Source organism: Ictalurus furcatus, chromosome 13 (genome assembly GCF_023375685.1).
Source record: "Ictalurus furcatus strain D&B chromosome 13, Billie_1.0, whole genome shotgun sequence".
In the NCBI taxonomy this organism is placed as follows: Eukaryota; Metazoa; Chordata; class Actinopteri; order Siluriformes; family Ictaluridae; genus Ictalurus; species Ictalurus furcatus.
Window position 1 is genome coordinate 3401694 of NC_071267.1, and position 72089 is coordinate 3473782.

The 72089-nt window shown below is 39.6% G+C and overlaps 2 protein-coding genes across 3 annotated transcripts; both read left to right on the forward strand.

Annotated features, from left to right (window-relative positions):
• The first annotated feature begins 404 nt into the window (after positions 1–404).
• LOC128617306 (NACHT, LRR and PYD domains-containing protein 3-like) lies at positions 405–25126 on the forward strand. The gene is made up of 6 exons (XM_053640383.1): positions 405–755; positions 1046–2811; positions 3628–3905; positions 6694–6867; positions 15003–15176; positions 20777–25126. Exons 1-6 carry the CDS (start codon positions 719–721, stop codon positions 21072–21074), a joined length of 2727 nt encoding a protein of 908 aa, XP_053496358.1. The 5' UTR covers positions 405–718; the 3' UTR covers positions 21075–25126.
• A 17163-nt stretch (positions 25127–42289) lies between these two features.
• LOC128616760 (NLR family CARD domain-containing protein 3-like) lies at positions 42290–59164 on the forward strand. Of its 2 annotated transcripts, XM_053639554.1 has the most exons (8): positions 42290–43042; positions 43202–43323; positions 43782–43898; positions 44308–44805; positions 45094–46858; positions 50672–50845; positions 54689–54863; positions 56522–59164. In XM_053639554.1, exons 5-7 carry the CDS (start codon positions 45879–45881, stop codon positions 54789–54791), a joined length of 1257 nt encoding a protein of 418 aa, XP_053495529.1. In that variant the 5' UTR covers positions 42290–43042; positions 43202–43323; positions 43782–43898; positions 44308–44805; positions 45094–45878; the 3' UTR covers positions 54792–54863; positions 56522–59164. The 2 variants fall into 2 exon arrangements, with proteins under 2 accessions (XP_053495529.1, XP_053495530.1); XM_053639555.1 differs by lacking the exons at positions 50672–50845; positions 54689–54863; positions 56522–59164 and adding an exon at positions 48023–49834.
• Positions 59165–72089: the final 12925 nt, after the last annotated feature.

Consider the following 72089-nt stretch of genomic DNA (forward strand, 5'->3'; position numbering starts at 1 on the left):
CTGCTTTAAGAGTTCAGTTCAGCCTGCAGTCCCTGAGCTGGAGGGTCTGTGGTGCTACACAACAACATTTACACCTGGGACATTAATGACTAGATCACTATTTTATTTATAAACATGTTAGTGTCAGTGAGGAAACCCTGAAATCAGTGTATTGTGTTAAGAGGATAGTGTTCAATATCTGTCTCTGTATGTATTAGTGTGTTGTGCAGCTATGAATACATATAGTCTATATTACATCATGTGTTTTATTTGTTCACAGACCACAAAAGAAGAAATCAAACATCAGCAGAAATCAGCTGGACTCCATATTCAAGGTGTGTGTGTCTTTTTAATATGTGTAACTTGTGTGTGAGTAGGTTGCAGGTTTTTTATTTAAGATAATGACAGTTCACAGGTTTATTGATGTGCAGCAGCATTATGGGTAATCAGACCGAATTTCAGTTGTAATTGTGGTAATAGAAAGAGACCTTTCTTCTTTTCATAAAATAAAAGCATCTCTCAGTGTGTAACATTATAATATTTAGATGTGTTCCTGTGTGTTTCTAACCAGGAGCTGGAACACCAAGTCATCACTCTGATAAAGAATGAGCTGAAGAGGTTTAGGAAACTCCTGAGTCCAGATTACCCAGCATGCCCTGAGAGGGAGGTGGAGGATGAGGAGGATCTGCACAGTGTCAGAGAGGAAGCGCTGAAGATCACACTGCACGTCCTGAAGAACATGAACAACACAGATCTCGCTAACACTCTGCACAACAGTAAGAGTTCTGAGTCATGGCTTTATTCCATCAGGTTCACTTTAGAGAGAGGAAATAGTTTTAGATATGAACACCTTTAATTTGAAGTTTGAGTTTAGTATCATGTACATCTGGTGCTTTTCTGTTCTGTTCATGGTCCAGTTTGTGATTACTCTGTAAAGTGGTCCTGTTCCTTCAATAATATTTAGTCCATGAATCAGGAATGAACAGCAGCATTTGACAGAATTTTACATTTTATATTGTGCTCAGTGATTTTGCATTATAAACCATGTTATTACTTTGTTTATTAGAGTCTGTGGCCTCTGTGTATCAGACAGAGCTGAAATCCAACCTGAGAGAGAAGTTTAAAAGAATTAATGAAGGAATCTCACAGCATGGAAGCTCAGCACTTCTGAATGAGATCTATACAGAGCTCTACATCACAGAGGGTTGGAGTGGAGACGTCAATAATGAACATGAGGTGAGACAGGTTGAGACAGCGTCCAGGAGACCAGCAACACAGGAGACACCCATCAAATGTAACGAGCTCTTTAAAGACAAGTCCATCAGAAGAGTGCTGACTAAAGGAGTTGCTGGAATTGGAAAAACAGTCTCTGTGCAGAAGTTCATTCTGGACTGGGCTGAAGGAAAAGCAAATCAGGACGTCACCTTCATGTTTCCACTTCCCTTTCGAGAGCTGAATCTGATGAAGCAGAGAAATCTCAGTCTGATCGAGCTTCTTTATCACTTTTTCCCAGAAATGAGAAAACTAGAATTACTAGACTCCTGCACAGTGGTGTTGATCTTTGATGGTCTGGATGAGTGTCGACTTCCTCTAAATTTCCAGAAGAATGAGAGATTGTGTGATGTGACAGAGTCAGCCTCGGTGGATGTGCTGCTGACAAACCTCATCAAGGGGAATCTGCTTCCCTCTGCTCTCCTCTGGATAACCTCTCGACCAGGAGCAGCCAATCAGATCCCTCCTGGGTGTGTAGACCAAGTAACAGAGGTACGAGGCTTCAGTGATCCTCAGAAAGAGGAGTACTTCAGGAAGAGGATCAGTGATCAGAGCCTGGCCAATAAAATCATCACACGCATGAAGTCTTCAAGAAGCCTCTACATCATGTGCCACATCCCAGTCTTCTGCTGGATCTCAGCCACTGTTCTAGAGAGAATGTTGGGTGAAGCAGAGAGTGGAGAGGTCCCCAAGACTCTGACTCAAATGTTCACACACTTCCTGATCTTTCAGATCAAACACAAGGACCAAAAGTACCATCAGAAATGTGACCCTGATCCTCAGCAGACCAGAGAGAGTATCCTGGCACTGGGGAAACTGGCTTTCCAACAGCTGGAGAAAGGAAACCTGATCTTCTATGAGGAAGACCTGAGAGAGTGTGGCATTGATGTTGGAGAAGTTGCAGTGTACTCAGGAGTGTGTACCCAAATCTTCAGAGAGGAGTTTGGGCTTCACCTGGGGAAGGTGTTCAGCTTTGTACATCTGAGTGTTCAGGAGTTTCTGGCTGCTTTATACACATTTCTCCGCTTTATTTTTAGAAAGACAAATGTGTTAGTGGAGCAACGCACTGGACTTTTACATTTCTTCAGCAAGTCAACCATGTCTGATTTCCTCAGGAGTGCAGTGGACAAGGCCTTACAGAGTGAGAATGGACACCTGGACCTGTTCCTCCGCTTCCTTCTGGGTCTCTCACTGGAGTCCAATCAGGCTCTCTTACGAGGCTTAATGCCCCAGACGGGAAGCAGCTCTCACAGCAAACAGGAAACAGTCGAGTACATCAAGGAGAAGATCAGGGAGAATCCATCTCCAGAGAAATCCATCAATCTGTTCCACTGTCTGAATGAACTGAATGATCATTCTCTAGTGCAGGAAGTACAGACTTACCTGAAAAGAGGAGGTGACCGTCGTCTCAGGGGAACCAGACTCTCTCCTGCTCAGTGGTCAGCTCTGGTGTTTGTGTTACTGAACTCAGATCAGGAGCTGGATGTGTTTAATTTGAGTAAATATGACCAATCAGAGGAATGTCTTCTGAAGCTGCTTCCAGTGGTCAAAGCCTCCAGAAAAGCTGTGTGAGTATTTTTATTTATAAATGTATTACTGCATGGTTTGCTATTTTAATGTAACGCTGAACTGCACTGTTTGGATTAATGCTTGTTAATAGTTACTCTAATCATCTTTAAACAAACCTCTGGTACTGTTACAGAAGATTGTTTCACTTTTTACACTAACACGTTACGTCTGCACTGAGATCTGGGCCATATGGACAAAACCTTATATCACCATTTATTACCTTTTCTCTAAAACTGATGAAAATGATCTCTACAAAATAACTGCATGTATTCATGACTGCTTTTTGATCATTTTGTGAACTAAACACCAGTGAAAGTCACTTTTTCTTTTCTCCTTTTACTTGAAAGAGACATTGAACAGAACTTCACAAATGAGAACAAGAAAAACATAACACTGTCACCATGGGAACAATATGAATACAACATGTGACATTGTGTGTGTGTGTGTGTGTGTGTGTGTGTGTGTGTGTGTGTGCGCGCGTGTGTGTTTATTTTTTAGTTGGAGACCTTTTAACACGTACTTTCATTAAATATAGTTTCAAGTTTCAATTATAATAAAGCATTTGTTCAAACAAAAAACCCTTCTGTTTTCAGTCCTTTAAGGACTATTGTAACTGATAATAATTTATTATTATTATTATTATTATTATTATTATTATTATTATTATTATCAGTTACAACGATCCTTAAAGGAATGAAAACAGAAGGGTTTTTTGTTTGAACAAATGCTTTATAATAATAATAATAATAATAATAATAATAATAATAATAATAATAATGCCGATGTGGTGTCCTGTCCTCTGAATTCTATGTGAGAGAAACACACTCACATTTCGGTTACATGGTAAACTTTAGCTGGATTATTTGTGTGTTTGAGGTCAGAGTTCTGATATTTCATCATTTCTCTTCCAGTCTGTGGAGGTGTAATCTGACAGAGGAAAGCTGTAGAGTTCTGTCCTCAGTTCTCAGCTCAAACTCCTCCAGACTGAGAGAACTGAACCTGAGTAACAATAACCTGCAGGATTCAGGAGTGAAGCTGCTCTCTGCTGGACTGGAGAATCCACACTGTACACTGGAGACACTGAGGTACACACACACACAAACACACACACACACACACACACATACCCCACAACAACAACATCAATAATAATAATAATAATTATTATTATTATTATTATTATTATTACCAAATGTTAATATGTGAGTGTGATTTTCTCTTTGTGTTTTGTTGTTTGATGAACATTAATGACACAGACAGCAGCAGGTTTATTACACTGCTGTCACTTTAAGACCTAATGCACAGACCTAATATACTGTATTGACACACCTCAGATTTTTCTCCAACTGTTTACATTCACTTAAATCATAACCGACTGTGTTTGCATGAATACTCGGCCAGGCCTGCGTTTTGACATGATGTGTGTGTATTTATTTCATCATCCAAGCATAATAAGCCTCTAAAGAGAACTCAGTTCAGTACTCGCATGATGAGGCGGCTGTCTGTGCGCGCGTTTCAGGTGTGGCCGGGAGACATCGATTAATTTCTTATCTTAATTTTATGCTGACATCCCACCGTGCAAAAACAAATGCAGAAATATATAAATATATAAAAAACAAAATATATGCAGCTCACTATAATTTTTTTTCCGATTAATCGGATGGGGGACAAACATTCAGGTTAGTAAAAAACTAATGTGTTCCATTTGAGACGATTTTACCTTTCAAAAATTCATACACTAGACCAGTGGATCTCAAGCTTTTGTGAGCTTTGGACCCCTAGAATATTTCGTACAATCCACAAGGACCCCCTCACTCCACAACAATTATAGGCTATTATATTTAACAATCATTTCTATATATGTTACTTTATTTTACTCATATTTAACATTAATAATAAATTTAATTTAATTTAAATGAAGAATATATATTTTGGTGTGTGTCTGTGTGTATTGGGTTTTTTCAGTCTTATATATTTGGACAAACAGTTGTGTAAAGTTTTAGCTTTAAGATTATATTTGTAACACTCAGTTTGTGGATTTTATTTTAAATAAATGAAAAAATGGCACTGAAAGTTTGCCCCCATATGATTAATTGAAAAAAAATAATAAACAAATTAATTAATTAATTAATTAATTAATTAATTAATTAATTAATAATCGGCCAACAAACCGATTGTGAAAATAATCGTTAGTTGCAGCCCTAGTTTTAAACTTCGAATGGTTTCAGTTTAATATGTTGTAGGCTCATTTATTGAGTCTGTTTACATTGATCCTGTAACAGGATATAATAATATTGGGCTTGTTTTTGAAGCTGCAGTTGCTTATGTGTCTCGTGAGACTTGGCAACACTGAGGTATTCGTGTGTTGCATATTAGCTCCAATACTCGACAGTGGAGGTGGAGGTGGATAAGGTTTTCTTGAAGTAGAGGAGAGTTGCTCTCTCTCATAGCTAGCAGAAAATAAGTGCAGTTTACCACTGACCATAGCAAAACAAACAAACAGCTGAATCAAGTTAGCTAGCTACCTACTGAACTACTGAAATGTCTGACCTGTTTAACAGGAAAAAAGCATCTCTGTCTTCAATCCCTTCAGATCTCTGAGTTTTCGCCACCTCTCAAACGCCACGCCCATGCTTATTCTCGTTTTAGCACGGGCTCTGTCGCTTTCCCTTTTTGACTGCAGGCTCTCCACAGTTCCAGGTTTCTTGGCTTTGACAACAGTTGGTTCCCCAGATGTCAACGTAACCATGCCAAAACTTATTTCAAGGAGGTGACTTCACCAGCTACCTCCCACCTCCCCACCTCACGGAGAGAGAGAGGTCGACTGTAAAGCCTGCCTAACGAGAAAAGTGGTAGATTAGTTAGCACAAAGAGAGTCCAATCAGAATGTGCGCTGTGTCACTCTTACCACATCTGCCACTTGCTTTCTCGGTTTACTGTCATGGAAATATAGACAAACACCGGTAGACTCGTCCTCTCAGATGAAGTAGTTTTGAGAGATGAATACAGGAAGAAGAATGAGCGCACTCGTCCAGTGTTGATGCTATTTCCCCAAGCTCCAGCTCAGTCCAGAACTCCTCCATAAGTGCCTGATGAATGTGAAAGTAGAGGACAGTGAGGTGTTGGTGGAGAAACACTGGGTTGAGGGTCAGAATAAAGAGCAGATAAAGCAGCTATGCACATACATAAAGAGCTAGCTCTTGTGCTGAGTGGCCACGCCCATTTAACTCTTATCCAACACCTCATCAACCTTTTCTCTCAACATCCTGTAAATGTTCCATAACATTACATTTTAATTTGCACATTGAAGAGTTCTTGTGTAAATGCTCCTACACACTGTTTATGAAGAAATTAATTCGTATCCAGTGTGATAAATGAGGCCCAGTGTTTTATATGAGTAAAACATCAAAGTGTGTATTTTATATGGTGTGGATTAGCATTGTTTCTGCTGTTGAGCTTTGTTTTTCTGTGTGTGTGTGTGTGTGTGTGTGTGTGTGTGTGTGTGTGTATGTGTGTGTGTGATTTGTATGTGTGTGAAAGTTAGATTAAGCTCCAAAGAACAATGAACTCCAACAGTTTTAGCGTCTCTGTGAAACTCAGCTTTGTGTTAATGCTGAAATATCTACATCACTTCTCACATCAGAACAAAGTACATTTATTTCTACAGCGTGTAGATCAGTGTACATTACACACACATTTACTTTAATAACATGCCAATACTAGTTTATTGTTTATACACAGGCTGTTCATTTTATATTTTTATCCTGACATTAGAACCTTGTATTCAGGTAAACACTTAATTTCCCACCTGATGGAAACACCTCATTTCACAATCAGATAAATAAATCTAACACTTCATCATTTCTCTTCCAGGCTGCGGGAGTGTAATCTGACAGAGGAAAGCTGTAGAGTTCTGTCCTCAGTTCTCAGCTCAAAATCCTCCAGACTGAGAGAACTGGACCTGAGTCACAATAAAATGCAGGATTCAGGAGTGAAGCTGCTCTCTGCTGGACTGAAGAATCCACACTGTACACTGGAGACACTGAGGTACACACACACACACACACACACACACACACACACACCAACAACAGTTATAATAATAATAATAATAATAATAATAATAATAACTTTATTTATATAGCACATTTCATACATAAAATGCAGCTCAAAGTGCTTCACAATGGAAAATTAAATAAAATGACAAATATAATATTAAAGGAGAGCTATTTTAAGCCTTTTTACAAGATGTAATATAAGTCTCAGGTGTCCCCAGAATGTGTCTGTGAAGTTTCAGCCCAAATTACCCCACAGATCTTATACCCTGCTGTAAATGCCCCTTTTTGGGAGGAAGCAAAAACAGGCTGTTTTGGTGTATGTCTCTTTAAATGCAAATGAACTGCTGCGCCCCGCCCCCTTTCCGGAAGAGACCAGCTCCTGCTTCCGATACTACATTAGCTGTGAAATCTGCTAAAAACCTTATTCACAAAGCAGCCTGGTGTAAAATGATTCACAGAAAACCTACACAGTTTTCAAAAAGACAATCACCTTACTGTATTGTGCATAATAAAGGTGTGTTTTCCAGTTAAAAATAAAACTGACGACATAACTCTGCCAATTTAGCCGCATTAGCCATGGAATCTGCTAACAAGCTCATTCGGAAAATCGATTTGCAAACATTCCCAAAATATAAAGTGCGATATTTCCGTCTTCTGGATATGAAGCTGGATCACGAACAGTGGGAACTGATCCATGCTTGAGAATCAAGTTTTTATCAAATCCTGCTTTGTATTGACCCTCGTTCACAAAGCAGTCTGGTGTGAAATGATTTTAGGTATTTTTGGGGCACATTTCCTTCAAAAATAAAACTTCACTGCGTCTTCAGTGTCTCTGATGCCGGGAGTACACGAAGACTCTCATGTTCATTCTTACAGCCAACAACAGAACACTTACAAAGCTTACGAAGCTGAGACATTCTTCTCATCACTGTAGCTGCTCCAGCGCGGAGAACATGGCTGATTGTGTGCAGCTCACTCAGGGGAGGAGCTATGCTAATAGGGCAGAGTCCCTGGGCGGGGCTTGTTCCAACATGACGTCATGTTAGGGTGAAAACAAAAACGGCTCATTTTGAGACTCTGTTTATGATTTATTGGGAATATAAAAAAAAAGGAGTGTGTTTTTACCATCATAGGGTGGTTGTGTACACATTCTTCCGGCACACATTTATGTTCAAACAACATTTAAAAGTGAATTTTGCATAATAGGTACCCTTTAAAACAAAAACAGTGAAACACAACATTAAAGATAAAAATACAATATTAAAACATAAAAACTCCTTAAGAAATAAATAAGTAATCAAACAGAAAATAAAATATAAATTAGATCATTATGAGATTTTAAAAAAATCAGTTTTACTGTGTGTATGTATATATATATATATATATATATATATATATATATATATATATATATATATATATATATATATATATATATATAGTACATACATACATACATACATACACTCATTTTTAAATATAGGTTGGCAGTCTAAATGCTAAATGTGACATTAAACTAATATGTACTATTATGTTCTATTCAACTCATTTAGCCATATTTTTATTCTATTACAACTTTAAGCAAGTCTACAGGGGGTTTGTCCTCATCATGTAGGACATCAACAGATTAGCTCCTTAGCAGCTAGCCAGCTAGTTTAAATAACGTTAGCTATGCTAATGAACAAATCACACCTGTTAAACTCACCTCAACATGTCTTTTACAATCATTTAACCCACCATGGGCAATCAAAGAGTCGCTGTTGAAAACTGTTGTTATTTTTGACCCCTATGAAGCAGGGGTACATTTTAGTGTAGTCAAGGGTGAAGTGCGTGTTTTCTTTTTTATTTTTTTTGGACACTCTGCCATGACGCTACAGTGATACTGAACTGATTAATGAACTGAAGAGAGAGAGAGAGAGAGAGAGAGAGAGAGTGGTCGACTTTAAAGCCTGCCCACAGAGAAAACCGATAGGTCTAGCTAGCAGAAAGAGAGACCAGTCAGGAAATGTTCTGTCACTCTCTCGCTCTTGTTACTCACTCTCTACGCCTACTGATCTCTCAATCTCTCTAAAAAAATCGATTTCCAGGATATTGTATATAATTTGCGGTCGTCAGGGAGCTGCTATCAGTATACGGGAGACTCCCCGAACTTCCGGGAGAGGTGGATGTCTGTTTGTTGTTATTTATTTTTTATCTTTCTTTTCATGTTACACATGACGCGGACTCGACTGTACTCAGAAAAACTACAGAGTCCAAAATGTCCAAGTCCGTGTCAAGTTTGAGTACAAATTTACTTGAGTGTGTGACAAGTCCGAATTCGTTCATAATTCGACTTGAGTACCCCAACTCCAATATAATTCACCCTCCCACAATTACTGCAGGTTATAACACAAAAACAAGCATAACATACTGTTAGATTTACGGGAAATCTCAGATTAGGTCCGTCAGTCCCCCGCCATGCCTTCTTCAGCCTTTATCTTATACGTTTAACTCTTAATTCTAGGCTATGTGTGGTTTTCTGCCGAGCGTTCGGGTACCCGGAGAGTCCCAATGAACACACACTGACACATATGCTGTTCACAGAGAGTTCTCAGTTTTTTATTGCAAAACAGGAGTTATTTATACACGGAGACAAGAAGCAGTGCGTGGACGTTTTCTACTAGTGCAGGTACCAGACAGATTTAGACAAAACACACAACACATAGTGATAATACAAAATAAGTCATGTGTCATGCTGACACAAAAATACATGTGTCAGCTATAATACAGGATAGCAGTTTGATCAGCTTATTCAAAGAGGTAATTAAGTGAATACGTTCATCATAGGTATTTGAGAATTCCCTTCACATACTCATATATACTAATAGTAGTCACGGTTAATGAGTTAATGACCTCAAAAAAGCTAATTGGAGTCAGGTTTTAGCACACCTGGAGTCTCGTTAAGAAAATGAGTTTGGAGGTGTGGACTACAGCTACTTTGACTACTTTGACTGATAAAAACCCCTCAAACGTTTGGAGTTTGCGCTGCACAAGAAGCACACACTTATGTGAGCCAAACCTTGCCAAAAAGAGCTTTCAGAGGATCCACGATCAAGAATTGTTGATTTACATAAAGCTGGCAAGGGTTACAAAGTGATTTCAAAGACTTTAGAAATTCACCAGTCTACAGTTTGGCGAACATTCTACAAATGGAGACACTTTGGGATTGTTGCTACTCTACCAAGAAGTGGGCACCCAGTCAAAATGACACCAAGAGCACAACGAAGACTCATCAATGAGGTAAAGAAACAACCCCGAATGACAGCCAAAGATTTGAAGGCATCATTGGAACTGACTAACACCTCTGTTCATGAGTCTACAATACGTAAAACATTGAACAAGCAGGGTATCTACGGCAGGACACCACGAAGGAAGCCACTGCTTACTAAAAAGAACATTGCTGCATGCCTGAAGTTTGCAAAAGAGCACAGTGACACTCCACAGCGGTATTGGTAAAATGTTTTGTGGACTGATGAAACTAAGATTGAACTATTTGGAAAAACCACACAGCACTACATCTGACGTAGAAAGGGCACAGCATATCATCATGAAAACATCATCCCAACCGTAAAGTATGGTGGAGGAAAAATCATGATTTGGGCCTGCTTTGCTGCATCAGGGCCTGGCCAGCTTGCAATCATTGAGGGGAAGATGAATTCCCAAGTATACCAGACAATTCTTCAGAATAATGTGAGAATGTCTGTACGTCAGCTGAAACTGTGTAGAAGTTGGGTGATGCAACAGGACAACGACCCAAAACACCGGAGCAAGTCCACAACCGAATGGCTTCAGAAAAACAAAATCCGCCTTTTGGAGTGGCCAAGTCAGAGCCCAGACCTCAACCTTATAGAGATGCTATGGAATGACTTGAAGAGACCCATACACATGAGACGTCCAAAGAATATGACAGAGCTAAAGCAGTTCTGCCAGGAAGAAGTGCTCCTCCACAGCTATAGGAAGTGCCTGGTTGAGGTTATTGCTGCCGGGGGGGTCAACCAGTTATTAATTCTAAGGGTTCACTGACTTTTTCCACTGCCATTTTGAACGTTGAATGAGTGTGTTCAATAAAGACATGAGGGATCAGAATTTATTTTGTGTTATTATTTTAGATGCATTATATTTGTTAATACTCTTGATTTAGATGAAGATCGGATCACATTTTATGACAAATTTATTCAGAAAACCATGAAATTCCAAAAGGTTCACATACTTTTTCTTGCCACTATACAGTATCTCACAAAAGTGAGTACACCCCTCACATTTTTGTAAATATTTGATTATATCTTTTCATGTGACAACACTGAAGAAATGACATTTTCCTACACTGTAAAGTAGTGAGTGTACAGCTTGTGTAACAGTGTAAATTTGCTGTCCCCTCAAAATAACTCAACACATAGCCATTAATGTCTAAACCACTGGAAACAAAAGTGAGTACACCCCTAAGTGGAAATGTCCAAATTGGGCCCAAAGTGTCAATATTTTGTGTGGCCACCATTATTTTCCAGCACTGCCTTAACCCTCTTGGGCATGGAGTTCACCAGAGCTTCACAGGTTGCCAATGGAGTCCTCTTCCACTCCTCCATGATGACATCACGGAGCTGGTGGATGTTAGAGACCTTGTGTTCCTCCACCTTCCGTTTGAGGATGTCCCACAGATACTCAATAGGGTTTAGGTCTGGAGACATGCTTGGCCGGTCCATCACCTTCACCCTCAGCTTCTTTAGCAAGGCAGTGGTCGTCTTGGAGGTGTGTTTGGGGTCGTTATCATGCTGGAATACTGCATACTGATCATGCTCTGCTTCAGTATGTCACAGTACATGTTGGCATTCATCGTTCCCTCAATGAACTGTAGCTCCCCAGTGCCGGCAGCACTCATGCGGCCCCAGTCCATGACACTCCCACCAACATGCTTGACTGTAGGCAAGACACACTTGTCTTTGTACTCCTCACCTGGTTGCCACAGCACACGCTTGACACCATTTGAACCAAATAAGTTCATCTTGGTCTCATCAGACCACAGGACATAGTTCCAGTAATCCATGTCCTTAGTCTGCTTGTCTTCAGCAAACTGTTTGCGGGCTTTCTTGTGCAACATCTTTAGAAGAGGCTTCCTTCTGGGATGACAGACATGCAGACCAATTTGATGCAGTCTGCGGCGTATGGTCTGAGAACTGACAGGCTGACCCCCCCACCCCTTCAACCTCTGCAGCAATGCTGGCAGCACTCATACATCTATTTCCCAAACACAACCTCTGGATATGACGCTGAGCACGTGCACTCAACTTCGTTGGTGGACCATGTCGAGGCCTGTTCTGAGTGGAACCTGTCCTGTTAAACCGCTGTATGGTCTTGGCCACCGTGCTGCAGCTCAGTGTCAGGGTCTTGGCAATCTTCTTATAGCCTAGGCCATCTTTATGTAGAGCAACAATTCTTTTTTTCAGATCCTCAGAGAGTTCTTTGCCATGAGGTGCCATTTTGAACGTCCAGTGACCAGTATGAGGGAGTGTGAGAGCGATGACACCAAATTTAACACACCTGCTCCCCATTCACACCTGAGACCTTGTAACACTAACAAGTCACATGACACCAGGGAGGGAAAATGGCTAATTCAGCCCAATTTGGACATTTTCACTTAGGGGTGTATTCACTTTTGTTTCCAGCGGTTTAGACATTAATGGCTGTGTGTTGAGTTATTTTGAGGGGACAGCAAATTTACACTGTTACACAAGCTGTACACTCACTACTTTACATTGTAGCAAAGTGTCATTTCTTCAGTGTTCTCACATGAAAAGATATAATCAAATATTTACAAAAATGTGAGGGGTGTACTCGCTTTTGTGAGATACTGTATATATGTGTATGTATGTATATGTATAAAATATTAGGGCTGCCACTAACGATTATTTTCATAATCCGTTAGTTGGCCGAATATTTTTCCAATTAATCGGATGGGGGCAAACTTTCAGGTTAATAAAAAACTGTGTTCCATTTGAGACGATTTTACCTTTCTAAAATTCATACACTAGACCAGTGAACCTCAACCTTTTGTGAGCTTTGGACCCCTAGCATATTTCGAATAATCCACAAGGACCCCCTCACTCCACGACAATTATAGGCTATTATATTTAACAATCATTTCTATATATGTTAATTTATTTTATTCATATTTAACATTAATAATAAATAAAATGTCATTTAAATGAATAGTATATATTTTGGTGTGTGTCTGTGTGTATTGGGTTCTTTTCAGTCTTATATATTTGGACAAACAGTTGTGTAAAGTTTTAGTTTTTATTTTAACACTCAGTTTGTGGATTTTATTTTAAATAAATGAAAAAATGGCACTGAAAGTTTGCCCCCATACGATTAAACAATTATCAGTAATAAATAAACAAATAATCGGCCAACTAATCGATTGTGAAAATAATCGTTAGTTGCAGCCCTAGTTTTAAACTGCGAGTGGTTTCAGTTTAATATGTTGTAGGCTCATTTATTGAGTCTGTTTACATTGAGCCTGTAACAGGATATAATAATATTGGGCTTGTTTTTGAAGCTGCAGTTGTTTATTTGTCTCGTGGGATTTGGCAACACTGAGGTATTCGTGTGTTGTATATTAGCTCCAATACTCCACAGCGGAGGTGGAGGTGGATACGGTTTTCTTCAAGTAGAGGAAAGTTGCTCTCTCTCATAGCTAGCAGAAAATAAGTGCAGTTTACCACACTGACCATAGCAAAACAAACAAACAGCTGAATCAAGTTAGCTAGCTACCTATTGAGCTACTGAAATGTCTGACCTGTTTGACAGGAAAAAAGCATCTCTGTCTTCAGTCCCTTCAGATCTCTGAGTTTTCGCCACCTCTCAAAAGCCACGCCCAGATTTATTCTCGTTTTAGCACGGGCTCTGGCGCTTTCCCTTTTTGACTGCAGGCTCTCCACAGTTCCAGGTTTCTTGGCTTTGACAACAGTTGGTTCCCCAGATGTCAACGTAACCATGCCAAAACTTATTTCAAGGAGGTGACTTCACCAGCTACCTCCCACCTCCCCACCTCACGGAGAGAGAGAGGTCGACTGTAAAGCCTGCCTAACGAGAAAAGTGGTAGATTAGTTAGCACAAAGAGAGTCCAATCAGAATGTGCGCTGTGTCACTCTTACCACATCTGCCACTTGCTTTCTCGGTTTACTGTCATGGAAATATAGACAAACACCGGTAGACTCGTCCTCTCAGATGAAGTAGTTTTGAGAGATGAATACAGGAAGAAGAATGAGCGCACTCGTCCAGTGTTGATGCTATTTCCCCAAGCTCCAGCTCAGGCCAGAACTCCTCCATAAGTGCCTGATGAATGTGAAAGTGGAGGACAGTGAGGTGTTGGTGGAGAAACACTGAATTGAGGGTCAGAATAAAGAGCAGATAAAGCAGCTATGCACATACATAAAGAGCTAGCTCTTGTGCTGAGTGGCCACGCCCATTTAACTCTGATCCAACACCTCATCAACCTTTTCTCTCAACATCCTGTAAATGTTCCATAACATTACATTTTAATTTGCACATTAAAGAGTTCTTGTGTAAATGCTCCTACACACTGTTTATGAAGAAATTAATTCGTGTCCAGTGTGATAAATGAGGCCCAGTGTTTTATATGAGTAAAATATTAAAGTGTGTATTTTATATGGTGTGGATTAGCATTGTTTCTGCTGTTGAGCTTTGTTTTTCTCTCTGTGTGTGTGTGTGTGTGTGTGTGCGTGTGTGTGTGTGTGTGTGTTAGATTAAGCTCCAAAGAACAATGAACTCCAACAGTTTTAGCGTCTCTGTGAAACTCAGCTTTGTGTTAATGCTGAAATATCTACATCACTTCTCACATCAGAACAAAGTACATTTATTTCTACAGCGTGTAGATCAGTGTACATTACATTTACTTTAATAACATGCCAATACTAGTTTATTGTTTGTACACAGGCTGTACATTTTATATTTTTATCCTGACATTAGAACCTTGTATTCAGGTAAAAACTTTATTTCCCACCTGATGGAAACACCTCATTTCACAATCAGATAAATAAATCTAACACTTCATCATTTCTCTTCCAGGCTGTGTGTGTGTAATCTGACAGAGGAAAGCTGTAGAGTTCTGTCCTCAGTTCTCAGCCCAAAATCCTCCAGTCTGAGAGAACTGGACCTGAGTAATAATAACCTGCAGGATTCAGTAGTGAAGCTGTTCTCTTCTGGACTGGAGAATCCACACTGTACACTGGAGACACTGAGGTACACACACACACCCCAACAACCATAATAATAATAACAATAACTTTATTTATATAGCACATTTCACACATAAAATGCAGCTCAAAGTGCTTCACAATGGAAAATAAAATAAAATGACAAATATAATATTAAAGGAGACCTATTTTAATCCTTTTTACAAGATGTAATATAAGTCTCAGGTGTCCCCAGAATGTGTCTGTGAAGTTTCAACCCAAAATATCTCACAGATCTTATACCCTGCTGTAAATGCCCCTTTTTTGGGAGGAAGCAGAAACAGGCTGGTTTGGTGTGTGTCTCTTTAAATGCAAATGAACTGCTGCGCCCCGCCCCCTTTCCGAAGGAGACCAGCTCGATACTACATTAGCTGTGGAATCTGCTAACAACCTTATTCACAAAGCAGCCTGGTGTAAAATGATTCACAGAAAACCTACACAGTTTTCAAAAAGACAATCACCTTACTGTATTGTGCATAATAAAGGTGTGTTTCTGGGTTAAAAATAAAACTGACGACATAACTCTGGCACTTTAGCCACATTAGCCATGGAATCTGCTAACAAACTCATTCGGAAAATCGATTTGCAAACATTCCCAAAATATAAAGTGTGATATTTCCGTCTTCTGGATATAAAGCTGGATCAGGAACAGTGGGTACTGATCCATGCTTGAGAATCAAGTTTTTATCAAATCCTGCTTTGTATTGACCCTCATTCACAAAGCAGTCTGGTGTGAAATGATTTTAGGTATTTTTGGGGGCACATTTCCTTCAAAAATAAAACTTCACTGCGTCTTCAGTGTCTCTGATGCCGGGAGTACATGAAGACTCTCGTGTTCATTCTTACAGCCAACAACAGAACACTTACAAAGCTTACGAAGCTGAGACATTCTTCTCATCACTGTAGCTGCTCCAGCATGGAGAACATGACTGATTGTGTGCAGCTCACTCAGGGGAGGAGCTATGCTAATAGGGCAGAGTCCCTGGGCGGGGCTTGTTCCAACGTGACATCACGTTAGTGTGAAAATAAAAACGGCTCATTTTGAGACTCTGTTTATGATTTATTGGGAATATAAAAAAGGAGTGTGTGGATTTTTACCATCGTAGGGTGGTTGTGTACACATTCTGCCGACACACATTTATGTTCAAACACCATTTAAAAGTGAATTTTGCATAATAGGTCCCCTTTAAACAAAAATATTGCAACACAACATTAAAGATAAAAATACAATATTAAAACCTAAAAATTCCTTAAGAAATAATTAAGTAATGGTAAATGGCGCACTTATATAGCGCTTTTATCCAAAGCACTTTACACTGTGTCTCATTCACCCATTCACACACACACACCAATGGTAGCAGAGCTTGGGGTTCTCCCCAAGAGCAACTTGGGGTTCAGTGTCTTGCCCAAGGACACGTCGGTATGTGGAGTCACGTGGGCCGGGAATCAAACCGCCAACCCTACAATTAGTGGACAACCCGCTCTACCACCCGAGCCACAGCCGACCCAATATAAGTAATCAAACAGAAAATAAAATATAAATTAGATCATTATGAGATTTTTAAAAAATCAGTTTTAAGCCTAAAATGAAGAGGCCTAATTGAAAGCCAAGGTAAATAAATGTGTTGAAGCTGCTTTTTAAATATATTTAGTAGTGTTGGGTCCGAGTCCACCTTTGTCGAATCCGAATCGAGACCAAGTCCTTAACCAGTCAAGTCTGAGTCCAAGTCTGAGTCCAAAAGGGGCTGAGTCGGACTTAAGTCCTAGTCTTTAATGGCCAAGTCCGAGTCCAGAAAGTAATTACATTGAAAAAAGATTTGAAATTGCAATTGTAAACTCAACATTGAGCTGTTAAATTAATATTTTAACCTTCATAAACCAATGGCAACATAACTGTAACAAAAAATACCACTATTACATCTTGCCACTGCAATTTAATATTTTTATTTCATGTCATCAGGCTAGTTTCCTATCAAAACATGGTTTCAATAAAAAAATGGATATAGAGGTATTTGTAGAACTTTTATTAACTTACAAGTGTATGAAAATACAAATGAAGCTGTTTTGTTATTGTATCTCACTATATTGTGCCCTCCAGTGATTTGATGCATCTCCCCCACAGTTATATAGTCTGAGAGAGAGAGAGAGAAAGAGAGAGACAGACAGACAGACACACACACACACACAGAGAGAGTACAGAGTAGAGTTACATTTAGCAGCATGTCATAACAACAAGCTTCAAGCTTTATTATTTCTTTTAATCTGTCTATGAATCACAACAAACTAATTTCTGAACACAGCTCTGTTCTTGTAACTTTTTTCATTTTAATTTCTAAAATAATAAAACACATCACCAGGGTTTATAAGATTTACTACATTAAGAAGTGCATTTCACATTTTATGTGAATTTCAAGACTGGAATTACGAAATGTTAATATTTAGGGGCGGGCGATATGACTACACGATACGTTTCACGATAACGATATGTTTTCTTAGGTAGGTCTATCAGTAGTATTCAACTAAGAAATACTACGGAAATTGAATAAAGCAATTAAATGTAAAATAAAATAGACTTCACTGTGTGATATATACAGCGATTCTTATTAGATTTACTGAAGTTATTCAGTCAAATGAGTGAGTGAGTGATTTTCTCTTTGTGTTTTGTTGCTTGATGAACATTAATGACACAGACAGCAGTAGGTTTATTAGACTGCTGTCACTTTAAGACCTAATGCACAGACCTAATATACTGTATTGACACACCTCCAATTTTTCCCCAACTGTTTACATTCACTAAAATCATAACCGACTGTGTTTGCATGAATACTCGACCAGGCCTGCGTTTTGACATGATGTGTGTGTATTTACTTCACCATCCAAGCATAATTAGCCTCTAAAGAGAACTCAGATCAGTACTCGCATGATGAGGCGGCTGTCTGTGTGTGCGTTTCAGGTGTGGCCGGGAGACATCGATTAATTTCTTATCTTAATTTTATGCTGACATCCCACCGTGCAAAAACTCATTTCAGGGAGGTAGCTCCACCACCCCTGCAGCCCCATCTCACCCATATATATATATATATATATATATATATATATATATATATATATATATATACAGTCTAAATGTGACATTAAAATAATATGTACTATTATATTCTATTCAACTCATTTAGCCATATTTTTATTCTATTACAACTTTAAGCAAGTCTACAGGGGGTTTGTCCTCATCATGTAGGACATCAACAGATTAGCTGCTTAGCTATTCTAACGTTAGCTATTCTAATGAACAAATCACACCTGTTAAACTCACCTCAACATGTCTTTTACAATCATTTAACCCACCATGGGCAATCAAAGAGTCGCTGTTGAAAACTGTTGTTATTTTTGACCCCTATGAAGCAGGGGTACATTTTAGTGTAGTCAAGGGTGAAGTGCGTGTTTTCTTTTTTATTTTTTTTGGACACTCTGCCATGACGCTACAGTGATACTGAACTGATTAATGAACTGAAGAGAGAGAGAGAGAGAGAGAGAGAGAGAGTGGTCGACTTTAAAGCCTGCCCACAGAGAAAACTGATAGGTCTAGCTAGCAGAAAGAGAGACCAGCCAGGAAATGTTCTGTCACTCTCTCGCTCTTGTTACTCGCTCTCTACTCCTACTGGTCTCTCAATCGCTCTAAAAAAAAAAAAAATCGATGCCGTCAGGGAGCCGCTATCAGTATATGGGAGACTCCTGGAACTTCCGGGAGAGGGGATGTCTGTTTATGATGTTATTTATTTTTTATCTTTCTTTTCATGTTACACATGACGCGGACTCGACTGTACTCAGAAAAAGTACCGAGTCCAAAATGTCCGAGTCCGTGTCAAGTTTGAGTACAAATTTACGTGAGTGTATGACAAGTCTGAATTCTCTTCATAATTTGACTCGAGTACCCCAACTCCAATATAATTCAACCTCCCACAATTACTGTAGGTTATAACACAAAAACAAGCATCACATACTCATATATACTAATAGTAGTTGCGGTTCTAATGTAATCTCCTTTTCCATCTTTCCAGTCATTATTCTGCTGGCAGGTGATAAGAGATAAGTGGATATTGTCTGTCCTCCCGTTAAGGCTTGTTGCCATTTAATGATTTTTTATTAAATAAATTCTGTTTTTGTGTTTTAATTCAAGCTGCAACAACTAATCGATAATCATCGATTATGAAAATCGTTGTGAACGAATCTCATTATCGATTAGTTGGTCTGCGCGCGGTACATTTAATCATTATGTTACTTCTATTCCTAAAACACGCTTGGGAGAGTAAATACTAAAGTTGTGTCCCAAATGAGTACTAAACACTTACATTATGCATCATGTACTCTACCGGCTAGTGCAGTGTTTCTGTGGACCCCTAGTGGTCAGTGGTGTAATTGCAGGGGATCCATAGGAAAGGTTAAAAATGTTTAAAAAATATTATATAATTTTTTGTTCAATGTATCAAAATATATTCAAACGAGATGTTTTTAAAATGAATTAATTTGTTTATTCGTGTGCATTCACAAATATCACCTTAGCTGAGCTGACTGAGTTCATTGATGGATTTATTTTAAATTTATTTACAAATGAAATGATAATTTGCAAAAACCTGTGAGTGGTAGACAAGTTCAAGTGTCGCAGTGATGGATAAAATAAACAAAAGATAATTCAGAGAGTCAAATTAAATGTCACACCAACAATAAAACATAATTGAACCTGGTATTTGAACTAATCCCTGGGGAATGACAGATTCTACCAATCAACCAGGGATTGCTATTACTGTAGAATTCAGTGCTTTTTGTGCATCCATAAAAATTAATGCATAAATACTAATATATATATATATATATATATATATATATATATATATATATATATATATATATATATATATAGATAGATAGATAGATAGATAGATAGATAGATATATATATATAGATATATAGATATATATATACACACACACACAGTGGCAAGAAAAAGTATGTGAACCTTTTGGAATTTCATGGTTTTCTGCATAAATTTGTCAAAAATGTGATCTGAACTTCATCCAAGTTAAGGGTATTGACAAATATAATGTGTCTAAAATAGAAATTAATTCGTATCCAGTGTGATAAATGAGGCCCAGTGTTTTGTATGAGTAAAACATTAAAGTGTGTATTTTATATGGTGTGGATTAGCATTGTTTCTGCTGTTGAGCTTTGTTTTTCTGTGTGTGTGTGTGTGTGTGTGTGTGTGTATGTGTGTGAAAGTTAGATTAAGCTCCAAGGAACAATGAACTCCAACAGTTTTAGCGTCTCTGTGAAACTCAGCTTTGTGTTAATGCTGAAATATCTACATCACTTCTCACATCAGAACAAAGTACATTTATTTCTACAGCGTGTAGATCAGTGTACATTACACACACATTTACTTTAATAACATGCCAATACTAGTTTATTGTTTATACACAGGCTGTTCATTTTATATTTTTATCCTGACATTAGAACCTTGTATTCAGGTAAACACTTTATTTCCCACCGGATGGAAACACCTCATTTCACAATCAGATAAATAAATCTAACACTTCATAATTTCTCTTCCAGGCTGTGGGGGTGTAATCTGACAGAGAAAAGCTGTAGAGTTCTGTCCTCAGTTCTCATCTCAAACTCCTCCAGACTGAGAGAACTGGACCTGAGTCAAAATAAACTGCAGGATTCAGGAGTGAAGCTGCTCTCTGCTGGACTGGAGAATCCACACTGTACACTGGAGACACTGAGGTACACACACACACACACACACACACACACACACACACACACACACAGAAAGAGAGAGCAGAGTTTTAATAAACACAGCTGCATCCAGTTTCCATCTGTGGTGATTGTAATTGTAGTGATGTGATATATTGTCATTGTTGTGTGTGTGAGATGGAGAGTAAATGTTCTGTATATAAAGATTTTGTGTAGTTGATGTTTTCAGAGCTAAAACTGAGTGTGTTAAGTGTGAGAAGGGTTTTTGTGTTGCAGGATGATTAAATGCAGTATTACAGATGAAGCTTGTGCTGCTCTGGCTTCAGCTCTTAAGTCAAACTCCTCATCACACCTGAGAGAACTGAATCTGAACGGTAATAATCCAGGAAAATCAGGAGTGAAGCTGCTCTCTGATCTACTGAAGGATCCACACTGTAAACTGGAGACATTATAGTGAGTTACTGACTTACTGTCTCTTTACTCTACTCTACTGTATCATACTGAATAATGTGTGTGTGTGTGTGTGTGTGTGTGTGTGTGTGTGTTGGTGTTTATGCTGATGTTGTGTGTTTACACTGATGCTCTTCTGTCTTTCAGCATTAAGAACAATAAGCTCCCCAGGACTGGTGTATGACAGGAGTCTCACCTCAAACCTCTTCTCCAGGATAAAGCAGTTTTGGTGAAGAGTTAGAACCCGTCCCACATTTCCAGCAGTTTGGGAGCTGAATCATTAAACTTAAAGGGACAGAGCAGATACAAAGTCAAGAACAGGCAGAAGGTCATACACATGAGAAATCATCACACGTAACGAAATATCTGCTGTAACACCAAAAGTATTTGACCTCCGTTTATCCCGAAGGCACTTGGAGACTGTGGTCATTCACCGTAGAACCAATTGCCCTGACTCAGTAGCAATACTACCCCCTGGCACTTTAGTGTATTGTAAGAATCATTTTCATGGTTGCCGTAAGATTCAGGATGTCTGGCGCTCCACTGTGTTTGAGATTGTGATCTACATTGATGAAGTGGGAACGCTGTATAAGATCAGACCACATGGAGAAGATGGCCCTATTAAAACTGTCCATTAAATTAAATTGCATTTGTCAATTAAATTGTAATTAAATTGTAATTAATTTGCGCTTTTCGGTCATACAATATATTTTGACTTATTCTACTCCGTTTCCTTGTTTGCACTTTTAACTTTGTGGCACGTTAAAATGTCTGGAAAGAACACGAAAACCCGTGGTAGCATTCAGACACGACTGAGGCCAAGTGTGCGCGCCGCGAGCGAGCGTCCTTCTCCCCCCGAATCCACATTGCCGAGCGGTGAGACTGACTTTGCCGCACTCAGGCTTGAGTTCCTGGCTTTATTGAGGAAGGACATTGCCGATATTTTTAAAACAGGAGCTCCAGAAGATTCTCAGGGAAGTGCTGTTTACTATCCAGCTTGACCTGCAGGCCCTGAAAACACAGCTGGCTAGTGATAAAGTTGCTACCAAGGCTACCATATCAACACTGAAAGGTACTGTTGGGGAAATGGAGCACGCTCTCTCCGGTTGCACCGATGCCATAGTTCATATGAAGACTACTATCGAGTCTCTCACTGTGACCGTGTCTCAATTAGAGAATAAATGTGAGGATTTGGAGTCGTGGTCATGGCGCAATAACGTTAGGATAGTGGGAGTTCCAGAGGTCGCTGACACATGTACAACTGCTGCTGTAGCGGCCTTGTTAAAAGAGGCGTTTGATCTGGAGAAGGAGCCGGTTTTGGACCGGTCCCACCAGACCCTTCAGCCGAAGCCCAAGCCTGGTGAACGACCACGAGCTACTGTGTGCAAATTCCACTATCATAGTGACTGTGTTGACATTTTAGGTCGTGCGAGAGAGCTCCAGCGGATTAAAGTGAGGGATTTGACCATCTCCGTTTTCCCTGACTACACAGCCAAGACAGCCTGGGCCCGAGCTGTATTTAATGAGGTTCGACGTCAACTTCGTGGTATTGAGGGCGCTCGCTATGGAATACTTCATCCAGCTCGGCTTCGCATTACATATAACGGTGTTCAGAAGGACTTTATTTCAGCGGAGGAAGCAGGAGACTATGTTCAACTCTTGATATCGGGGTGAACTGCATCACCTATATAGCTTCATCTTTTTCGCTCTTCTTTTATTTTTATTTTTTGCACTCAGCCTTCCAGCTCTACAGAATTCGGATTATTATTGAAGATATTGTCATTGCATTACTTCACCTAGATTTTGTGGGCTTACTCATCTTAAATTTACTTCTGTATTAATGTGGTTCTCTGTTTTGATGCTCTGACCAGGTTAGAGTTTCTGTTTATTTAATTTTATTAATGTTATTTCCTCGGCTTTATGTGCTACATTTTTAGATTATTTGTTACAAGTCCTTAAAAGTTAAGGACATTATATTCGTTATTGTGCGCAGACTGTTTATCAGACTTGAAGTCGGTAGGGGCTTTTTCTCTTAGGGGAACTTTTTGTCTTGGTAATTTTGTTGGTTAGTTCAGCTTACTCTCCAAGTTTTTTTCACATTGTGGACAACGTTCGGTTTTTGTAGGATACACTGCTGTCTCATTTGTTTATGGAGACTTTGGGTGTGGGAGTTTGGTGGATTGTGAGAGTGAGCAGAACATGCCAATGCTTTGAAGGATGTGAATTGGAACAGAGTAATGTTTTTTAATTGCGAATCTGTTTTTAGAGGATTTAAACCTAACATGGTGAAGATATTATATTATAGAATTCAGGTAATTTTACTGAAGTTATCTCATACAGTGTAGCAAGTAATAATCTGGAAAGACCTTTGTAATATCACAGTCTAAAACTGGATTTAAAGAGAAGCAACTTAGTAAATGAATCACATGTAAATGAATCATACGTAAATGAATCACTTGAATATGAATCACATGAAAATGAATCATACGTAAATGAATCACATGTTAATGAATCACATGTTAATGAATGATATGAAAATGAATAAATAAATTAAAGACAGAAAAAAAAAAACCTGTCCATTGCTCAGAACTTAAGCCTGTTCTTAGCTGGCAACAATATGCCAGGTAAACCAATGGGTCAGGTCTACTGGCCCTTTCCAGCCCCAGGAGTGAGTAGAGCCAGAAGGACCTAGAATTGGAGATTATTCACAAGTGGCCATAGTCCATACGAGAACGGGTGTAAGGAACTCTGAGGGTCAAGTCCACGTTGATTCTAGTTCTCAGCCCTTAGTGCTTCACTCTAGTCCAACAGGGGTACAAAATGATTACTCTCTTATGAGTATAGGTTCATCTTTAGCGTCTCAACCCCAGGTGACCACACGAGAGCAAGAGTTGAATTTAGAAACTTCTCTAGATCTTCATATAGCTCAGTCACTTGATCAGTCAGGAATGGGTTTAGTTTCTAGGACACCCTTTAGGCGTTCTACTCATGGGACTCTCAGTGTTCACCGGGATGGTGACCATTAAAGGTGGGGGTGAATTTGGCAAAGTTGGTTGGAGGCACTGTTGTGCATGCCCACTAGAGGGTGGACTGATTCTTTATACACATCACTTCCTGTCTATAGAACCATGTCCAGTGCTTGAATCCTTTGCTACACTGTGATTGTTGGTTGCTGGAAGAACAAGTTCCAAATGTGCATTGTAAATGTGCCAATGCCATTTATACCTACCTGGACACGCTAATATTTTAGGGACTTGGTAGTGTGTGGTCATAATTTGTCTGCATCACATTGATTCTGTGTGGGTGTGAAGATGAAAGAAATATCAACAATACCATCAAACCCATATGTGCTTGTTGAATATCCCATTATAGATTTAGTCCCCCTTTGCAGTTATAATAACCTCCACTCTTCCAGATAATCTTTCCACTTTATTTTGGAGCATGGCCTTTGGGATTTGTGTATTTGAGCATGCATTTCACCTCCTGAAAAGGAGACTAAAGGGGGAAACCCCTCAAAACAAACAACAACTGAAAGAAGCTGTGGTAAAAGCCTGGAAAAGCATCACAAATGAAGAGTGCAACAATTTGGTGATGTCAGTGGATCGCTGCTTTATTATTTATTGCAAGGAAGGGACCAAATAGTTTTATTTAGTTTGATTTCCTTGAAGACTATCTGTTCCAATATTTTTGCTCACTTCAAAAATGTTCTAAGTTGTTTAACACATCTAGATGTATATATTAGGAAATTAAAGCTTCAATTTTGATCTATTGTCTCATATTCATCTTTTGAACTCAAACCCAAATGTCCAGTGTGTAGCAAAAACAAAAGAATTCCAATACTTTTGAAGAGGACTGCATGTATGGCAAGGTTGACTGAAAACAGGTGGGGCTGATGGCCACTGATTATGATTAAGACAGTGCTCTCTGCCTCCCTCTAGTGATGCAACAAGTCAGTTGTCTACTTACACCACAATCCATTACAAAACTACAGACTCTCATTCCTATTTGGTGTTCAAATCTTCACAAGGAAATGTGCAATGACTTTTTACAGCTATGGATTCACCACAAGAACATCATAGAGCTCCCAACAAGCTTCACGGCCTACAGACATGGACTACACTTCCCAGAACACACACACACACACACACACACACACACACACACACACACACACACACACACTGCCTCTTTCTCAATCACCGGACTTCTGATCAGGCACACCCAGAGGCGTATCTACAGGGCAGACAAGGTAGACAATTGCTTGGGGCCCAACATACTGAGAGGGCCCCTGAGGGCTGATCATTTAAATTATCAGAAATTTTCATCTTAAAATAATGTGCAGCAACATCTCAGCAACCCCCTTAAATGGGGCCTCTTTGTGTGGGGGTGTCACATTTGAGGACTCGTTTATGCTCCGCCACCCATTCACACTCGAGTTGCATGAGCTTAATTCCTGAAAATGAATCTGAAAAATGAACCTGTTAAGATTTTGCTGATACTGGCATCAGAATTAAATTCTTGGACCCATACTACTGTTACCTTCTCAGTACCGAGTTTGGGAAGAAGTTACAAAGACACAGAGTTCAGTGAACGCTTCTTAGTTTAATGCTGAAATTATCAAAATAAATATATACAGAAAGGTGGAAGAGCAAGATAATTGCTTGATTTAACTATGAACAGAGAGCTTATTGTGTCAGATCAGGGACAGGGACTTCTGTGTACTCAGATAAGATGTACAGCAGGGGTCTCCAACATATCACTCGCGAGCTACCAGTAGGTCGTGGCCTGATTGTAGGTAGCTCGTGAAGACATTCTGGAAACTCTTTCCCATTTCATCCAATCAGAGTGGGCTATACCACTTTCTATCCCACCCCCTCCACTGAAAATGTAGTATTTATTTGCCACATCGGCCAAAGTTTCAATCAAGCACGTCATCATGCTCATATTATATTATAGTATTAGCTAGAAAATTTTGTTTGCTTCTGGAAGAGTAAAGACAGTGTTCCACCAAACAAAAGGAAGAAAACATACGATTTCCCTGAGGAATGGGAGAGTGAATTTTTCTTCACCAATGTAAGCGGAGGATGTGTGTGTCTCATTTGCGTCGCTAGCATTGCTGTCAGTAAAAGATGTAATGTTGAGTGCTATTTCAGTCAAGTTCATGGTAACTTTGCACGGGACTTTCCTGTGGGTAGCGTTCTACGACCTGAAAAAGTGAAGCAGCTGAAAGCAACATTACAACAGCAATAATCTTTATTCACCAAAACGATAAAGAGAGGAAATGCTGTAACAGAGGCATCATTTAAAGTGGCACACATCTTGAAAAACACAAGAAGCCATTCACCGATGGCGCCATGGTGAAGGAAGCGATGACTGCGATGGCCGAAACTTTGTTCAGGGACCACAAAAGCAAAACAGAAATTATGTCCGCTATTGCTGATGTCCAGCTCAGTGCCAACATAGTGGCAAGGACAGTTTCCTTGCTGTCTTCAGATGCAATGTTAGAACAGGACATGCCAAGGTGTAAATGGTTTTCATTTCAATGTGATGAATCGGTGGACTTGCGTTACACAGCCCAGTTGGCTGTTTTTGTTCGGATGGTTTTTGATGATTTTTCCACCAAAGAGGAGTTTTTTACATTACTTCCTCTGAAAACCACGACCAGAGGAGCCGACATCTACAATGTTTTGAAGAACTACTGCATGGAAAAAAGCATGCCCCTTGAAAAGCTGGTGTCTATGACAACAGACGGAGCTCCAGCCGTGATAGGGCGCCACCTTGGAGTTATTGCACATTGCAAGGCCGACCCAGACTTTCCTAAATATCTGAACTATCACTGCATCATTCACCAGCAGGCGATCTGCACTAAGGTTATGGGTGTTGATCATGTCAAGACAAAGGTTATTCTGATTATCAACTCGAGTTGAGCAAAGTCCAAACAACACAGATGTTTCAAACTGTTTCTTGATGAAATTTCTGCAGAGTATGGTGATTGATCTCCTCCTTCACACAGAAGTCAGATGGTTGAGTAGGAGTAAGGTACCTCACCACTTTATTTCCTTGCTGAGTGAAATTAAGGATTTTATGGAAGCAAGGGGGGAGGACACTAACCTGAAGTCTGATGCCGGATGGCTGCTTGAACTTGTATTATTGGCTGATGTGACAGAGAAACTGAATCAGCTCAATCTTCAGTTACAAGGTAAAGAAAAACCATATGTGATATGATCAGTGCTGTGAAGGCATTTAAAGCAAAACTGTCATTTTACCTTCATCAATTGAAAAACAAGATTGCAACACTTCCCCTCATTGGTAAAGATGTTAGAAAGCCACACAAATGCATCCAAAGTTTTGAAGGTACTCAAGTATTGTGACCTCCTGTCCACCTCCAGGCTTGGGCAGGAATTTGAGGAAACTTCGGTGATTTTGAAAATCTTGAGCCATGTGTGGCATTCATTGCCAACCCTTTCATGGAGATAGACATTGATCACATTTCAAAGCACATGGCTGAACTGTTCAATGTCAGTGCTGTAGAGATGGAGATGGAGGTTATTACTCTCCAAAATCATATCTAGCTGAAATCTTAGCAACATTCACAACATTTCTGGAGTCTGGTAGACCCAGAAAACTACAAGAACATTCACCAAGCTGCCCTCAAAGCATCTGCTTTATTTGGATGTACATACCTTTGTGAAGCAGCGTTTTCTGATTTGAATGTGATCAAATCTAAATTCAGAACAACACTGACAGATGAACATTTAAATGATTACATAAGCGTGAACCTAAGTGCATACACACCAGTATATACCTCTCTTGTGGAATCAATGCAGCGTCAGTCAGCTCATTAACTGTAAATAAGTGTGAATGCACTTCATGTCATACTTGTGGCCCATCATGTACTTTTCTCATTTACCATGCACTCTCATTCATGTGGTATACATTTTAGTTCAGAATGCAGGCAAACATGTGAAATGCTACTGCTGTTTATCCAGTTTAATTTAGTTTGGACTTTCATTAATGTATATACGTAAACAACCATATAGTTACGTGTAGACAACTATAACAACGTGTGCTGTTTTCCATAAGAACTGTATTCTCTGATTCTGTTTTCTTCTCTGACTCCTTCAGGTGTATATCAGTTTGTTAATTCGAAAGTTATGATACATTTTGTGAAAGATTGTAAATATTGTATGACCGTAGTCGCTCTCCGCCACTTTATTTTTTAAAAAAAATAGCTCTCAAATGAAAACAGAGAACAGAGAGAACAGACAGAGAGCATGCCTAAGTTATGTGGAACTTATCTGTGTCCTCTTAGTTCTCAACGGGAACCTGTGCATGTGCACCTGCCCCAAGTCATCCGTTCCCTTAAACGACCGTCACCTCTATGGCCACGCATTTACAAAGGGTCGGGTCAATATAAAGGGCATAGCAAAGTGTTAATTCAATGAGTTAAGCGATGTGTATATATAATCAGAGCCTTGTTCCCAGGAGGCAAGCAATGTTGCAGTTAATATCGCACTTGTATTTGTTAACAATAGCCTGTGTTCTGATGTGTTTTCAGGTGCAAAGGTCAACTGAAGATGAGTGTGGATGCTAAACAGTTGTATGAAAGGAGTAAAGCTTTGGCAGAGTAGAAGATAGAGTTCATGTGTGTGTTTCTAATACAATATAATGCTATATGTGTATGTGTTAAGGTGAGATGAGAAGAGGCCTCCTAAGGACTACTTGATAGCAGTATTGTCTCTCGTCACAGATGGGCAGTGCTTGATATGGCTGGTATGAATCCACTGGGGTTGTGAATTCATCAGGACAGCAGTGTGGGTAACAGCCACCACACATGTAGGAGGGCTGAAGGCTGCTTCCCCAATCTTTCGTGGATTCAGACTTTTAAGGAGAACTGCGTCAGTGTTACACAGAAGGTCCACATGTGTGTTTTGATGAAGGTATAAGGTCAGTTTATTTCAAGAACACTTTCAAAACTAGCGTATTGAACAACTATTGCTGTTCAATACAGGGAACAACAACACACATCCTCCTCAACCTGTCTCACAGTTACTCTCTTGTTCTTTCCCAATCTCGTGATTCTACAGATCTGTCTGCCAATTTCGTATGCCAAGCTTAAGCTTAAAAGTCACAGACGGACATTATACATACTACTGTGCAGATAGAGCATCAAAAGAACGGAAACATTAAATGTAATTACCAGACCTGAAAGAATGTAGAAAAATACAACAACTGTGGAATTTAAATGAATGTTTTAAATTTGCTGAAATTAAATAAAATTATCCATCCATCCATCCATCCATCTTCTATACTGCTTAATCGTTTTTAGGGTCACGGGGAACCTGTAGCCTATCCCAGGGAGTATCGGGCACAAGGCAGAGTACACCCTGGACAGGGTGCCAATCCATCGCAGGGCACACAAACACATACACACATTCACACACCCTAAATAAAATTATATTCGAGATTAAATAAATTTGTGCAAGGAAAGGGTGAGTAAGCTGTTCAGTGGATAAAGAGAGAGATATATAGAGATGAGTATAGTCACCTGGGTTACCCTTTGTCCATGGATTGGGAAATGGTCTGCCCATAATGAACTCAAAAGGAGACCATTTCATTTTCTGATTAGATGTCAAATCAAAGGTCAACCCAATTGCTGGAGGGATTCTCTAGGGAGGTGCCTTTTGATGGTATGATTCTTTCTTTCCACGATCCCTGAACTTTGTGGATGATATGGGTTGTGGAATTGCCAATCAATCTTCAGATATTGCAAAGTTTGTGTGTTACCTTAGAAACAAAGGATGTTCCATTATCACAATCAATAACCTGAGGAATACCATAGTGTAGGATTCTTTGGCTACAATTTTAACAACGGCGTTGGCATTTTCTTTTGAGTATGGGAAAGCGTCTACCCATTTGGAGAATTTGTCCACAGTAACAAAGTATTTGAGACCTCTGACAGTTGGCATGTGTGTGAAGTCAATTTGCAATGCCTAAAAGGGGCCACTAGGTGGTGGCAGTGCATCATGTTTGGCGTTTTTTTTTTTTTGTACATTTGCTCTAGCACAGGTCAGATGATGGTATAGCCAAGATCACAACTCTTCGTGCAGAAAATAAAAAAGTTAATTTTTTTGAAAATAAAAAACTTTTCAGTGAAAGTCTCTACGATGACTGCGTTTGCAGAAAACATCACAGACTGAAACGATGTGATATTTTCAAGCCAAACTTCAACAATGCCGAAAATAAAAGATCACTTATCTCCATCCATATGTCCCATTTCTGACACCATTAAACTGTAAAGCCTCAGAATTAAATTCTTGGACCCACGCTACTATTACCTTCACAGTTCCGAGCTTGGGAAGAAATCACACAGACACAGAATTCAGTGAAAGATTCTTAGTTTAATGCTGAAATTATCAGAATATATATATACTGAATATATATACATATACAGACTTCTGTGTACTCAGATAAGATGTACACACTATCAGAGAGAGAGAGAGAGACTTTTGACGATCCTTTATTTATCACACGTCACACTATACACATTAAAGTCAAAGGTGACTCAATAAATAAATAAATAAATATTAAAAGGTGCATTAAAAAGAAAAACCATAAATGAATAAAATAAATAAATAAGTCAGCGCAATAACAGATAGTTGTTAAGAACATTATCAGCCTAATGCTGGTGTAAAACAAAGTTCTCCCTCCACTACAGAACACAGAGCCTTCTCATAACACCACACTGCCTTGAACATCTCCAAGTCTCCCATACTCCTGTAAAAGTTCAAATCAAAATTCTTGATTTGATCAGTCTGGAGAGAACTTTTATGGCATCGCAGTCTGTGTTCTGTGCCACTTTGTTTTTTCTGCTCAGGTATATCGCATTTTTGCCTGACCAAAGATAGAATTGATCAGCTGACACTTGAATCTGTTCTTTCTGATGTACTTAAAACCAAAGATAAAAAACTGAAAAGTAAAATCCACATAAAATGACCTCGGGTTGTTTTTTAAAAACACAAACAATGGCTGCAACCTGGAGCAATGTATAAAAGCATGAAAAACAGTCTCTCATTGTAAACAAAATGGACATTCCTGTGTGACCTCAGGGTTTAAAATGGAGATAAAAGAATTTACAGAAACAATTCCATGTAAAATCCTCCACTGGAGGTCAGCAAATTTTTTGGTTAACGGTGGTTTGTATAGTGCCCTCCACTCTGGTTTAATATCATCATTAAAACCCAGTTCACTTCACCATGGGGTGTCCACTCTCCCATTCAGCTTTTTCTTATTTAAAACTTTCACGCAGGCTTTGTACAGAAGCTTACCGGACACTGTCTCAATGTTCATGTCACCTCTGAACTCCAGGAGGGGGCCCCCACACCCATCTAGGTCTGGAGCAATGACCAGCTGGGGAAAAGGTTCTTCCTCTGTAGCCCCAGTCTCGCTTGTTTCGTTGTCCATCAGCTGAGCATGCTCCTCTGACGTTAGGGTGGACCTCCATCGATGTAGGAGCTCGTTCACAACGTGTAGGGACCGTAGTCCCAGGCACGCTGGTAAGTCCTCTGCCCGTGACAGGTCCATTCCTGTGATGTTCACTAGCTGCCGGAGTGTCACAATCCCTGATGAGACCAGGACTCTGGATAATGAAGGAGTGGTCACACCAGAGATGTCTAATCACCCACCATGAACCAGGGGTTCCTCCAGCATCCAGTGTGGTGTTCTGCACCCCTTGATTTGTTTTTTAAAAATGTTCCATATTTTTAAAAGCCCACAATAAAAAACTGGTAATCCAGCAAAGTCTAGTGCTCTTGTGTCCATTATAAACAAAGTTCTGTTCAACCCCAGTTCTCCTACTGTGTGTAACAACCTATAGGCTGCTGCTCTCCATACCAAACTCCTGTGTCCAGTGAGGAGTCTCTGGATAAACTGGAGTCTAAACGTTGCAGTTCTGCTGGCTATGTGGACCAGTGCCTGCCCCCCCTCCGCCTTGGGCAGATAAAGGACACTTTGAGGGATCCAGTGTAGTCTGTCCCAGAAGAAGTCCACTAGCAGGGCCTGGATGTTTGAGAGCAGGTTTGGCGGCGGATCCACACATGCCAGCTTGTGCCACAGGGTTGATGCTGCCAAGTTGTTGATGACCAGCGTTCGTCCCCTGTAAGACATTTTTGGGACCAGCCACTTCCACCTGCTCAGTCTGCCCTTCACCTGTTCAAAAACACCCTCCCAATTTTTATTTAAAACTCAGTGCTGCCCAGATAAACACCCAAGTACTTAAAACCACCATTTTTCCACACCAAACCAGCTGGAAATGTGGGCTGCCCACCACCCCACTCTCCAACTAAAATGGCTTCGCTTTGGCCCAGTTGACTTTGGCAGATGATAAAATCTCAAAATCTTTTAAAACATCAATTAAAATACTCACATCAGTCTGTGCTCCCAGCATTACGACTAAGTCATCTGCATATGCTGAGAGACAGAGAGAAGCACTGGAGTGAGATATTTTAAAACCAGAAAGTTGATTTCTCAGTTTACATAAAAGAGGTTCAAATGCTAGAGTATACAGCATGCCTGACAGAGAACAGCCTTGTCTAATACCTCTGTAAACTCTAAAAGGGGCACACAAACCACCATTAACCTTCAGTACACTCTCAGTTTCACTGTACAACGTCTTGATCATGGCTATGAAACCTGGGTTGAAACCAAAGGTTTCCAGCACCTTCCACAAGTATTCATGTTCAACCCGGTCAAAAGCCTTTTCCTGATCTAGAAAAATAAGACCAGTCTTTAAGCCCAATAGCCTGGAGACGTCCAAAAATGTCACGAATTAAGTGTACATTATCAAATATAGACCTGCCAGTCACACAGTACGTCTGGTCAAGGTGAGTAATTTGCTCCATTACCTTAGTCAGTCTTGAAGTTAATGCTTTTGAGAGCAGCTTGTAGTCAGTGCACAACAGTGAGACCGGGCGCCAGTTCTTCAAGTGCGTCAGGTCTCCCTTTTTCGGCAGGAGGGTCAGGACAGCTCTCCTGCAGCTCAATGGGAGCTCACCTCCCTTCACACTGTCTAACAACACTTCTAGCACATCCTGCCCTATAACTGCCCAGAAGGCTTTGTAGAACTCTACTGGGAGACCGTCTATGCCTGGCGCCCTTCCATTCTCCATCCCTTGGAGAGCCTCATAGAGCTCTGCTAGTGTTAGCTCTACGTCCATATCTCTGGCCACATGCTCTGAGAGTTTTGGCAGGTCTTTAAGGAAGCTCTCCTCCAGTATCTGTACCCCTGACTGCTCACTGCTGTACAGCTTCGAGTAGAAGCTAACTGTCTGCTTGCGAATTTTAATGGGATCTGACAGAAGATCTCCTGATTCTGTTCGCACAGCATGTATGAATCTTTTCTGTCCATTCTTCTGCTCTAGACCAAAACAGAATTTAGAAGGAGCATCCATCTCATTCATGCTTTTAAAGCGTGAGCGTACCAGCGCCCCCTGTGCTGTAATGCCCAACAGATCATTCATTATAGCTTTTTTACTTTTGAGGGCTTCAATCTGCCCTCGATCTCCTGTGGTCTCCAAACACTGGAGTTCCACTATTCCAGTCTCCAGGGCTCTCAGAGATCTGACAGTGTCTCTTGTGACATTAAGAGTGTACTGTTGACAAAAGGCTTTAATTTGAGCTTTAGCCACATCCCACCAGTGTTGTACAGAACTAAAAGCCATCTTTTCCGATTTAAAAACATTCCAGAAATAAATAAAAGATTCTCTAAGATTAGTATCCTCTAAAAGTGCAGTATTGAAATGCCACTAAGCACTTTTTGGTTTTACATTCTTTTCACTGACGATACACTGCACCATGCTGTGATCAGAGAGGCCTACTGGAACAATAAAACATTTTGTAAAAAGTGTCAGCTTATGTTTAAAACCATAAAAGTGATCCAGTCTTGCTAGGGAGAGGTTGTTATCTATGGAGTGGGCATACGTGTACTGTCTCAGTTTTTTATTTAAATTCCTCCATATATCGTTTAGTTTGTGAGCCTCCATCATTTCTCACAGGCATTTACGGGAGGCTACATGAGGTTCTGTATGGTTCCTGTCCAAATTATCTGTTGTGCAGTTAATATCCCCACCCAAAATTAAAATATCGGCAGTGTTGCAGTCAGCAATGACATTGTCTAGTTTATTTAAGAAACTCATTCTCTCCACTGCACTGGTGGGCGTATACACACAAATAAAAACAAAACTCTCATTCTCATAAAAAGCTCTTACTTTTAAAAGCCTCCCATTTAAAACCTCATCTACTGTATAAGAACTGAGAATAAAATTGCGAGCAAACAGTAAGGCAACCCCACCACTAATTGATGTATTGTGACTTAAAATTGCCAGCCCAGCCCACCCCACTCCTTCATCCAGTTAGTAGCATTGTTGTCATTACTATGTGTTTCTTGTAACATAGCTACATCAATACGCTTCTGCTTTAATAACTCATACAACTTTACACGCTTTTCATGTTCTCTTGCCCCATTAACATTTACACTTGCAATATGAATCCCAGTCATAAGAACAAAGTGTAGATAAAACAAGCAGATGCTAAAACCCATTCTAATATAAAACACACCAAACACTCTACTGGTCATCATCAGAAGTTTCTTTGCTTACTTTAGTAATCAATTTCTTCAGTCGAAAGATTTCTGTGTCAATAAAAGCTCCTTCCCTTCTAAAATGTTTGACATCATGAATAAACTGCTTTAGATCTGGGAAATAGTTTTCGAGCACAATGTTCTTTTGCCACTTGGTGCTTCTTAAGAACTCTTCAATGTCCTCAGCACGGTATACAACTTCTCACTGTTCTTCCTGAGAGCCAAAGTTAAAAACAGAATCTGACATGTAATCATCGTTTCTGTTTCTTTTTCATCTATTTTAGTGTCTTTTTTGGCCTGTTTGCTCCCTTGTCCCTTACCTCGTTTTTTCCGCTTATTCGGTACTTTAAACATGGGTTCGTCCTCCATCTCCATGTCTCCCCCATCCCCCGGCGTAGTGACTGGTGCTTCTGAGCGACTGCTCTGCACCCCTGTACCTGCCTCTGCCAGCGCAGGTATCTCCACCACTGAGCAGAATCCACTGTGCCTTTATCGGTCAAGCAAGGATTCTCCAGTTCAGGCAAGCAGGGCCTCTCTGGCAATTACTTCGTTATGGGTTAGATCACGTATCTTTTGATAAGCACCACCGTGTTTACCACGAGCTATAGACACATTTAGATCCAGACAGTCATCAGCCCGCATGTTAGAATTGCTTTGCATAATGTTCTCAATCTGGTTTGTGAACACGTGCACATCGTAATCGTTGTCAGGTGACAAGACAGTGTTAACATCAGAGAGTAGACTAGGGCCTCTCAAGGTAATGTTGATTAAACCCCCATCACCGGCCAGCAGTCTGGAAAACGACACTATTTCAGACATGATATCATGCAGAAATATAGTGTACGCAGCCAGGTCTGGAGCAGTTATCACACACACATTTATACAACGCCGTATCTCCAAACTATTAAATCTGAGTCTCTGTACCACCGTATAACCACCGACATCTCCACCCTCTCTTACAATAGATTCAGTAGACGATTCGGATAACCTAAAATTTTGCTCTGAAGGATTAAACGATCGACACGATTCGCTGTCTGACCCCCACCCAACCTGTTGTGAATTTGAATCATGGTCTAACGATGAAGTTGGAATTGATTCTGCTTGATTGTCAGCCATTGATCTAGCCATGTTTAATAATTCCAACAACGTATCAGTGGTAGACTCAGATCTATTCTGATACTCCATTGTCCGAATTAAATACTGTAATGTCTTTGTTCAAAGGAAGAAAAACCGTCGTGGTCGCATTTTCTAGATTTAATTACTGCTCCCTGATTACAAACTGTTTCACCACATCGCTTTGACATTTTTAAAAGATTTATTTATTTAAACAAAACTAATTTAAAAAATCACACCCAGTAAATGTAATAAGTTAAATAGTCAAATGTTTAAAAAAAAAAGAGTTAAAAGAGTGTTTATTTTTCGCTGTTGTTCCATTTTAATGTGTTAATACATTGATGATTCAAGTGAGTATAACGCTGATCAGTCATCTATTAGGATGGTCTGAATCCTGCACTCTGGGATCGATTGCTTTAGTCTCCGCCCACATACCTTGAGGAAAAGCGGTAATTTTCCACTCGAGTAAAGCTCTCGTGGAAGTAACACCGACCGTCATGCTTGTGACTTATTTCTCCTGTATATAGGTATGTTGTGCATGTTTTACCCACCTGTTTTATGTGTTAACGCTGACATTTTGAGACGTACTTATATTTTGTTTCTGATAGTTTTTGAGTAGAGATAAGTAAGTTTTGTCGTGTGTGTGTGTGTGTGTGTGTGTGTGTGTGTGTGTGTGCGCGCGCCCGCGCGTCCTCGCCTTGTGCGGAAAACCAGAAAAGCGCTAGCTTGTGTTTGGCCGTAATTTGGACATGAAAGTCGTACTTTTATGTGTACTTTTATTTAAATAATATTTAATGCACTTTAGGTTCACTGTTTGTTTGTGTGTATTGTTGTATTTTTGACAATTGATTCGAGTAAAGCTCTCGTGGAAGTAACACCGACCGTCATGTTTGTGACTTATTTCTCCTCTATATAGATAGGGGGACAACATAAACAGATAGGAATCAGTAATTACTACAAGTAAACACACAGATGTATAAAAAACCGTATTGTACAACTCACCCGAGTTTGGTGTTTTTAACTAATTGTACAATCTGCTGTAACAACTCCGTCATCAGATATTGGTCATGGCCAACGCGGGGAATCTCCCCAGCAAGGAGCCTCTGGGTAGCTATATGTTTATGCATGATGGTGTGTTGTTGTAAAGTATCCGTTACAGATTGATTATAAAAACGCTGTTTCTTCTCAAGGCTGTCCAGACGCTCTCTGAATACAGCAAAACTCTTTTCAATCCCCGCAATATGCCCCTCGATGGTCTTGAACCCGGATCGTATCAGTTATAAGGCTAGATAAGGCTCTGTTGTTGTCTATAATAGCCAGCGACTCGCGACCGTAAGCTTCTTGATTTGAAGGTAGAGCCTCAGAGTCGTCCTCTCCCGCAGTCAGACATTCGCTGGCACGCGTTTCTCCAGGAGCCGGGGAAAATGCACAATCGTCCCACGATTCTAACAATTCACGATCCCAGCTCAAAACGGAGTCTATAGCGTGCGGTTCAGCGGCAGCGCGTTCACTCACAACTGACTCTGGAAAAAGTAAAACATGACTTAGGAAATCAGTACGAATTAGGATGATAAAACACTCTCTTGTTTTTTTTTTCTTTTTTAAAAACACACACTACATACCGTCTGTTGATCCTGGGGAAGATCTTGATCGCTTAGGCGTTGTAGATGTCACTAAACCTCTGTCTCTCAAACATTCGTCAGTCGGAGCATGGACCTGAGCGGCCGTAACTGTTTTACGCTTGTTCTTTCTAGGCTTCGTTGACACAAGCCGTTCAGTAGAACCCGCAGCACGATTTTGGAACGTGGGTGTGTCGATCTTGTTTACAAGATTTGACAATCCATGAGCAGTAAACAAACGAACACAAAAAAAAACATAAGAAAACAGCATAAAACCACATTTAAACATAACCGTCAAATATCTAATTATTACAACACTTACCGAGCACGGGGTTATCCGACCTGACTCGCCGAGCCGCACCGCCTGAGTTCGATCCTTTGTGTAAAATAAAATGTGTAATCATTCTACACATACACAACACATCATACATAGGCACGAATACTTATAAGATAATAACACATGTACGTACCGCTTGCCTTATTCAGAAACTTGATTTCATCTACGATGTCCGGAATATACACGATGTCAGCATCACCTGTAGCGTTAGATATCTGTTTAACCATTACAGCAGACCCATAAATTCCTTTATAAATAAACATTCTTAATAATGCGTAATAATAATAAAACACTTACTGTTACAATACACAGCCATCTCCTCTTTGAAGTATTCCTGAAAATAAAAACAAAACTTTAGCAGTGAGCTAAAATGAGAACCCGCTGGTTCGTCTGAATTACACAGAAACAAACACAGTGCAAACACTGGTACACAGCCGAAATCTTAGAAACTTTTGCGTAACTGACTCCGCTTTTAAACATAGTGCTTACCTATTTGTGGGGGTTTTGTAAAGCCATTAACACCCCAAGACACCAACTCATTATCATAAACAAACTGATAGGATTACACCACACCACTGGTCATAAAATAAGTGTCTCCTCCACAAAACTCTTGGTGAGGAAAACACAAAGATCATAAATTAGGTGCACATACAGAACAGACTTGTAGAGTCATAAATTAGATGCACATAGCCTATAGAAATTGAGAGAGAGAGGTGATTCAGTTTTAATATCATTACTGCGTTACCCCAGCGTATGGAAGACATCTTGCGAAAACTTATCTTCTAGTTTAAACAATACAGCGATTCTTTTAGCCAACACTGACATTTTTACCTCATAAGAATCTTTGTTTAGAAGTCATGTAATATGCGTGATTCTTTTTAAACAGCTCTTTAATCATTTTTACCTCCTAAAGGTTTATGTTTGAAAGACACGTAATGCGCACGATTCTTTTAAACAGATTCTTTAAAAAAAAAAAATGCTTTACCTCCTAAACCTTTTATTCAAAGGCAAACCGGGCTCCTTAAAAACATAATCAACATTTGTTTTCATTTATTTCTCAAACAAATATTCTACTCATATATGTACACATTCAAACATCATGCTTTTTCTAACAATGTGGTTACACAAACGAAATAACCCCACACAGTAACACAAACGCATACCCAGTATTAAGCATTGACACGCTTTCAGATGTATTTCGCCCCCTAAAAACCAGACTCATTAACATAAATACCTTTGTTGTGGGCTGCCCCCCCCCGACACACACACACACACCTCCACCACAGCCCAGACACACAGGGGCCAGATTGACCCACTGATACCGTCCATAGGGTTACCCCCACCACTGGTCATAAATTAGGTTACCTAACAAAATGGCGGTCATGGAAGCACAAAGGGCCATAAATCAGCACACGCTACTTTGATTGACAGTTTGACAGAAAGTGTATGATATAGCTACTGCCATTGAAGTTGACAGCTGGAGAACGCAACTTGCAATATACAGTGGTCATATTGACTAGAATACGATCGTATAGAAAGGATGGGACCATTGGCTAGCCAGCACAAGGTCTCCTATGTAGGTAGTCACCATAGTCTGAATGTAGGTTTACTTCCCAGACTCAGGTCTCCATCAGCCTCCTGCTGAGGTGTTGGAAATGTGGAAAGGAACACCCACCAGCCTAGTGCAAACTGAAAGCCAGGTGCAAGAAATGTGAAGTGAGAAGTACCATCTTGAGTTTCTCCATGAGGTCAACACCTGCAGCAGTGAAAAAGTGGGTACCAAAATGAAAAACACTACTGGGCCATCAGAGAACAGGCTGATAAGCTCCATCTCTAAAAACTTGCACAATTGATTGGAGGTGCTATTGCACATGCCCACTAGAGTCACTTTCTGTCTGTAGAACAATGGCAGCGCTTGAATTGTTTGCCTCAGTTTGGTTGTTAGTCACTGGATGAACAACTTCATCAACTTGGTGCATCAACTTCAGGCAGAGAATGCTAAACTTAGATGAGGAAAAACTCTGTTACCATTCAAGATCCTGCCTTGAGTTTCCTAGATGTATGACAGGAAGCATTGTGGTGGGTTGAGGAGGGTGAACACCCTGGGGTGCAGCAGACTTGTGCACAGTCTTGTAGTATTAATATTAAGAGTTTTCTGTTGATTCTAATACTGTCTCTGTCAAGCCTGCTGATGAGTTAGCAGAGGTTAAAGAAATCCTCCATAAGAAGCAAGCTCATTTAGAGCTTGGAGTTTCCTGTCCCCCAAACTATAATAGGATCACCTGTGCCCCCAAGCGTTGAGACTTGTAGCTCGTGGTACCATTTCCAGCCAGACAAAGACGAATATGTTTACATATTCGAATATAATGAGTCTTTATTTTATTAATCACATATACATTACAGCACAGTGACATTCTTTTCTTCACATACCCCAGCATGTCAGGAAGCTGGGGTCAGAGCATAGGATCAGCCACGATGCAGCGCCCCTGGAGCAGAGAGGGTTAAGGGTCTGGAGCAGTGCTGGGGCTTGAACCCACGACCTTCCGATCAGTAACCCAGAGCCGTAACCTCCCAGCCACCACTGCCCCATCACTACCAGTTTTTATTTTGTAACTCTCTTACCTTTCAGATATGATGTTATAACGGTTTAATTTGGCTTGTGAAATCGACAGGAAAAAAAGACACAAAATACAGACAGGGGAATAGGTGTTATTCTGGCGGTTTATAGGTAAAAATTTAGCTAGCACATTAGCAGAGGTCTACAACTGAGCCCTGGACCACAACACACAACTCAACAGCAGATAAAAATCTAAAATCATTTTAAAAGATAAAATAATCAGACATACTTACAGGTTCTGATTCAGAAGCACAAGATTGTTAGAGCAAAGTGGAAATCGTCCCACTTTTCAGGAGTAGCCTTGGTGTGTAGCCTGCTGTGTACTCGCCCAGGTTCAGGAAGCTGTCCTCAGTAAAATGCGCTATGCACAAGCAAACGTTTGGGTTTTACTGCTCAGGAACAACGTAATAATCAGTAACCACTAATTCCTAATTTCCTCCAAATACTTTATATTTGTTTGAATGCAAACCAAAATTTTTTCCATATTTTTACATTTGGACTTTTTGTAGCAGAAAACAATACTCTGTATGTCATTTGTTATTTATCTTTATATTCTTGTTGAAACATGTCAGTAACATGGACGTAGGAGCCATTATACATTGGGGGACATGTCCCCCACATTTCAAAATCTAGGTTTTGTCCCCCACTTTTTCCTGTAAGGCAACAAGCAAAACCTGGTATGGATTTTGAAGAATTCTCATCTGTGTTTACATTTTGACTAACCATACCATTAAATCATTTATGCACACGTAGCAATGGCACATACACACAATTTTGGTGTGCTAGCTAACTTGCAAATGTATGCATATTTGACAGTTTCATAGCTAAATAATTATTTTGACAATAAAATTGTCGATCAAAACCAGCAAAAAATTTCATGGGCTGAAATAGCTACGATATTCAAATTCCTACCTCAAATACAAATTGGTAAATCTTACATCTATACGTTTGTGTGCTCGAGCGTCCGAATGCTGTGTCGTAACCGCCCTCACCTCAGGATGCAAGGTGTTTTTCCACTGAGGGTCATGGAATATCTCACTCTCAATTTCTATATACACTTTTGGGTCATATTAAAGATCCATTTTTTTCTTATGTTAAAAGAACCAACAGATAATATGACATCCTTCAATTTGGAAACATTATAGAATCTCGTTATGAAAATTCAAATAGTTCAATCTCCTTACCAGGAGGTACCTCACCCCGATTTATCATCACACGTGGGGTTAAACAAGGCCCTATTTCTCCATTTCTCTTTGTAATGAAAGAAATTATTTACCGAAATGCTTTCTATTTTTATTACAAATTCAAACATAGCTCCATTAAAGGTACTTGGGCAACCAGTAATCACCAGCCAGTTAGCAGATGATACAACCACCTCTATGAAGCAGCTAACGGAAGTTCCCAAGATATTACATACAATTCACATTTTCTCCAAAGCCTCCGTTCTAAAGCTAAATTTGAATAAGTGTGAGCTAATGCCAGTTCAGCAAAGACGCTTAACAGAGGCTTACAGCATCCCTGTAAAATCCACAGTTAAATACTCGGGCAAGTAAATATCCAAAGATTCAATTGAAAGTGAAAATATGAATGTGTGGAAAGTAGTAGATGAATAAAGTAAACATTGCTCATGGTTATTAAGAGATATTAGCTTATTGGGTTGAGTATTTTATCTATCCTGCATACTCAAAGTAGAGCTATTAATAAAGATAAATCAGGTTGATTTTGATTATATCTGGATCAGGAAAATTCATTACATTAACAGAGCAGAGATGACCAAAGAATTTAAAGATGGAGGCCTACAAGCCATCGGTTTTAATTGTATAAATGGGACCTTGAAAATTAATTGGTTAAAACCTTTCCTCAACAACAACAACTTCTGGTTCCATATTCCCAGAGAAATATTTAAGAAATTGGGAGGGATCAGATTTTTACTTAGATATGATTTCACTATTCAATGTTTACTGATTAAATTATCGCAGCTTCACCAGCAGGTCATGTTATATTGGAAACAGTTGCACCTCCAGGATTATTTTCAATGCTGTAATTACAAAACTAAAAGATCGGAGACGCCCACTTTGAAGATAAAACCTTTCGTAGCATGTGAAAATGCGCTGTTATATTTTTACTGTTTTACTGCAGAATCACATAAAATCCACCATTAAATATTGTTCATTTACACACACGCGCACACACACACACACACACACACACACACACACACACCAAGGCCCTTCCTGCTCTGCAGAATAAACCAGATAAACCAGTTAGACGGTGTCAGTAAAAGTAAAACTAGGCAGCTCCATTTTGTGTCGAGGGGAAAATAAACCATTTCAGGAGTAAAAACACAGTGAGTATCTAAATCTAAAGCTATAATATATAAACACACTGAATGAACACCAGATGCAGAAGAGTTTTGTGGGTTTGTACTGAAGTTTAAATGTACACAGGTTGTTTTATGACTTGATACCGTGACTATTTCCTGTAAGTGAACTCTGTGCTGATACAGGGTTTGATTTAACACACCGATGTTGGAGTGAAGTAAACGTGTGTCCTGCTGTAATCTGGAGAAGGAGACATGACCTCCAACATGAGTGTGTCTGGAGAACAGGACTTAAAGAAAGACGAGAGGTGAGTTACTTTTCCATTCACCAACAATAAATACACACCGTCTCATGTTAACAGATCTGTATCTCAACACTCACTAGTTTACAGAGGAACTAAACTTTGGTTTAAGATGTTTAATAGCAGTGAATATATCACTGATCTGATCTAAGAACAGTTTAGAGAAATCATTCACTGAGAGAAGAGTGAAAAGGACTGTGTAATGTGGAGGATAAGAGCAGTGTAGCTTTGAGCCAGTGAACTCTACAGGCTTTAAGACCCAGCTGAGTCAGTTATCTGTGATTGGGACTCCTGACATCAGTGTAATTCCTGAGGTATGAAGCGTGTCTCTTGTTTGAATAAGTGTGCAGACTGTAGCTGAATTAAAAAGATGGAATTATTGGTGTTTAATGATGAACACATTGTGTAACAGTGCTGAGACAGCAGAGTATTAATTATTGCTGATATTTCTGTTCTAATTACAGAATGATGGAGGGAAAGAGATCAGACTCACCAGAACCCAGCTGTGTGTCCATGAAGAGTGACCGGTCAATGGATCCTCCACTTACGTTCAGAGACGGAGCCAGTTCTCCTGATGTGAGGTCAGTACAGTGAGGTGTTTTACAGCAGTGTTCCACCTGATCAAACTCACTGGTCTCATTATGAAGCCCTTCATGAGCTTGATCAGGTGTTGAAGCAGTAAAACACTAAAGTGTGCAGTGCTGCAGCTCTCGGACTGGCAGTGAGGAAAACTGCTTTAAGAGTTCAGTTCAGCCTGCAATGCCTGAGCTGGAGGGTCTGTGGTGCTACACAGCAACATTTACACCTGGGACATTAATGACTAGATCACTATTTTATTCATAAACATGTTAGTGTCAGTGAGGAAACCCTGAAATCGGTGTATTGTGTTAAGAGGATAGTGTTAAATATCTGTCTCTGTATGTATCAGTGTGTTGTGCAGCTATGAATACATATAGTCTATATTACATCATGTGTTTTATTTGTTCACAGACCACAAAAGAAGAAATCAAACATCAGCAGAAATCAGCTGGACTCCATATTCAAGGTGTGTGTGTGTCTTTTTAATATGTGTAACTTGTGTGTGAGTAGGTTGCAGGTTTTTTATTTAAGATAATGATGGTTCACAGGTTTATCGATGTGCAGCAGCATTATGGGTAATCAGACAGAATTTCAGTTGTAACTGCGGTAATAGAAAGAGACTTTTCTTCTTTTCATAAAATAAAAGCATCTCTCAGTGTGTAACATTATAATATTTAGATGTGTTCCTGTGTGTTTCTAACCAGGAGCTGGAACACAAAGTCATCACTCTGATAAAGAATGAGCTGAAGAGGTTTAGAAAGGTCCTGAGTCCAGATTACCCAGCATGCACTGAGAGGGAGGTGGAGGATGAGGAGGATCTGCACAGTGTCAGAGAGGGAGCGCTGAAGATCACACTGCACGTCCTGAAGAACATGAACCACACAGATCTCGCTAACACACTGCACAACAGTAAGAGTTCTGAGTCATGGCTTTATTCCATCAGGTTCACTTTAGAGAGAGGAAATAGTTTTAGATATGAACACCTTTAGTTTGAAGTTTGAGTTTAGTATCATGTACATCTGGTGCTTTTCTGTTCTGTTCGTGGTCCAGTTTGTGATTACTCTGTAAAGTGGTCCTGTTCCTTCAATAATATTTAGTCCATGAATCAGGAATGAACAGCAGCATTTGAAAGAATTTTACATTTTATATTGTGCTCAGTGATTTTGCATTAAAACATGTTATTACTTTGTTTATTAGAGTCTGTGGCCTCTGTGTATCAGACAGAGCTGAAATCCAGCCTGAGAGAGAAGTTTAAAAGAATTAATGAAGGAATCTCACAGCATGGAAGGTCAGCACTTCTGAATGAGATCTATACAGATCTCTACATCACAGAGGGTTGGAGTGGAGACGTCAATAATGAACATGAGGTGAGACAGATTGAGACAGTGTCCAGGAGACCAGCAACACAGGAGACACCCATCAAATGTAATGAGCTCTTTAAAGACAAGTCCATCAGAAGAGTGCTGACTAAAGGAGTTGCTGGAATTGGAAAAACAGTCTCTGTGCAGAAGTTCATTCTGGACTGGTCTGAAGGAAAAGCAAATCAGGACGTCACCTTCATGTTTCCACTTCCCTTTAGAGAGCTGAATCTGATGAAGCAGAGAAATCTCAGTCTGATGGAGCTTCTTCATCACTTTTTCCCAGAAATGAGAAAACTAGAATTACTAGACTCCTACACAGTGGTGTTGATCTTTGATGGTCTGGATGAGTGTCGACTTCCTCTAAATTTCCAGAAGAATGAGAGATTATGTGATGTGACAGAGTCAGCCTCGGTGGATGTACTGCTGACAAACCTCATCAAGGGGAATCTGCTTCCCTCTGCTCTCCTCTGGATAACCTCTCGACCAGGAGCAGCCAATCAGATCCCTCCTGAGTGTGTAGACCAGGTAACAGAGGTACGAGGCTTCAGTGATCCTCAGAAAGAGGAGTAATTCAGGAAGAGGATCAGTGATCAGAGCCTGGCCAATAAAATCATCACACACATGAAGTCTTCAAGAAGCCTCTACATCATGTGCCACATCCCAGTCTTCTGCTGGATCTCAGCCACTGTTCTAGAGAGAGTGTTGGGTGAAGCAGAGAGTGGAGAGGTCCCCAAGACCCTGACTCAAATGTTCACACACTTCCTGATCTTTCAGATCAAACACAAGGACCAAAAGTACCATCAGAAATGTGACCCTGATCCTCAGCAGACCAGAGAGAGTATCCTGGCACTGGGGAAACTGGCTTTCCAACAGCTGGAGAAAGGAAATCTGATCTTCTATGAGGAAGACCTGAGAGAGTGTGGCATTGATGTTGGAGAAGTGGCAGTGTACTCAGGAGTGTGTACCCAAATCTTCAGAGAGGAGTTTGGGCTTTACCTGGGGAAAGTGTTCAGCTTTGTACATCTGAGTGTTCAGGAGTTTCTGGCTGCTTTATACACATTTCTCTCCTTCAACAGCAGAAATGTATCAGAACAAACCACTGATCTGTCTGATCTTTTCAGAAAGTCAATAATGTCTGATCTCCTCAGGAGTGCAGTGGACAAGGCCTTACAGAGTGAGACTGGACACCTGGACCTGTTCCTCCGCTTCCTTCTGGGTCGCTCACTGGAGTCCAATCAGACTCTCTTACGAGGCTTAATGCCCCAGACAGGAAGCAGCTCTCACAGCAAACAGGAAACAGTCGAGTACATCAAGGAGAAGATCAGGGAGAATCCATCTCCAGAGAAATCCATCAATCTGTTCCACTGTCTGAATGAACTGAATGATCATTCTCTAGTGCAGGAAGTACAGACTTACCTGAACAGAGGAGGTGACCGTCGTCTCAGGAGAACCAGACTCTCTCCTGCTCAGTGGTCAGCAGTGGTGTTTGTGTTACTGAACTCAGATCAGGAGCTGGATGAGTTTGATTTGAGGAAATATGACCGATCAGAGGAATGTCTTCTGAAGCTGCTGCCAGTGGTCAAAGCCTCCAGAAAAGCTGAGTGAGTATTTTTATTTATAAATGTATTACTGCATGGTTTGTTATTTTAATGTAACACTGAACTGCACTGTTTGGATTAATGCTTGTTAATAGTTACTCTAATCCTCTTTAAACAAACCTCTGGTACTGTTACAGAAGATTGTTTCACTTTTTACACTAACACGTTACGTCTGCACTGAGATCTGGGCCATATGGACAAAACCTTATATCACCATTTATTACCTTTTCTCTAAAACTGATGAAAATGATCTCTACAAAATAACTGCATGTATTCATGACTGCTTTTTGATCATTTTGTGAACTAAACACCAGTGAAAGGCACTTTTTCTTTTCTCCTTTTACTTGAAAGAGACATTGAACAGAACTTCACAATTGAGAACAAGAAAAACATAACACTGTCATCGTGGGAACAATATGAATACAACATATGACGTGTGTGTGTGTGTGTGTGAGTTAAAGGTACAGGAGCAGTCTGGCTGTGCAGCTACAGTACATATTAATTTATTTTAGACATTATTATTTTAGACATTTTAAACATCTCATTTTATTTTTATTTATGCTATGCTAACAGAAAGAATAAGTTAATATTACCTGTCTTACATTTTATTGTCTGTTTCTGTTCTGTTTCACCAACGAAATATTTCCAAACAAAGCCACAGCACGTCCTGCTCCTTTTCTTCAAACGGGAGATTTCTTATTCATTTTATTTATTTTTTAGTTGGAGACCTTTTAACACATACTTTCATTAAAAAATGGTTTCAAGTTTCAATTATAAGAAAGCATTTGTTCAAACAAAAAACCATCTGTTTTCAGTCCTTTAAATACCATTGTTACTGATATTATTATTATTATTATTATTATTATCATTATTTATTATCATTATTTATTATCAGTTACAATGATCCTTAAAGGAATGGAAACAGAAGGGTTTTTGTTTGAACAAATGCTTTATTATAATAAAGCATTTGTTTATAATAATAATAATAATAATAATAATAATAAATAATAATAATAATAATAGCACTGATGTGGTGTCCTGTTCTCTGATTTCTGTGTGTGAGAGGAACACACTCACATTTCTGTTACATGGTAAACTTTAGCTGGATTATGACTGTGTTTGTGTGTTTGAGGTCAGAGTTCTGATATTTCATCATTTCACTTCCAGGCTGTGGAGGTGTAATCTGACAGAGGAAAGCTGTAGAGTTCTGTCCTCAGTTCTCAGCTCAAACTCCTCCAAACTGAGAGAACTGAACCTGAGTTACAATAACCTGCAGGATTCAGGAGTGAAGCTGCTCTCTGCTGGACTGGAGAATCCACACTGTACACTGGAGACACTGAGGTACACACACACACACACCAACAGTAATAATTATTATAATTCAAATAAATGAAAAAATGGCACTGAAAGTTCACCCCCATACGATTAATCGATTATTAACAATAAATAAATAATTGACCAACAAATCGATTGTGAAAATAATCGTTAGTTGCAGCTGTGTGCTTAACTGCTGGTGTGCAGGGGGATGGGAAAGGGGCGGAGTTTGAGCTCCCTGCTGGGCAAACAATTCACACCTCTCCACGAAAACATTGAGGCAGAGATAAATCGGAGAGCAGGACTAAAGCTTTTTTGATAGTAAAACACCGTATACAACTGCCACAATAAAATTATAACATTTAACCCAAGATCGGACTTGTATAAACGTTTACTACCTTACATTACCTACATAGACGGAAATCCAGTTCGCTCGCGGTTTTATAAATCATGCACATTTCCATCGGTATAAAGTCCATCAGCTTTATTGAAGAAAACAAACGCAAAGTTCCATATTTAATCACAAATGTCCTCTTCAAAATGCATTACGTGTTTTTATATCCCACTCCTCTGGAATATAAGACACGTTCTAAAAAAAAAGCTAATCTGCTTTGGCTATGCTGAACAACCCGCCTCCTAAATTTTAATCGGGCAGTCTAACTTGATTGACACCCACATGGACCAATTATAGATACTTCTAGCTTTTAAACAAGCCCAAATTCGACATGATTGACCAGTCAGAGGCTGAGAAAATCAAACGCGTAATCAGCACAACCAAACCGTTTACGCGTGCATCCATTGGTCTTGAGTTGTGTGTCAGCGGGTACAGGGCAATCAGCACAGCGCTACAGGGCCGTGCAGAGAAACTATCAGTAAATGGCCGCTCTGCTCTAGCGGTCTTCCTGCAAAACTTTATACAGCAGGTTTTTGCATGTTTGGCAGTTTTTTTCTGATCGCTAGTTTTCTACTGGTCACTCGTGTGTCTATCATTTGAGCCATTAGGAGAGCAAGTGCTCCTTCACCTGGGGCTCTGGCACTATTTTAAATAAACATTACATTTTATAAGTATGTTTCAGACTTTTTTTGTGTGTGAAATTACACATTGTGTAACAGAGTTCATGCTACTGCCATTTGTTTTCATTTTGTGTCTTTTTTTTTTTTTTTAATGTTTGCTATTTCTAGAAGTCTGCAATTTTTAAAGGCTTTGTGCCATTTAGAGAGGTTTTATGCCATTTAGAGATGTTTGTTGCGATTTGGAGAGGTTTTGTGCCATTTTGGAGAGGTTTTTACGTGTGTTTGGATAACCTTACACACAATTTTAGTGGCTAGCGATAACTTCCTCATATTTTGGTGTTCATGGACAAGTACTTGGGGCATCTTTGAGACCAAGAATGGGGTTGATATCAACATTTGCTGTGAAGATATAACAATTGTGTTAAAAGTAAATTATTTTTATATAATTAAAAAAAAATTCTGAATATATTGCCCCAGGTAGGCTAGGTAAAAGAAGAAATACTTGAAATAACTGCTAATTCTTAAAGTCTTAAGTGTCTACTTTCATATGAGCCATTAACCACTACTGTAGTGCGTGAGATCACAAAACAAATCAATGCTGAACTCAGGTATGTGTTCATACCTGCCAGTGGAATGAATGCAAGTGTTGGGGCTTAAGGGGTTGAGGAGAGATGAATACAGGAAGAAGAATGAGCACACTCGTCCAGTGTTGATTTCCCCAAGCTCCAGCTCAGTCCAGAACTCCTCCATAAGTGACTGATGAATGTGAAAGTAGAGGACAGTGAGGTGTTGGTGGAGAAACACTGGGTTGAGGGTCAGAATAAAGAGCAGATAAAGCAGCTATGCACATACATAAAGAGCTAGCCCTTGTGCTGGGTGGCCACGCCCATTTAACTCTGATCCAACACCTCATCAACCTTTTCTCTCAACATCCTGTAAATGTTCCATAACATTACATTTTAATTTGCACATTAAAGAGTTCTTGTGTAAATGCTCCTACACACTGTTTATGAAGAAATTAATTTGTATCCAGTGTGATAAATGAGGCCCAGTGTTTTATATGAGTAAAACATTCAAGTGTGTATTTTATATGGTGTGGATTAGTATTGTTTCTGCTGTTGAGCTTTATTTTTTCTGTGTGTGTGTGTGTGTGTGTTAGATTAAGCTCCAAAGAACAATGAACTCCAACAGTTTTAGCGTCCCTGTGAAACTCAGCTTTGTGTTAATGCTGAAATATCTACATCACTTCTCACATCAGAACAAAGTACATTTATTTCTACAGCGTGTAGATCAGTGTACATTACACACACATTTACTTTAATAACATGCCAATACTAGTTTATTGTTTATACACAGGCTGTTCATTTTATATTTTTATCCTGACATTAGAACCTTGTATTCAGGTAAACACTTTTTTTCCCACCTGATGGAAAGACCTCATTTCACAATCAGATAAATAAATCTAACACTTCATCATTTCTCTTACAGGCTGTGTGGGTGTAATCTGACAGAGGAAAGCTGTAGAGTTCTGTCCTCAGTTCTCAGCTCAAACTCCTCCAGACTGAGAGAACTGAACCTGAGTAAGAATAAACTGCAGGATTCAGGAGTGAAGCTGCTCTCTGCTGGACTGGAGAATCCACACTGTGCACTGGAGACACTCAGGTACACACACACACACACCACCAACAGTAATAATAATAATAATAATAATAATAACTTTATTTATATAGCACATTTCATATATAAAATGCAGCTCAAAGTGCTTCACAGTGGAAAATAAAATAAAATGACAAATATAATATTAAGCCTTTTTACAAGATGTAATAAGGTGTCCCCAGAATGTGTCTATGAAGTTTCAGCCCAAAATACCCCACAGATCTTATCCCCTGCTGTAAATGCCCCTTTTTGGGTGGAAGCAAAAACAGGCTGTTTTGGTGTGTCTATTTAAATGCAAATCAGCTGCAACACCCCACCCCCCTTTCCATCTTTCCCCTCTCTACGCCTACTCGTCTCTCGATCACTCTTAAAAAAAAAAATCGATTTCCAGGATATCGTATATAATTTGTGGCCGTCAGGGAGCTGCTATCAGTATACGGGAGACTCCCGGAACTTCCGGGGGAGGTGGATGTCTGTTTATGATGTTATTTATTTGTTATCTTTCTTTTCATATTACACATGACGCGGACTCGACTGTACTCAGAAAAACTACCGAGTCCAAAATGTCCGAGTCCATATCAAGTTTGAGTACAAATTTACTTGAGTGTGTGACGAGTCCGAATTCGTTCATAATTTGACTCGAGCACCCCAACTCCAATATAATTCACCTTGCCACAATTACTGCAGGTTATAACACAAAAACAAGCATAACATACTGTTAGATTTACGGGAAATCTCAGATTAGGTCCGTCAGTCCCCCGTCATGCCTTCTTCAGCCTTTATCTTCTACGTTTAACTCTTAATTCTGGGCTATGTGTGGATTTCCGCCGAGTGTTCGGGTACCCGGAGAGTCCCAATGAACACACACTGACACACATGCTGTTCACAGAGAGATCTCAGTTTATTATTGCAAAACAGGAGTTATTTATACACGGAGATAAGAAGCAGTGCGTGGACGTTTTCTACTAGTGCAGGTACCAGACAGATTTAGACAAAACACACAGCACATAGTGATAATACAAAATAAGTCATGTGTCATGCTGACACAAAAATACATGTGTCAGCTATAATACAGGATAGCAGTTTGATCAGCTTATTCAAAGAGGTAAATAAGTGAATACATTCATCATAGGTATTTGAGAATTCCCTTCACATACTCATATATATATATATATATATATATATATATATATATATATATATATATATATATATATATATATATATATATATATATATATACAAATTGTAGTTACAGTTCTAATGTAATCTCCCTTTCCATCGTCCCAGTTATTATTCTGCTGGCAGGTGATCAGAGATGAGTGGATAGTGCCTCTCCTCCCTATAAGCTTTGTTGCCACTTATGATTTTTTTTATTAAATATATTGTTTTGGTGTTTTAAATAGAGCTGCAACAACTAATCGATAATAATCTATAATAATTGATTATGAAAATCGTTGTCAATGAATCATTTCGATTAGTTGGTCTGCACGCGGTACATTTACTCATTATGTTACTTCTGTTCTGAAAACACTCTTTGGAGAGTAAATACTAAAGTTGTGTCCCAAATGACGTACTATACTCTTGTACTGTACTATACTATACTATGTACTGTGTACTCTACCATCGAGTGCAGTGTTTCCGCGGACCCCTAGTGGTCAGTGGTGTAATTGCAGGGGGTCGGTAGGAAAGTTTTAAAAATGTTTAAATATAATATAATTTTTTGTTCAGTGTATCAAAATATATTCAAATGAGATGTTTTTAAAATTAATCAATTTCGTTATTCGTGTGCATTCACAGGTATCACGTTAGCTGAGCTGACTGAGTCCATTGATGTATTTATTTTAAATTTATTTACAAATGAAATGATAATTTGCAAAAACCTGTGAGTAGTAGACAAGTTCAAGTGTCACAGTGATGGATAAAATAAGCAAAAGATAATTCAGAGAGTCAAATTAAATGTCACACCAACAATAATATGTAATTAAACCTGGTATTTGAACCAATCCCTGGGGAATGACAGGCTCTACCAATCAACCCAGGATTGCTAGGACTGTAGAATTCAGTGCTTTTTGTACATTCATAACATGTAACTCACTTTTGTTTCCAGCAGTTTAGACATTAATGGCTGTGTCGTGAGTTATTTTGAGGGGACAGCAAATTTACACTGTTACACAAGCTGTACACTCACTACTTTACATTGTTGCAAAGTGTCATTTCTTCAGTGTTGTCACATGAAAAGTTATAATTAAATATTTACAAAAATGTGAGGGGTGTACTCACTTTTGTGAGATACTGTATGTGTATGTATGTACATGTATAAAATATTAGGGCTGCCACTAACGATTATTTTCATAATCCATTAGTTGGCAGAATATTTTTTCGATTAATCGGATGGGGGCAAACTTTCAGGTTAGTAAAAAAACTAATGTGTTCCATTTGAGACGATTTTACCTTTCTAAAATTCATACACTAGACCAGTGGTTCTCAACCTTTTGTGAGCTTTGGACCCCTAGCATATTTCGAACAATCCACAAGGACCCCCTCACTCCACAACAATAATAGGCTATATATTAAACAATCATTTATATATATGTTACTTTATTTTATTCATATTTAACATTAATAATAAATAAAAATGTTATTTAAATGAATAATATATACTTGGTGTGTGTCTGTGGGTATTGGGTTCTTTTCAGTCTTATATATTTGGACAAACAGTTGTGTAAAATTGTAGTTTTTATTTGTAATACTCAGTTTGTGGATTTTATTTTAAATAAAAGAAAAAATGGCACTGAAAGTTCGCCCCCATCCGAGTGGTTTCAGTTTAATATGTTGTAGGCTCATTTATTGAGTCTGTTTACATTGAGCCTGTAACAGGATATAATAATATTGGGTTTGTTTTTGAAGCTGCAGTTGCTTATTTGTCTCGTGAGACTCAGCAACACTGAGGTATTCGTGTGTTGTATATTAGCTCCAATACTCAACAGCGGAGGTGGAGGTGGATACGGTTTTCTTGAAGTAGAGGAGAGTTGCTCTCTCTCATAGCTAGCAGAAAATAAGCTCCAGCTCAGTCCAGAACTCCTCCATAAGTGCCTGATGAATGTGGAAGTAGAGGACAGTGAGGTGTTGGTGGAGAAACACTGGGTTGAGGGTGGGAATAAAGAGCAGATAAAGCAGCTATGCACATACATAAAGAGCTAGCTCTTGTGCTGAGTGGCCACGCCCATTTAACTCTGATCCAACACCTCATCAACCTTTTCTCTCAACATCCTGTTAATGTTCCATAACATTACATTTTAATTTGCACATTAAAGAGTTCTTGTGTAAATGCTCCTACACACTGTTTATGAAGAAATTAATTCGTATCCAGTGTGATAAATGAGGCCCAGTGTTTTATATTAGTAAAATATTAGTGTATTTTATATGGTGTGGATTAGCATTGTTTCTGCCGTTGCGCTTTGTTTTTCTGTGTGTGTGTGTCTGTGTGTTATGTGATTTGTATGTGTGTGAAAGTTAGATTAAGCTCCAAAGAACAATGAACTCCAACAGTTTTAGCGTCTCTGTGAAACTCAGCTGTGTGTTAATGCTGAAATATCTACATCACTTCTCACATCAGAACAAAGTACATTTATTTCTACAGCGTGCAGATCAGTGTACATTACACACACATTTACTTTAATAACATGCCAATACTAGATTATTGTTTATACACAGGCTGTTCATTTTATATTTTTATCCTGACATTAGAATCTTGTATTCAGGTAAACACTTTATTTCCCACCTGATGGAAAAACCTCATTTCACAATCAGATAAATAAATCTAACACTTCATCATTTCTCTTCCAGACTGTGTGTGTGTAATCTGACAGAGGAAAGCTGTAGAGTTCTGTCCTCAGTTTCTCAGCTCAAACTCCTCCAGACTGAGAGAACTGGACCTGGGTTACAATAAACTGCAGGATTCAGGAATGAAGCTGCTCTCTGCTGGACTGGAGAATCCACACTGTACACTGGAGACACTGAGGTACACACACACACACACACACACACACACACACACACACACACACCCAACAAAAGTAGTAATAATAATTAATAATAATAACTTTATTTATATAGCACATTTCATACATAAAATGCAGCTCAGAGTGCTTCACAATGGAAAATACAATAAAATGATGAATATAATATTAAAGGAGACCTATTTTAAGCCTTTTTACAAGATGTAATATAAGTCTCAGGTGTCCCCAGAATGTGTCTGTGAAGTTTCAGCCCAAAATACCCCACAGATCGTATACCCTGCTGTAAAGGCCCCTTTTTGGGTGGAAGCAAAAACAGGCTGTTTTGGTGTTTGTCTCTTTAAATGCAAATGAGCTGCTGCGCCCCACCCCCTTTCCAGCAGAGACCAGCTCCTGCTTCTAATACTACATTAGCTGTGGAATCTGCTAACAACCTTATTCACAAAACAGCCTGGTGTAAAATGATTCACAGAAAACCTACACAGTTTTCAAAAAGACAATCACCTTACTGTATTGTGCATAATAAAGGTGTGTTTTCAGGGTTAAAAATAAAAATGACGACATAACTCTGGTACTTTAGCCACATTTAGCCATGTAATCTGCCAACAAGCTCATTCGAAAAATCGATTTGCAAACATTCCCAAAATATAAAGTGTGATATTTACGTCTTTTGGATATGAAGCTGGATCACGAACAGTGGGTACTGATCCATGCTTGAGATTCAAGTTTTTATCAAATCCTGCTTTCTATTGACCACAAAGAAAGACTCTTTTCTATTGATTCACAAAGCAGTCTGGTGTGAAATGATTCGAGGTATTTTGGGGGCACATTTCCTTCAAAAATAAAACTTCACTGCGTCTTCAGTGTCTTTGATGCCGGGAGTACATGAAGACTCATGTTCATTCTTACAGCCAACAACAGAACACTTACAAAGCTTACGAAGCTGAGACATTCTTCTCATCATTGTAGCTGCTCCAGCGCGGAGAACATGGCCGATTGTGTGCAGCTCACTCAAGGGAGGAGCTATGCTAATAGAGCAGAGTCCCTGGGCGGGGTTTATTCCAATGTGACATCACGTTAGGGTGACAACAAAAAAGGCTCATTTTGAGAGACTGTTTATGATTTATTGGGAATATAAAAAAGGAATGGGTGGATTTTTACCATCGTAGGGTGGTTGTGTACACATTCTGCCGACACACATTTATGTTCAAACACCATTTAAAAGTGAATTTTGCATAATAGGTCCCCTTTAAAACAAAAATATTGCATCACAACATTAAAGATAAAAATACAATATTAAAACCTAAAAATTCCTTAAGAAATAAATAAGTAATCAAACAGAAAATAAAATATAAATTAGATCATTGAGATTTTAAAATAAAAATCAGTTTTAACCCTAAAATGAAGAGGCTGTGTGGGAGAATCCACAATGTACACTGGAGATACTGAGGTACACACACACACACACACACACAGCAGAGTTTTAATAAACACAGCTGCATCCAGTGTCCATCTGTGGTGATTGTAATTGTAGTGATGTGATATATTGTCATTGTTGTGTGTGTGAGATGAGAGTAAATGTTCTGTATATAAAGATTTTGTGTAGCTGATGTTTTCAGAGCTAAAACTGAGTGTGTTAAGTGTGAGAAGGTTTTTTTTGCAGGATGTATAACTGCAGTATTACAGATGAAGGTTGTGCTGCTCTGGCTTCAGCTCTGAGGTCAAACTCCTCATCACACCTGAGAGAACTGGATCTGAAGGGTAATAATCCAGGAGAATCAGTAGTGAAGATGCTCTCTGATCTACTGAAGGATCCACACTGTAAACTGGAGACATTATAGTGAGTTACTGACTTACTGTCTCTTTACTCTACTGTATCATACTAAATAATGTGTGTGTGTGTGTTGGTGTTCATGCTGATGTTGTGTGTTTACACTGATGCTCTTCTGTCTTTCAGCATTAAGAATAATAAACTCACCAGGACTGGGGTATGACAGGAGTCTCACCTCAAACCTCTTCTCCAGGATGACGCAGTTTTGGTGAAGAGTTAGAATCCGTCCCACATTTCCAGCAGTTTGGGAAATGAATCATTAAAATTATAGGGACAGAGCAGATACAAAGTCAAGAACAGGCAGAAGGTCATACACAGGAGAAATCAACACACGTAACGAAATATCTGCTGTACAAAGCAACGGCAATGATCTGCCCCGGGCATGGAGACTGACGAGGCTTAAGTACACGTCCGGAAATGTACAGCCAACTGATCCCAAAGTACGAGGCAGGAGCAGGCATGTTAATGGTAAATGGTCTGCACTTATATAGCGCTTTTTTGACCTTAGTGGTTCCGAAGCGCTTTACACTGTTTCACATTCATGAGGCTTGTGCCAAAGAGTAGATGTGAAAATACAGTGGAAAATTTCCCTTGCAACATGCCAACCTTTGCTGTGACATGAACAGTGTCTTGGTCAACCCAGGAGATGATTCAGAAAAGTGCCTATGCACCAGTGTATGTTCAGCATGCATGGAGGCACAAATCAATACACTCGTGCGCATCTCTCTAATGGCCTGATGAGGTCCATGTCAATTCTTTCAACTGGGACCTTGAATAAAGGTAATGGGCACAATGGTGCTATTGGGGTGGCCAGTGGATTTGCAGCTGAAATTAGTAGCCTGGTAACAATTGCTTCCACAGCTCCTTTTTGATGCACCAGTCGACTTAACACTACCCATATGAGTTGATGTTTGGCCAAAAACCTAAGCTACCAGTGGATAGTTTGCTTGATGGTAGTGAAGAAGGGGAAGGAGATAGTGCCCACTCAGATTGGGTGGCCCAACACCAAAAGTATTTGACCTCCATTTATACCAGTTCCTGAAGGCACTTGGAGACTGTGGTCATTCATCATAGGACCAATTGCCCTGACTCAGTAGCAGTACTACCCCCTGGCACTTTAGTGTATTGTAAGAATCATTTTCATGGTTGCCATAAGATTCAGGATGTCTGGTGCTCCACTATGTTTGAGATTGTGACCTACATTGATGAAGTGGGAACGCTGTATAAGATCAGACCACATGGAGAAGATGGCCCCATTAAAACTGTCCATTGCTAAGAACTTAAGTCTGTTCTTACCTGGCAAAAATATGCCAGGTAAACCAATGGGTCAGGTCTACTGGCCCTTTCCAGTCCCAGGAATGAGTAGAGCCAGAAGGACCTAGAATTGGAGATTATTCACAAGTGCCCACAGTCCACACGAGAACGGGTGTAAGGAACTCTGAGGGTCAAGTCCACGTTGATTCTAGTTCTCAGCTCTCAGTACTTCAGTCTAGTCCAACAGGGGTACAAAATAATTACTCTGTCATGAGTATAGGTTCATCTTTAGCGTCTCAACCCCAGGTGACCACACGAGAGCAAGAGTTGAATTTAGAAACTTCTCTAGATCTTCATATAGCTCAGTCACTTGATCAGTCAGGAATGGGTTTAGTTTCTAGGACATCCTTTAGGCGTTCTACTCCTGGGACTCTGTGTTCACCGGGATGGTGACCATTAAAGGTAGGGGTGAATTTGGCAAAGTTGGTTGGAGGTGCTGTTGCGCATGCCCACTAGAGGGTGCACTGATTCTTTATATGCATCACTTCCTGTCTATAGAACCATGTCCAGTGCTTGAATCCTGTGCTACACTGTGATTGTTGGTTGCTGGAAGAACAAGTTCCAAATGTGTGTTATAAATGTGCCAACGCCATTTATACCTACCTGGACAGGCTATTATTTCGGGGGCTTGGTAGCATGTGGTCATAATTTGTCTCCATCGCATTGATTGTGTGTGGGTGTGAAGATGGGAAAAAAAACAACAATACCATCAAACCCATATGTGCTTGTTGAATATCCCATTATAGATTTAGTCCCCCTTTGCTGTTATAATAACCTCCACTCTTCTAGGTAATCTTTCCACTTTATTTTGGAGCATGGCCTTTGGGATTTGTGTATTTGAGCATGCATTTCACCTCCTGAAGAGGAGACTAAAGGGGGAAACCCCTCAAAACAAACAACAACTGAAAGAAGCTGTGGTAAAAGCCTGGAAAAGCATCACAAAAGAAGAGTGATGTCAGTGGAACGCCGCTTGATTATTTATTGCAAGGAAGGGATATGCAACTAACTAGTGTTATCTACTTTGATTTCCTTGAAGACTTTCTGTTCCAATATTTTTGCTCACCTCAAAATGTTCTAAGCTGTTTAACACATCTAGATGTATATAACAGGAAATTAAAGCTTCAATTTTGATCCGTTGTCTCATATTCATCTTTTGAACTCAAACCAAAATGTCTTCAGTGTATAGCAAAAACAAGAGAATTCCAATCATTGTGAAGAGGACTGCATGTATGGCAAGGTTGACTGAAGACAGGTGGGACTGATGGCCACTGATTATGATTAAGACAGTGCTCTCTGCCTCCCTCTAGTGATGCAACAAGTCAGTTGTCTACTTACACCACAATCCATTACAAAACAACAGACTCTCATTCCTATTTGGTGTTCAAATCTTCACAAGGAAATGGGCAATGACTTTTTTCAACTATGGATTCACCACAAGAACATCATAGATCTCCCAACATGCTTCCCGGCCTACAGACATGGCTGCCATGAACTACACTTCCCAGACCATACACTGCCTCTTTCTCAATCACCGGGCTTCTGATCAGGCACACCCAGAGGCATATCTAGAGGGCAGGCAAGGTAGGCAATTGTTTGGGGTCCCACATACTGAGAGGGCCCCTGAGGGTTGAAAAAATGAACCTGTTAAGATTTTGCTGATACTGGAATCAGAATTAAATTCTTGTACCCATACTACTGTTACCTTCTCACTACCGAGTTTGGGAAGAAATCACACAGACACAGATTTCAGTGAAAGATTCTTAGTTTAATGCTGAAATTATCAGAGTATATATATAATATATATATATATATATATATATATATATATATATATATATATATATATATATATATATATATATATATATATATATATATATATATACACACACAGAAAGGTGGAAGAGTTAGATCGTTGCTTGAGATCACTAGTTGCAAAGTTTTTCGCTGTTCTTCAGTTTATTGTTGTTATTGTTCAGTTGCAAACATACAGCTGTGTATCATTAGCATAACAGTAGAAGCTAATTCCATGTTTACGAATAATTTGACCTAGAGGTAGCATATATAAAGTAAAAAGCAGTGGGCCTAAAACAGAACCTCGTGGAACACCAAATTTAACCTCGGTATGTGTGGAGTAGTCTCCATTTACATCTACGAACTGATAACGATCGGTCAGATAAGACCTGAGCCGGGAGAGGACTGTTCCCTTAATGCCAACAACATTTTCTAATCTATCAAGGAGAATAGTATGATCTATAGTATCAAAAGCTGCACTAAGGTCAAGTAACACAACCCTGATCAGAGGCCAGTAGTAGGTCATTTACTACTTTAATTAATGCTGTCTCTGTGCTATGATGAGGTCTAAATCCTGACTGATACATTTCATGAATGTTATTCCTATGTACGTATGAGCGTAACTGCTGTGTACAACCTTTTCTAAGATCTTCGAGATGAAGGGGAGATTTGATATTGGTCTATAGCTGGACAGTTGACAGAGGTCAAGGTCAGATTTTTTAATCAGGGGTTTAATAACTGCTAATTTAAGTGATTTATGTACATAGCCAGTGCTAAGGGAAGAATTGATTATATTTAAAAGCGGTTCAATTACTCCAGGACAAATCTGTTTAAAGAAACATGTATGTAAGGGATCTAGTGTACAAGTTGATGATTTTGCTGAAGAGATTAATGTAGCTAGTTCGGTCTCTGTAAGAAGAGTCAAACATTCTAAACACTGATCTGGTATTGCTATATTATCGTCTATAGGGTTAGTTACAATACTGTCTGGTTTTAATTTAACAGCCTGAATTTCACATCTAATATTTTCAATCTTACCAATGAAAAATTTCATGAAATCTTTACTGATATGTAATGATTGTGATTGTGTGTTTCTCTCTCTAGTGGTTTTATTCCTAGTTAATTTTGCTACCGTGTTGAATAGAAATCTAGAATTGTTTTTATCTCCTATTAAGGTGGAGGGAGAGACTTTTCTAGCATCGCTAAGAGATTTTCTATAGTTCAGTAGACTCTCCTTCCATGCTGTTTGAAATACTACCAATTTGGTTTGACGCCATTTACGTTCTAATTGTCAAGTGGTCTGTTAAGGTACGCGTTCGATCCCCGTGAACGAGCCGTTACTATAGAAACGGTAACGTGTCAGAAGGAGCGAACAATCTTTATGATGTGAAAGTTTTATTTAATGGTTAATGTCAACTCGAATCCAGTCTGTAACTAACGCGAATGCGCCTTCGTACACAATAGCACATTGTTAGCTAATAATGGTGAAGAATGGCTTCCGTTAACACCGTGGCGTAGCAGGGGGTGAAACAGAAATGTATTTTGCGGTTCAATCCCAAAATCACACATCTAGTGCACTAGGTAGGGTGCGGAAACCGTTACTGCAGACTTCATGTAGCGCATGAATATAGGGAAGAAAGATTGATTTGGGATTAGTGCGTCAGTGTTGCGCGCCCCCTGGCAGATCAGAGCATGCTTACTCGCTAAGTAACACTGAGGGGAGAATACTGTCACTGTACAAGCTAACTGTACTGTATATAATAAATCGGATAAAACATTTAATTCATTGTTAAGTAAATATTTTAACCCATCTCATTTCTAACAGATTTTCATTACTGCCTTTTTTGCTCTTAAATGAGTAACAGGCTTGAGTTTTTAAGCACAGTATTGAGCAAATACGCACGTTAACTAGCTTCTACGATAATGAGAGGACGTTCTAATAATTCAATAAAAAAATATTTTGTACTGAAAAACAAAACCAACACGAGTAAACAACTTTACTTTTCTTCACATGATCTTCAGAAAATTGAGACGACGCGACCTCTTGTCATGACGTACAGAACGTTCCGGATATTTCAGAGATATATTTGAGCATCGCGCTATACGTGATGTAAATGTGGATTGAATGTTTTATCTGAAACATGCACGGAGGTTGCTGTTAAGGAAACTTCACCCGAGTTACTTGTCCAGTGATTGGTCCGTTTACCTGATGTGTGCACCTGTTCTCTAATCTCTTAGATGAGATCGGTCCAGAACCACGGCGTTTGATTAGTGATAACCGTGTTCAGACCTAGCCCCGCCCACAAATCATGAGAACTACCGTTAACTTATACTTTTAGCTAAAAGAGTGTGATGGTCACCTTGGCGATGCTGTGTCGCCTCAGCCAACCAGCCATCGGCTCCCTGCACCACCAAATTACCACCATATTCATGATCCTGCTGTCAACTGAAACATCACGTCAGGGGAAATACAAAAATAAATAAATAAATGGGAAAAAAAAACCTTACATGCAGTAAATATAAAGTGATGTTATAGTGTCAATTACAGTTGTTGAGTTATGGTTATTTTATATGTCTTAATAATGAGTCCAGTATTAGCCAATCAGATGTGGCTACGTCATCATACCGGAACTAGTTGACTGTGTTATGTTTTCTAAGGCAGTATGCTCGTAGGCTCTGGTGTGGATGGTCATTAACAAACCCATCAACACTGGGGAAGAGCATAACTCCATTGTTCTAAGCTTGTTCTTAATAAGTAAGTAAAGTTCCTGTAACAGATTCTCTTTGTTGTGTTTTTCTCTTTACGCCTCCACGGACACTTATAAGCCAAGACGAAAACACAACAAGTGTGTCAGAAGCTGAGCGAGAAAGAACTTCATCGTCAGATTGTGAGTCACTGGGATATCCTCCGTGTAGTGACTTTATTATTCGACTGACCTTATAATCACTGCGAAACGCGATGTGAAGCAGTATTAAAGACTGACGTGCCATGTTTTTTTTTTTTTGCACTATCTGTAAATCCTAATTAAATATATAAACTAAAATAAAAAGGAAATTCCAGAGAAGTTTCAAGCTCGATGTAATACAGCTTAGACATGAGTGAGCAAGAAGGTGAACTTGGAGTATGAGCCGCTCCAGACCTCCACACTGGCTACAGGCTGTGCTGTCACAACAAAATAAACAGCTCCAATATAACATTTAACCTCTACTCCAAAGATTGGAAGTAACAGAGGCTAGTTTGCTTGCTCTCACACGGCAGCCCCTTGCCAGCACGGTAACACGTGGTTCCCATCCACATGAAGACACTATCACACTTTCAGCTGTCCCTGACAACCCACATGACAGACGGTGATGCTACAGGGCCTTCAGATGCTGAACAGCTTTTTGCAGCTGAACTCGCGGTCATTGATAGACACGTAGAGCCCTGCTAGTCCAACTTCCTCCACACCTGGCCCGGATGTGAGACCCAGAAGCCGTGTGCAGGGGCCCAGCCGTTATAATGGCTCTTTCAACTTGGGTTCAAACGTGCACGCACCTTCAACTACTTCAGCATCCACCAACCACCTCACAGCCCCTCGTGGTAGAGCTCCAGATGGACCTAAAGTTAAACTTAACACATATGATGGTAAAGATGACTGGGAGTCCTTCATCATTCCTTTTGAGCGAAGTGCTGTCATTTACAGATGGGGCACAGTGGAGAGCGTAGATAAACTCCATGAATGTCTACGGGGAGCTGCTGTCTCTCTGCTGCATCTCCCAGACGTTGAGCAGCAAGCAGAATATGGTCACGGCGTACATGATGAGCAAAAAGATCGTCTTCTCGTTCGGACGTGAGACACAACAATCCACGACGTGAGGGCACGGTTTGCTCCAGCACATGTAACGAGCCGGGACGGCAAAAAGCATGTACTGACCAATCAGGAAGCATGTTTCTAAAGCGGACCGAATGACCAGCTGGACGACATGAACCCTCATCAGTCCGTCTTGCTGGATTCACTGCCGGCCGTCGTGTCGCGCTTTCGTACCACTTCCCGTCACACTCTAAGGTGTGCTGTCGCTCTGGCTTTCCTCCAACCGTGCTCTCTTGTTGACGGCGTAGCCGAGGTACACCAGAGAGGGCGTGGCCACCAGAATGATCTGGAATACCCAGAAGCGGATGGGCGGTGAGAACGATCCGGAACACCACGTGGACCGTGAGCCACATTTTCCCCAGAAATGTCGTGTGGTTGTGAATTTCCTCTAAGAGGCAGGTTAAGAAGCTCCAGCTCATGGTGACTCAGACCCGGAGTGACTCCGCCACACTGCACAAAGAGAAAGAAACAAAAACAGACAGAAAGAACACAAACTGTCACATGGGTGATGTTTACTGTTTACGTGGTTTAACTGATATAAAACTAGCAGTGACGCACAAATCCTCCTAAATATTATCAAAAATAAACGCCACTGAAACTGAAGTCTTTTCATCGTCAGATTTTCACACAGGTCCTAATCGTAGATAAAGAGAGCCCAATTAAACATAAATATTACATTTGGTCATTTATTTATTGAGGAAAATGATCCAATGTGACATATCTGCCAGCGGCAAAAGTATGTGAACGTCAAGGATTGAAGCTGAAATTCTATGTAGGAAATTCAAAAGGGTTCACAAACTTTCGAGCAGCACTGTATATGGTTACATGATCACGCTATACCAGTTTAGAAGAATTGGGCAGTAGCTGTGAGACAACACCAACCAGTCTGTGTGTCTATCTGTGTGTGTGTGTGTGTGTGTGTGTCTATCTCTCTCTCTCTCTCTCTCTCTCTCTCTCTCTCTCTCTCTCTCTCTCTCTCTCTCTCTCTCTCTCTCTCTCTGTGTCTGTCTCTCTGTTTGTGTGTCTCTTGTCTATCTCTCTCTCTGTCTGTGTGTCTATCTCTCTCTCTGTCTGTGTCTATCTCTCTGTGTGTGTGTCTCTCTCTCTCGGGCGTTAACTGTGATCATACTGTATCCGGGAACAGGAGAAATGGAGCGACTTCCTTCTAACCCATCTTCCAGTGTGAGTCCATTACATTATTATTATTATTAATTAATTAATTTATTTATTTATTTTAATCATCCACAACCAAGAACTTGCATCACCCCAGCTCCTTTTTACCATGTCCCTGATACATTCATTCTGACTGATTTTAAATAGATTTATTGATTATATTGTATAATACAGAAGAACTACACACAGAGAGAGAGAGAGAGAGAGAGAGACACAAAAAAACTCCAACCAGCTTACAAAGGCATCTGTCTGAAATATGCAGATAAAATCGCTCTCACACACCCATGCGCGCACGCACGCACTATCTCTGAAACGAATTATTGTCGTTTTTTATTCTAGATATATTGTCGCGTTGTTTAACGCTGAAAACTCATGGAATCATTTCTGATATCTTACACATGAATCTGATTAAATATACATATATTTATTGTGATCTAAATGATTAGAGGTGTGGTTTGGGACACAGTCGTATTTTCTCATTATACACCATTTCGGATGTGACGGAGTGACAGGTTTGCAAAAGAATGACAAAACAAAGTCATTCATGTATTTCTCCACATTCTAATGGAAATAAAAAAAACTCCTCGTCCACTTACTAACAGAAATAATATCATATAACAGATAAATATAAAATATACACTTTCGACAGATTTTCTCAGGTTGTATCTACGAGCTATGTGCAATTATTATTTCAATACGTTTGTGTGTGTGTTGCGAAGTTAACTAGGAACAGAGAGCTTAATGTGTCGAGACAGGGACTTCTGTGTACTCAGATAAGATGTACACACTATCAGAGAACTAAAGGGGGGGGGGACAGGACAGGTGTAAGTGATGGAGATAATGACGAATGAATTAAGGATAATTAAAGTCAAACAAACCAAAAACTATTTGTCCAATTTCAGATTTATTTCACCTTATTATAAAATTTATGTGTTTATGTAACATTTTATGTTTTCCCATAATGACGTGGGCTTCATCTATCATACCTACATATTTTATTCAGGCAGTAGACAGGAGTCGAAGGGGGGGGGGGTTGTTACAGGGGGAAGGGACACAGTTTTGAGACCATGCTCAGCAATTGTAGTGTAGCCCCTTCTTTATTCATTACAATTATTTTCAGTAAAGAAACTAAGTCTTCGTAATATGCATCTACTGCGATTCCTCCACGGAAGTAAAGGGTCACAACAATATCTCCAGGTAACATGAAGACATAACAACATAAATCTGTCAGAAGGGCCCCACATAATCTAGGTTCACCTCTGGGCACATCTGATCCCCATTACACTTACACACACACACACACACACACACACACACACACACCTGTATGTAGAGATTTTATTCCGCCTTCCCTTTGCGAAGTATATGCTCAATTCCATTCTGTCTTTGACGTTACCAAACAGTTGTATTTGCTGCCTGTTTTTCACCCAAGTCCTAAAAGTAGATAAAGAGAGCCCAATTAAACACATGAGACAAAAATACTTGGCCATTTATTTATTGAGCAAAATGATCCAATATTACATTTCTGTGAGTAGCAAAAGTATGTGAAACTTTGTTTTTAGTATCTGGTGTGACCCTTGTGCAGCAATAACTGCAACTAAATGTTTCTGTTAACTGTTGATCAGTCCTGTACACCGGCTTGGCGGAATTTTTGTTCATCCCATGATACACTTCTACAAGCATGTGTTGTGAAAATAAGACTCTGACAGATCCCTGTTCTTTAAATACAATCGGGTGCTCTCTCACCTGTCATCCCATTTATTAAAAAAACCTGACTCTAATTTCACCTTCAAATTAAACTGTTAATCCTAGAGGTTCACATACTTTTGCCACTCACAGATATGTAATATTGGATAATTTTCCTTACTAAATAAATGACAAAGTATAATATTTTTTCTCAGTTGTTTGACTGGGTTCTCTATGTCTGCTTTTGTACTTTTGAGTGAAAATCTGATTATGTTTTAGGCCATATTTGTGCAGACATACAGAACATTCATATGGGTTCACAAACTTTCAAGCACCACTGTAGATCCCCATGAAATGAATGTCATGTTTTGAAAAAAGTTATTGCATCATTGTCATGTAATGGTTTTAGAGACGGATTTAAGTACAGTTAAGAGCTTTATTGAAGAGAGAGATGCAGACAAATCCAAATCGAAAGGCAAAATAAGTGGTCTTAAACAGGCAAAGGTCAGGCAGTCGGCAAACAAGTTATACTAGACAAAAACAAGAATGAGAAACACGTGGACATAAACATGATCAAAAACCGTGGAACTAGAAACAAGGATGAACAGCTTAGTATGGGTCTGGCAATTAATGATAAATGATGACACATGAGGGAGACATCCAATAACATACAAGGCAGAGACAGTATAGAAACCAAAACAAAACACACGTGTCAAAAAGTAAACAGTCTCACTGACAACCCGGAAGTGCACGCTGTCACGCTATGGGCTCTTGACAAAAAAAACCCCACTCCCCTCTGGCAGTCCAGGCTTGGGAAGCCGTGTCGTCAGCTTCAGACAGGAGCTTGACTTGGTGGGCATTCCCGTCGGCCACAGGCATGAGCAGAGCTTGGTTGGCTGTGGTGTTGGCCTCAACCACGAACAGAGCTTGGTTGGCCGTCCCATCAGCCTCAGGCATGAGCAGAGCTTGGTTGGCCGTCCTGTCGGCCTCAGGCCTGAGCAGAGCCTGGTTGGCTATGTTGTCATCCACGGGCATGAGCAGAGCTTGGTAAGAACATGGCTTGGGAGGCCTTCTTGTCAGCCTCTGAGAGGAACATGGCATTAGAGGCAATGCCATCGCCCTTAGACAGGAACATGGCTTGGGAGGCCTTCTCGTCTGCCTCAGACAGGAACATGGCATGAGAGGCAGTGTCGTCACCCTCAGACAGGAACTTGGCATGGGAGGTTGCCACGTTGACCTCCAGCTGGAGCTCGGCAGGGGACACCACCTTGTGGGTCTTAGGCTGGAGCTCTGGAGATGAGGTCACCACATTGACCTCCGGCTGGAGCTCAGCGGGGGAGACCACATTGTGGGTTTCAGGCTGGAGCTGTGAAGATGAGGTCACCATGTTGACCTCCGGCAGGAGCTCTGGAGAGGAACTCACCTCATAGTAGGTGGTTAATGGCCTCGCAGGTTCGTCCGTCAAGCTGGCCCTCCCCCCAAAATTTTCTAAATTAAATGTGAAGTCTGCCTTTCCATAGATCACCCTCATGATGCAGATGAGCTTCCCAGGCTGATGTTGCATGTGGCGATCAGGAGCTCCGCCCACTGGCGAGCCGGATCAACCAACCGGGGTAAAAAGAATTCGACCCACTGTCTCTCCTTGGGCTTGTGGTTAACTAGGCTCTCAAAATAGAACTGGCACTGAGGAAAAAATCCCTTCCAGGGCTTTCAAAGCCCTCAAAGGGAGCCAGAACTTCCAGGTCGGTCCTATGGGGAACTCATACTGAATCAAACACCGGATCCCAGTATGATTCTCCCTTCGCTCTCCTGCTGCATCCATGTTGTAGGCGAAGTGCAGTTAAGAGCTTTATTGAAGAGAGAGGCAGACAAATCCAAATCGAAAGGTAAAATACGTGGTCATAAACAGGCAATGGTCAGCCGATTGGCAAACAGGGTATACTAGACAAAAACAAGAATCAGAAACATGCGGACGTAAACAGGATCAAAAACCATGGATCTGCTCACTCCAGTGCTCAGCACAAGGGGAAATCCATGACAATCATCAAGCATGTTTAATATCCACTGGTTTCACTTCAGCCTCAGAAGCACTCTGCTTACACATCTGGTAAAGGACATTTGTCCAAAACATTATTTAATTGGAAACTTTGTCAATTAATATAATTTATAACCCATTCTGTTCACACTTGACATAGTAGGCAGTACATGTAATCGTCTGTCCTCCCCAGACGTGATCTAGAACTTGCAAATGCCTTGATGGAAAAGTGGACTAACATCTCACAGCAAGAACTGACAAATCTGGTGCAGTCCATGAGAATGAGATGCACTGTAGTGCTTAAAGCAACTGGAGGCCACACCAGATATTGACTGTTACTTTTGATATTTATGACCCCCCCCCCCTTTGTTCAGGGACTCATTACTCCATTTCTGTTCATCAAATGTCTGTTAAACTTGTTCAGTTTATGTCTCAGTTGTTGACATTTTAAAGAAATTTGCTGTAAATAAAAACATTTGAATGTGAGAGGATGTTTCTTTTATTATTGCGAATATGAATTTCTGTATCCTTCCTGACAGCTAAAACCAATCTGGTCATTTTCATGTTTTTTTTTTTTCTCTTTTGCACCATTCTGTGTAAACTCTAGACTGTTGTGTGTGAAAATCCCAGGAGATCAGCAGTTTCTGAAATACTCAAACCAGCCTGGTTCCTGGAACCAACATCCATGTCGTGATCACAGTTACAGAGCTCACACTTTTTCTTCATTCTGATGTTTGATGTGAACATTACCCGAAGCTACTGACTTGTTTCTGCATGATTTTTTATTTTATTTTATTTATTTTTTTGCATTGCATTGCATTGCTGCCACATGATTGGCAGATTAGATAACTGTGTGCAGGTGTACAGGTGTTTGTAACAAAGTCGATGGGGAGTCTCAGTAGGACATGGACCATGAAGAGCTTTGAAAAAAAAAAGGGCATTTTAATTGTGAGGGCTATAGGCATTGACATGTTTTCTGGTACCAAAAGATGGCGCTGCTAGCATAGAGCATGTGACATAAAGTTCTTAATTAGTGCATGTTCTGATGCAATACTGAGTCAAGAGACTGTTATGCATTATTTTATGCAGGCCTAGGCTATATTTCACACTCTGATAACTTACACATTTGAACATCACTAATTTATTTTCGAGAGCGAGAGAGAGAGAGAGAGAGAGAGAGAGAGATTACAACTAGGTTTGTCATTTTAGCTGTTATTTATCTATTATCTATTATCTATTATATATATTGGCACCAATGCCACCAAAATAGACAATTTCCTAAAATAGGGCCTACAGTAATATTGTTTGTAATAATTACCAGTATGCTGAATAACGGCATAAATGATGAAGAAATGCCAGTGTAGAGTGTTAGAAGCTCGGGATTACAATTTGGTGTGTTTTTGGTACAGTGTTCTATATATATATATATATATATATATATATATATATATATATATATATATATATATATATATATATATATAAAAATATATATATATATATATATATATATATATATAAAAATTCAACTCGTTAATTAAAGATTTTTAGACTCGAGTAATTACATGGCTATTACAACTTGCAGTCTAAAACCATCAATAAATAAATCATGCTTAACCCTTTCATGCATAGTGTCCACACTTACGCTTAGTCAATTTAAGGCTCTTTTTTTAAGTTTTAGGAAAATATAAGATGTAAATCAACTCCAGATGACTTGAGTGCATTACTGTAAATTAACATAAATTTCTGTTTATTTGTCGCTCTCAATCTTTATTAACATTCTACATTAAAATAAGATGAGTTTAAAAATAAATTAAAGTCAAAAAGTTTTGTGCCAGACTCCACAGATCACCTTAGATTAAAACAAACAAACAAACAAACAAATAAACGGGTATGTTTGTTTAAATTTTTTTTTTCTTTGCATCATTCAGCAGTCCTAAACTGTGTAAATTTTGTATACTCAGAAACAATATTTTCTAAAAATGTTGTCTTCAACCTGAATGTATTTTTTTTTTCAACTTTCATACATCATACAGAATTCATACAAGGGGAAACTATGTGAAAATATAAAACAATCTGGATATATCTCTCATGCTTAAATTCTCATTTTTATTCTCATGGCGCTGAGGAACTGAGGTGTGACGCGTGCACAAGTGTGTTATGAAGGTGCCTGAAGGACTGTTAGTAATTAAACAGAGCTATACACCTGCTAAATTTGGTAACTACTCAACACAAAAATGATAAGAGCTATAAAGTTTTTATTTTTATTTTTTTACCATAATACAAACAGAAGTACAAATTTGGTTCCAATATTTGTGAGTGATTCTTATGATTCTTGTAATGAAAGTGTCCTTAAATGTTTACTGTGAGATTAAAAAATAAATAAATAAATAATAATAACAACAACAACAACAATAATAATAATAATAATAATAATAATAACTTTATTATTTATTATTATTATTATTATTATTATTATTACCACCGGTAGTGTACTGTTTTGCCATGTTATTTAGTAATATGCTCCACTACCTGAGGCGACTCTCAGGTTTCACTCAAGCTGCTCCTGCGTCAGCAGCAGCTGTGAAGGAGATTGCTGTGGCCTCGAGAAGACGACAGTAAAGACTTCAGCTGAGAGCTTTTAAAGAAGACCAAAAGGACTAGTACATCTTAAAGCCCTGTGGAAATATTAATCAGGTGTGCAAGGTAAAGTAACTGCTGCTGACTCACCATTTGTTGTGATGGGAATGCGAACAATTTAGGTAAAGTTCCCAAGACCTGAAGCATAATGGCTCAATTCTGTAGCCTAGTTAATTGTTCATTATTTAATTGTATATTACTGTTATTAATATTCATTCATTACTCTTCATTGTGTACATATAAACAACTGAACAGCTTTCTTTCATTCTTTCTGTGATGAATCAATCAATATGACTAGAACAAGGCTAAATCAACTTTGCCAAGCAACAGAACCTTTTTTATTTGTGGCATGTACACATCTGAAAATATTTCCCCCCTACCTTTCTCTGTTCAGTGAAATCTGAACATGTATGCATATGTGTATATTTGTCCCAGAAGGACTACATTTGCCATGATGGTTTTTAATTACATGCTTGGGAGAGATCCATAAAATGGGATAAATTCACTCATTAGAGAGATTAAATTGCTAACGCCATCTCTCACTTTGTCTCGTTCTCTTGTAGACACACTCACACACTCTTTTATTCTTTGACATCACTTTTGCACATGTTCGGTTAAGGAAGTACCCTTTTAAGCCCTGACACTACTCAGTGTTGGACAGACTTGGTGTATGCTGTGTACCAGTTGGAGTGTGTTCTACTGAAGTCTATATCTTTTTCCCATCGCCTGAGGCAGGCTGGTGTTAAAAGTAGTTTGTGTCTTCATTTTAAGGCTTGATTGATGCTGTTGGAAGTGCTCAGTTGTACCCCACCATTCCTCCACTGTTAATCTACATTGTTCTAGTCAGTGGTGTTGGATGATTTTCTTGTGGCTGCACTTAAACCCAATCGGCCTCTTATTGCAAATC

Excerpts from the sequence above, each read along its gene's own strand:
- LOC128616760 (XM_053639554.1), top strand. The coding sequence starts at position 45,879 with ATGAAGTCTTCAAGAAGCCTCTACATCATGTGCCACATCCCAGTCTTC. Across the intron at positions 46,859-50,671 it reads AAAGCCTCCAGAAAAGCTGA|GCTGTGTGGGTGTAATCTGA; the intron begins GTGAGTATTTTT and ends TTTCTCTTACAG. Across the intron at positions 50,846-54,688 it reads TGTGCACTGGAGACACTCAG|ACTGTGTGTGTGTAATCTGA; the intron begins GTACACACACAC and ends TTTCTCTTCCAG.
- LOC128617306 (XM_053640383.1), top strand. The coding sequence starts at position 719 with ATGAACAACACAGATCTCGCTAACACTCTGCACAACA. Across the intron at positions 3,906-6,693 it reads TGTACACTGGAGACACTGAG|GCTGCGGGAGTGTAATCTGA; the intron begins GTACACACACAC and ends TTTCTCTTCCAG. Across the intron at positions 6,868-15,002 it reads TGTACACTGGAGACACTGAG|GCTGTGTGTGTGTAATCTGA; the intron begins GTACACACACAC and ends TTTCTCTTCCAG.